The sequence below is a fragment of the Pongo abelii genome, chromosome 9 (genome assembly GCF_028885655.2).
Source record: "Pongo abelii isolate AG06213 chromosome 9, NHGRI_mPonAbe1-v2.0_pri, whole genome shotgun sequence".
Taxonomy (NCBI): domain Eukaryota; kingdom Metazoa; phylum Chordata; class Mammalia; order Primates; family Hominidae; genus Pongo; species Pongo abelii.
Window position 1 is genome coordinate 17,149,059 of NC_071994.2, and position 72,089 is coordinate 17,221,147.

Below are 72,089 nucleotides of genomic sequence, written 5' to 3' on the forward strand. Positions count from 1 at the left end.
TCTACTTGTCTTACCAATTACTGAAGGAGGTGGGCTTAAATCCACAACTGTTATTATGGATTTGTCCATCCTTCCCATTAGCTCTAACAATTTTTATTTTCTATATTTTGAATCTATTATTAGGTGTAAATATATTAAGATTTGTTCTATCTTGCTGATAAATTAACCATTTTTATCATTAAGCAATGCTCTTTTTAATTGCTGATAATCTGTCTGATCCAGAATTCTACTTTGTCTTAATAGCTGCATTGTCTTGTCTATACTTATATTTGCATGATACTTATTGCTCTTCCCTTTTATTTCTAACTTTTTTCTCATATGTAAGGTGTGCCTCTTGTAAATAGCATATAATTCATACTTTTCTTTTTAACTTGCTCTTATTGGAACGTGTATATACCATCTTCCCATATGTTTTTTATTTATTCCTTCTTTTCTTTGTTCTTTGGTTTCTCCTTTCCAACCTCTTTTTGAATTTATAGAGAATTTTTTTCTTCTATGTTGGCTTTTTAGCTATACCTTTTCATTTTATTTTGTGGCTGCATTCTTATCACAGCCTACCAAAAATTATTATGATACCACTGCCGCAAATATGCATGAGACTTTTTAAAGTATAATTACATTTACTGCCCTCCCATATTTGTGCTCTTAATATATGATATTTCACTTATAAATTCCATCACAAATTGTTATTTTTGTTCTAAATAGTTAATCATTTTCAAATAAATTTTAAAATAGTATTTTACATTTTAACCTTAAATTTATGAATATTATAATTATCTTTTTTCTTTAAAAATTTTAAAGATGTAATTTAATTGTCTTCTGGTTCCCATTATTTCTGATGAGAAATAATTTGTCTTCTTGGTTTGTTTTCCCACATTCAACATCCCTTCAGGATAAAAACTCTAAACAAATCAGGTATAGAAGGAACATTCCTCAATACAATAAGGCTATATATTAAAAACTCATGGTTAACCTCATACCAAATGGAAAAAGTTGAAAGCCTTCCTCTAAGAACTGGAACAAGGATGCCCACTTCTACCACTCTTATTTAACAAAGTACTGGAAGTCCTAGACAGAGCAATAAGGCAAGAAAAAGAAACAAAGGGCATCCAGATTGAAAAGGAAATCATCATTCTCAGTAAACTATTGCAAGAACAAAAAACCAAACACTGCATGTTCTCACTCATAGATGGGAATTGAACAATGAGAACACATGGACACAGGAAGGGGAACATCACACTCTGGGGACTGTTGTGGGGTGGGGGGAGGGGGGAGGGATAGCATTAGGAGATATACCTAATGCTAAATGGCGAGTTAATGGGTGCAGCACACCAGCATGGCACATGTATACATATGTAACTAACCTGCACATTGTGCACATGTACCCTAAAACTTAAAGTATAATAATAATAAAAAAAAGAAAAGAAAAGGAGGAAGTCAAATTGTCCATCTTTGCAAATGACATAATCTTATATATTTAAAAAAAAACCTAAAGACTTCATCAAAATCGTCTTAGAACTGATGAACAAATTTCAGTAAAGACTCAGGGTGCAAAATACACATACAAAAACCACTTGGTGTTTACTTCCACACATTAATAACAAACTAGCTAGAAAAAAGCAAAAAAGCAATCCCATTTATGATAACTACTCCTAAAAATACCTAAGAATATACGTAACAAAGGAAGTAAAAGATCTCTACAATAAAAAGTACAAAACAATGAAGAAAGAAATTGAAGAGGACACAAAAAAATGGAAAGACATCCCATGTTTATGGATTGGAAAAATTAATATTGTTAAAATGACCATATTACCTAAAACAATCTACAGATTCAGTGCAGTTTCTGTCAAATACCCATGGCATTCTTCACGGAAATTGAGAAAACAATATCAAATTCATGGGTAACCACAAAAAGTCTAAATAGCCAAAGAAATACTAAGCAAAAATCACAAAGCTGGAGGCATCACACTACCTAACTTTAAAATATACTACAAAGCTATAGTAACAAAAACACTATCATATTAGCATCTCACTACCTAACTTTAAAATATACTACAAAGCTGTAGTAACAAAAACACTCATACTAGCATAAAAGCAGCTATATAGATTAAGGAGCAGAATAGAGAACTCAGAAATTAATCCTTGTATTTTCAGCAAACTGATATTTTATACAGTTGCCAAGAACATACACTGGGGAAAGGACAGTCTCTTTAACAAATGATGCAGAGAAAACTGGATACCTATATGCAGAAAAATGAAACTAGATTCATCTCTTAACCATATGCAAAAGTCAATTCAAAAGGACATGAAACTCTAAAAAAGCTATAAGAAAACATAGGAGAAACTCTTCAGGACATTAGTCTAGGCAAAGATTTTGTGTGTAAGACTTCAAAAGCATAGGCAATAGAAACAAGAATAGGTAAATTAGACTATATTAAACTAAAAAGCTTCTGCACAGGAAAGAAAACAATCAACAAAATGAAGAGACAATCTGTAGAATGGGAAAATATATTCACAAACTATTCATCCAGAAAGGGACTAACATCCATAATACACAAAAAATTTAAACAACAGAACAGCAGAAAGAAAAATCAAAACAAAGAATCCAATTTTAACATGGGCAAAAACATCTGAAAAGACAATTCTCAAAAGAAAACATAAAAATGACCAACAGGTATATGAAAAAATGCTTAACATTATTATTCATCAGGTAAATGCAAATCAAAGCCACAAGGAGATACCATCTCACCCCAGTTAGAACGGCTATTATAAAGACATAAAATAAGAAATAGACCAATGGAACAGAACAGAGACCTCAGGAATAATACCACACATCTACAACCATCTGATCTTTGACAAACCTGACAAAAACAAGCAATGGGGAAAGGATTCCCTATTTAATAAATGGTGCTGGGAAAACTGGCTAGCCATATGGAGAAAGCTGAAACTGGATCCCTTCCTTACACCTTTTACAAAAATCAATTCAAGATGGATTAAAGACTTAAATGTTAGACCTAAAACCATAAAAACACTAGAAGAAAACCTAGGCAATACCATTCAGCACATAGGCATGCACAAGGACTTCATGTCTAAAACATCAAAAGCAATGGCAACAAAAGCCAAAATTGACAAATAGGATCTAATTAAACTAAAGAGCTTCTGCACAGCAAAAGAAACTACCATCAGAGTGAACAGGCAACCTACAGAATGGGAGAAAATTTTTGCAATCTACTCATCTGACAAAGGGCTAATATCCAGAATCTACAATGAACTCAAACAAATTTACAAGAAAAAAACAACCCCATCAAAAAGTGGGTGAAGCATATGAACAGACACTTTTCAAAAGAAGACGTTTATGCAGCCAACAGACACATGAAAAAATGCTCATCATCACTGGCCATCAGAGAAATGCAAATCAAAACCACAATGAGATACCATCTCACACCAGTTAGAATGGCGATCATTAAAAAGTCAGGAAACAACAGGTGCTGGAGAGGAAGTGGAGAAATAGGAACACTTTTACACTGTTGGTGGGACTGTAAACTAGTTCAACCATTGTAGAAGACAGTGTGGCGATTCCTCAGGGATCTAGAACTAGAAATACCATTTGACCCAGCCATCCCATTACTGGGTATATACCCAAGGGATTATAAATCATGCTGCTATAAAGACACATGCACATGTATGTTTATTGCAGCACTATTCTCATTTGGAACCAACCCAAATGTCCATCAATGATAGACTGGATTAAGAAAATGTGGCGCATATACACCATGGAATACTATGCAGCCACAGAAAACGATGAGTTCATGTCCTTTGTAGGGACATGGATGAAGCTGGAAATCATCATTCTCAGCAAACTATCGCAAGGACAAAAAAACCAAACACCGCATGTTCTCACTCATAGGTGGGAATTGAACAATGAGAACACTTGGACACAGGAAGGGGAACATCACACACTGGGGCCTGTCGTGGGGTGGGGGGAGGGGTGAGGGATAGCATTAGGAGATATACCTAATGTAAATGACGAGTTATTGGGTGCAGCACACCAACATGGCACATGTATACCTATGTAACAAACCTGCACATTGTGCACATGTACCCTAGAACTTAAAGTATAATAATAAAAAAAAACCACTAGCAACGATGCAGAAAAAAGAAATTTCTTATACACCATTGGTAAAAATGTAAATTAGTACAGCTATTATTAAAAAGAGTATTGAAGTTTCTCTGAAAACTAAAAGTAGAACTACCACATGATCCAGAAAACCAGTACTGGTTTTCTCCAAAGGAAGATAAGTCAGAATATCAAAGAGATACCTGCAGTGCCATGTTTAGTGCAGATCTATTCACAGTAATGAAGGTATGGAATGAAGTGAAATATCCATCTACAGATGAATGCATGATGAAAATGTGGGATATATAAACAATAGAATAGTACTCAGCCATAAAAAATCATGAAATTCTGTCATCTGCAGCAACATGAATGAACCCAGGGGACATTATGTTAATTGAAATGTCAGACACAATAAAGTAAATACTGCATATTCTCACTCATATGTAGAAACTGAAACAAAATTGAGCTCATAGAAGTAGAAAGTAAAACTATGGTTATTTGAGGTTGGGAAGGGTAGACAAGTTCAGAAGATAGGAGAGATTTGTGAATGAATACAAAATTACAGCTAGATGGGTGGAATAAATTCTAGTGTTCTGTAACACTGTAGGGTATATATGGTTAAAATTAATTTAGCATATATATTTTAAAAGCTATAAGAGAGAATGTTGAATGTTTACAACACAATAAAATAAATGTTCAAGGTGACAGATATGTTAATTACCCTGATTTGATCCATACACATTGTATATGTGTATTAAAATATCACTCTGTATTCCATAATTGTGTACACTTATTACATGTCAACTAAAAATAAAGGTAAAAAACAAAAAATTGAAATATCATGTGATCCAACAATCTCACTATTTGGTATTTATCCAAAGGAAAGTAAATCAGTATAACAAAGAAACATCTGTATCCCTACATTCATCTCAGCACTATTCACAATACCCAAGGTATGGAATCAACCTAAGTGTTCATGGTAAAAATACACAATGCGATAATATTCAGTCATAAAAATATTAAAATCCTGTCACTTGTGGCAATGTGGATGAGCTTGAAAAAAAATTATGTGAAGTAAAATGTTAGGCACAGAAAGATAAATATTGCATGTTCTTATTCATATGTAGAAGCTACATAATTTTACCTCATCAAAATAGTGAGTAGAATTGTGGTTATTAGAGCCTGGTAACGGTAGGGTGAGGATAGGATAGAAGGAGGTTAGTTAATGAATACAAAAGTACAGCTAGATTGGAGAAATAAGTTCTAGTGTTCTACAGCATTATAGGGTGACTACAGTTAACAAAAAATTATTTCATATTTTTAAATGGCTAAAGAGAATTTTGAATGTTTCTAACACAAAGAAATGATAAATGTTTGATATAATGGATATACTAATTAACTTGATTTTATCATTAAACATTGTATACCTGTATTAAAATATTACTCTCTACCCCATAAATATGTACAATTTGAATAAATTGTGTCAATTTGAATAAATAAGTAAATATTTTACAACAAACAAAAGCAAAAAAAGTTAATAATGAAAAATGTGACAAGAAGTTTAAGCAAGTAAAAAGGATTGAAAATATAATAAATTTATAACAAGATAAAGAAACAGATAACATCGTATAATAAGAACAAGAATCTATGGAAAAAAATTAATTATGAGTTAGAAATAGACCAATATGGAAACAAAAGGAAATAATAGAAATAAAAGATAGCCTTTAAAAAAATTTTAATAGGTGGCATAATCATGTGACAAAACAACTTACATGAAATGAAAATCAGCAAATTGAAACCAAGATTGAGAAATCCCACAGAATACAGCCAGACACATAGGGCTATTGAAATATGAGAGAGTTTAACAAATAATTCCATTAAAAAGTAGGCAAATGACATAAAGAGACATTTCTCAAAGGAAGATATACAAATGGCTAAATAACATATGAATAAAAATACTCAACATCACTAATCATCAGGGAAATGCAAATTAAAACCATAGTGAGATACCACCTTACCCCAGCCAGAATGAGTATTATTAAAAAGTCAAAAAACAATAGTTGTTGGTGTAGATGCGGTGAAAAGGGAAAGCTTACACACTGCTGGTGGGAATGTAAGTTAATACAACCTTTATGGGAAACAGTATGGAGATTTCTCAAAAATCTAAAAGTATATCTACCATTTGATCCAGCAATTTGACTACCAGGCATATACCCAAAGGAAAATAAGTCGTTATATCAAAAAGACACCCACGCATCTGTTTATTGCAGCACAATTCACAATTCCAAAGATAGGGAGCCAACTTAAGTGCCCATCAACCAAGGAGTGAATAAGGAAAATGTAGTACATACACACTGTGGAATACTACTCAGCCACAAAAGAAAAATAAAATGTCTTATGCAGCAACTTTGATGGAACTGGAGGGCATTATTCTAAATGAAGTAACTCGGGAATGGAAAACCAAATATCATGTAATCTTACTTATAAGTGGGAGCTAAGCTGTGGATACACAAAGGCATGCAGGGCGGTATAACAGGCATTGGAGACTCAGAGGGGAAGAGGGTGGGAGGGGTGAAAGGGAAAAACTATATTGGATACAATGTATACCACTCAGGTGACAGGTGCACTAAAATTTCAGATTTTGCCACTATACAATTCATCCATGTAATCAAAAACCACTTGTACCCCTAAAGCTATTGAAATAGTAAAATAAAAACAAAATAAATTTTTAAAAAATATGAGAGCATATAAAAGGCAATGAGGATTCATAAATTATTTAAATAAATATTTAGTGTAAATGCTGTGCACCTCTTAAGAAAAGCATTGTTCTAGACTCTGTAAATTCAGTGGTAAAACAAAGTCCCAAGTACAGAAAATAAAATAGGTAATTAATGACAAAATCTGTCAGTTGCTTTATATGATGTGAAGAAAAATAAGAAAAAATAAGAGGAGTGCAGAATGTCAAAAATTTTTTTTATAAAGAGTTACATGGGATTCCTTCTTGGATGAGGCAATATACATCTATTGTAGCAATCTAGGCAAGTATAGTTGACCATCCATTTCCACAGGTTCCACATTGCATATTCAACCAACCTTGGATTGAAAATATTTCAGAAAGAGAGAGAAAGTTTACAGAAGGAGAGAATATATTTGCAATATATGTTGAATAAGGGGTTAATCCAAAATACATAAGGAATTCTGAATCATTGAGCAGGGAGATGAAAGTGCAAAAAACAAGGCATATGAACATCTATCAGAAAACCATTTCACGTAGAGCAAAGAGCAAATACACATTCTTTAAAGTAAGTGTGTTGACATGCTCAATACTGCTGCTACTGTAGAAAATGAGGAGGGGGAGAATCCTTATGGTAATGTAGTGACAGATGATGATGGTGATTGATGATAATGATGGTGATGAGGATAGTGATGATAGTGGTGTTTGTGGTGGTGATGATGGTCATGGCTACTGATAATGATGATAATGTTGATGGTGTTGATGCTTATATGATGATGATGGGGATAATGATGGTAGTGGTATTGGTGGTAATGATAATAATAACGGTGATGATAGCTAACATGTACTGATAGCTTGCATGGTTTGACTCATTTTATCCTTACCAAAACATTAGGAGGGAGATATTATTATTATATCCAATTTATAGATAAGGAAACTAATGCACCGAGAAGTTAAATAATTTTCCATGGTAACAAAACTAGTAAGAGGTATAGCCAGGGATCAAACCCAGACACTGTGTCATCTTAATCATTATCATTAGGCTCTGTTGCTCCTCACAAAACTGCAGGGAAGCTGTGTTGCTTGAGGCACCAAGTGAAAGGGAGGGCAGCAGAAAGTGGTGTGGTCTGAGATGATGTCAAAAATAACACAGAATCAAGATCACAGGGATTTAAAGGCCAAAGTAAGGACTTTGATTTTACTCTAAATAAGATTCAAAGACACTGAAAGGATTTGAGCAGAGGAATAGCACTATCAGACTTACATGTTAAATGAATCACCCTGCCTGCAAAGTAGAAAATATACTATTTTAGAGGAATATTGAATCAGAACCTTTTTTACACATCTATTGTAACAATCTAGGCAAGTATAGACAGCCTTACATTTCCTCAGGTTCCATATTGTGGATCCAACCAACCACAAATTGAAATTTAAAAAGAGAAAGAGATAACATACAGAATGAGAAAATATACTTGCAAACTTTATACCTAGTAAGAAAAAAGACCAAAATTACAACTGAATAATCAGAACTCAAATAGAAAATCAAAGGAAAAGTGCTGGAGCCTAGCAGAGAACTCAGGGGAAGAAGCTGGAGCACAGAAAAAGATGGGAACAAGAGGCTGGCAGAGATAAGCTAGGAACACCAAGGGAGTTAGTATTTCATTGAAAGGATAGTTGGGAATATTTTGGCTCCCCTTTTCCCTGCAGCAGACCATCAATATCTAAACTATCAGAGAACTCTTCTGTCCTCGTGAATACAGATACTGGTATGGGCAGCGATTTGGAAACTTAGTGAAAGCATTACACCAGACTATCAACTCATACAGGGTCACTCACTCTGCCCTCATACCCAAACAGCAGTGGTGGGGCACTATACTGGGGGTGCAGCCATCAGGAGACTATGTCCTGCTCAGAGAACCTCAGCTCTTGTGTCTCCACATAACTGGAGCCCCCACAGACATTCCCAAGCACTATAACTGTGGCAGTCACTCAGGGCTGGCTGGACCCAGGGGAGATGTAGGAGTCCCAGTGGTCTAGCTCTTGGGGAGTGCTGCTCCTAAGGAAAGGGAGAGTGCAGTGCACCAAAATATCACCTGTTGGGACAAAGGAAACAGAATATATGCTTTTCTGTGCCTGAGAGCTCACTAATTTTGGACTGTGAATGATTGTACCACTTCCAGCAGAGATGTGGGCACTGTGCTCAGCTCTGCAAAGGAAGAGTGTAGTTCCATCTCCCCAGCCAAGAAGGCTCAATGTTCAGGTCCAGGTGTAGACAGGGGGATTTCTCCTTCTCCTTCCCACCCTCTCACTGCTGCAGACACAGGCAAAGCTTCCACAGAAAATTGACACAGGGGTGCTGGAAGACAGCCTTTTTAAGGCTATTAGGGGTAACAACATCCACAATGGCAGTGTGTCCACCAGGTTCTGGCTTGCATGAAATACAGGACCCCTTACCCCTCTCTAGACAAGAGTGGTAGTGTTTCTGCAGAATGGAGTAGGAGAACAAAAAAGCTGTGTGTTTTGGATTGAAAAAGGAGGCTCCACACTGAAGACATTTTAGCAGTGAGTTGTGGGGCAGGAATCTTTTGTGGCTTTTGCCTACACTGCAGACTGGAGATAGACAGAGTTGTCTGACCAATCTGAGTGTCCCAAGAGCTAGGCAGGGGTGTGATAAGGAAAGAAAGAAGTGATAGTTTTTCCAGATGAGAAGATTCTGGAAATATGAATAATCATGGTGTCACTACACTCCCAAAGGATCACACTAACTCTCTAGCAATTCATCCTAACCAAAATGAAATCTTTGAAATACCAGGTGAAGAATTTAACATATTTATTTTAAAGAAGTGCAATGAAATTCAAAAGAAAGTTATAAAACCAACACAAAAATAAAAAAATCAACTCAGGATGTGCATTAAAAATTTATCATAAAGATAGTTTAAAAAAAAGAACTTCTGGAAATGAAAAAATTGTTGAAAGAATTACAAAATATACTTTAAAAGCTTTAACAATTGACTATACCAAGCAGAATGAATAATCTCAGAGCTTGAAGACAAGACTTTCAGACTAATTCAGCTGGAGAAAAAAAATTGAAAAAGGAATTTGAAAATGAACAAAGCCTTCAAGAAGTATGAGATTACATAAAATGTTCAAACCTATGAGTCATAGGTATTCATAAGAGAGAAGAAAAAATAAACAATTTGAAAAACCCATTTAAGGAAATAATTGAGGAAAACTTGCCTAGTCTTGACAGAGATTTAGATATCCAAATACAAGAGGATCAGAGAACATCAAGCAAATACATTGCAAGAAGGATTTCATCAAGATACATAGTCATCAGACCATTTAAAGTCAAAGTGAAGGAAAAGACCCTAAAATCAGCAAGAGAAAAGCATTTAGTCACCTATAAAGAAAATCCCATCAAACCAACAGCAGACATCTCAGTAGAAACCTTAGAAGCCAGAAGAGATTGGAGTCCCATTTTCAGACTTCTTAATGGACAAAAAAAAAAAAAACCCCGTCAACTGTGAATTTTGTTTCCTGGTAGAATAAGCTTCAGAAATGAAGGAGAATTAAGGTATTTCAAAGATAAGCAAATGCTAAGAGAATTTGTCATCACTAGCCCAGGCCTACAAGAAATGCTCAAAGCAGTTCTAAGCATGAGAATGAAAGATTGATACTTGCCACCATAAAAACACATTAAACTATAAAATTCACAGGTCATATAAAGTGAAACTGCAAAGGAGTACAAGTGAGACTGCAAAGCAGGTAGGTGTCAATTAACATTATGATAGGAAAAAAAACCAATATAGTAATATGAACCCTGAATGTAAATGCCCTAAATGCTACACTTAAAAGATAGATATTAGTGGGATTAACAGACAACCTACAGAATTGGGGGAAATATTTGCAAATTATGCATCTGATAAAAGACTAATATCCGGAATCAACAAGGAACTGAAACAACTAAACAAGAAAACAAATAACACCATAAAACATGGGCAAAGGACATAGACATTTTTCAAAAAAGACATATAAATGGCCAAGAAGCATATGAAAAAAATGCTCAACATGATTAATCATCAGAGAAATGCAAATCAAAACCACAATGAGATACTATCTTCAACTGGTCAGAATAGCTATGATTAAAAAGTCAAAAATAACAGATGTTGGTGAGGATGCAGAGAAGAGGGAACACTTACACACTGTTAGTGGGAATGTAAATTAGTTTAACCTGTATGAAAAGCAGTTTGGAGATTTATCAAAGAACGAACAATAGATCTACCATTTGAACTAGCAATTCCACTACTGTGTATATACTCAAAGGAAAAGAAATCATTATATCAAAAAGACACGTGCACTTGTATGTCTATTGCAGCGGTGTTCACAATAGCAAAGACAGGGACTCAGTATAAGTGTCCATCCATGGATGACTGGATAAAGAAAATGTGGCATATATATACCATGGAATACTACTCAGCCATTAAAAAAAAAATCTTGTCTTTTGCGCCAACATGGATGGAACTGGAGGTCATTATCTTAAGTTAAATTACTCAGAAATGAAATGTCAAATGCTGCATGTTCTCACTTGTAAGTGGAAGCTAAATAGTGTGTACATATGGACATAGAGAGTGGAATAATAGACATTGGAGACTTAGAAAGGTGGGAGGGTGAGAAGGGAGTAAAGGATGAGAAATTACCTAAATTACTAACCATATATGACAGACCTATAGCTAGTATCATACTGAGTGAAAAAAAAAACTCAAAGCCATAGACGAGGATGCCCACTTACACCATGGTTATTCAACATAGTACTAGAAGTCCTAGCTAGAGAAATTAGACAAGAGAATGATATAAAGGGATACAAATTGGAATGTAAGAAGTCAAATTATCCTTGTTTGCAGATGGCATAATTTTATGTTTGGATAAAACCTCAAAACTCCACAAGAAAACCATTAGAACTGATAAACAAATTCATTAAAGTTGTAGGATACAGAATCAACATATAAATATCAGTAACATTTCCATATGTTAACAGTGAACAATCTGAAAAAGAAATTTTAAAAGTAATCCAACTTACAGTAGCCACAAATAAAATTAAATACCTAGGAATTAACTTATTGAAAGAAGTAAAACATTTCTATAATAAAAACTATGAAACACTGATAAAAAAAAGGATAAAGACAACAAAAAATGGAAAAATATTCCATGCTCATGGATTGGAAGAATCAATATTGTTAAAATGTTCATACTACCTAATGCAATCTACAGATTCAATGCAATCCCCATGAAAATACCAATAACATTCCCCACAGAAATACAAAAAAAACTATTTTAAAATTTATATGGAACCACAAAGGACCCAGAATAGCCGAAGCTTTTCTAAGCAAAAATAACAAAACTGGAGTAATTACATTAGCTGAATTCAAATTATACTGCAGAGCTATAGTAACCAGAACAGCATGATACTGGCATAAAAACAGACACAGAGATCAATGGAACAAAATAGAGAACCCAGAAACAAATCTACACACCTACAGTGAACTCATTTTCAACAAAGGTGCCAAGAATATACATTGGGGAAAAGACTCTTCAATAAATGGTGTTGGGACAGCTAGACAGCCATATGCAGAAGAATGAAACCCTTAACTCTCACCATATTCAAAAATCAAATCAAAATGGATTAAAGACCTCATACTATGAAACTACTGCAAGAAAACATTGGGGAAATTCTTCAGGACATTGGTCTGGGAAAAATTTCTTAAGCAGTACCTCATAAGCAAAGACACCCAAAGCAAAAATGGATAAATGGGATCACCTCAAGTTAAAAAGCTTCTGCACAGCAAAGAATACAATCACCAAAGTGAAGAGACAACCCATAGACTGGAAGAAAATATTTGCAAACTATCCATCTGACAATGGATTAATAACCAGAATATATAAGGAGCTCAAACAACTCTATAGGAAAAAAATCTAATAATCCAATTTTTAAAATGGGTAAAAGATTTGAATAGACATTTCTCAGAAGACATACAAATGGCAAACATGCATATGAAAAGATATTCAACATAATTCATCATCAGAAAAATGCAAATCAAAACAACAATGAGGTACCATCTCACCCCAGTTAAAATGACTTATATCCAAAAGACAGTCAGTAACAAATGCTGGTGAGGATGTGGAGAAAAGGGAACTCTAGTACACTGTTGGTGGGAAAGTAATTTAGTACAACCACCTATGGAGAACAGTTTGGAGTTTCCTCAAAAATGAAAAATTGAGCTACCACAGGGTCCAGAAATCCACTGCTGGATATAAACCCAAAAGAAAGAAAATCAGTATACAAAAGAGATATCTGCACTCCCATGTTTATTGCAGGAGTGTTTATAATAGCTAAGATTTGGATGCAACCTAAGTGCCCATAAATGGATTAATGGATAAAGAAAATGTGGTACATATACACAATGGAGTATTATTCAGCCACAAAAAAAGAATGAGATCCAGTCATTTCCAACCTGTATAGAACTGGAGATCATTATGTTAAGTGAAATAAGTCAGGCACAGGAATACCAACATTGCATGTTCTCACTTATTTGCTAGATCTAGAAACCAAAATGACTGACCTCACAGACATAGAGAGGAGAAGGATGGTTACTAGAGGCTGGTCAGTATAGTAGGGGGTTGAGGTGGGGAGGTGGAGATCATTAAGGGGTACAAAAAAAGTTAGAAACAGTGAATAAGACCTATTTGATAGTACAACAGGGTGTCCATAATCAATAATAACCTCATTGTATATTTTGAATAACTTATAAAGTGTGATTGGATTATTTATAACTCAAAAGATGAATGCTTGAGGAGATGGATACCCCATTCTCCATGATGGGCTTAATTCATATCACATGCCTGTTTCAAAATCTCAAGTACCCCATAGATATGTACACCTACCATGTACCCACAAAAAGTAATTTTGGAAGACATATGCTAATAACACACCATTTTATATAAGAGACTTGAACATCAACAGATTTTGATATCTTCAGTGTTTAATGGAACTAATCCCCCAGGGTCACTGAGGGATGACTGTAATTATATTCTGGATGTATTTTGAAGGTAAATCGAGTACAATTTTACACAGACTAGATATGGGGCATGAGTAAAACAGAAGAGTCAAGTGTAACTCTAAAACTTTTTTTGATCTGAGAAAGTAGAATGAGATGTCACTTACTAAAATGAAGAATCATGTAAGAAAATCAAATGTAGTGGAGAAAATTAAGAATTATGTTTTGGGTAAGTTGCATTTGAAATATCTTTTAAATTTTTAACTCAAGAGTTCAGAAGAAAGGTTATAACTACCAACAAAATTTAGAAATCATTAGCATATAGATGGCATTTTAAGTTCCCTCTCTCCGTTTTTATCCTCTCAATATTCTTGGCTGGACTCTCATTATTGTTCTGACACCAAAATGTTGATATGCACCAGGGCTCAGTCCTTGATCCTTTTCTTCTTTCTGTCTTTACTGACACCTTAAAGTAACCTCATTTGGTGTCATGGTTTGTAATATATTTAAAATGATTCAAAGGGCCTCATATAGATTAATTACTCAAAAAATCAGCAATGTTATTAGCTATGACCACTGCCTTAGAATCACTGACCACAGCAGGCTTCATGCTACTGAGCTTGAAACAATTTGTCTTTGCAATTACTGTGGAACATATTTGATTATGCATTTCGAACTTGTCATTACTAATTCTACGGAATGAAGCTAGAGTTTTATCCAGAGATTTAGAGAAAAGCAAAACACATCTAAATATAGGCTTTTTGTGCACTTAACGACCTTTACTTATATATGGTACTCAGAACCAGAATAATTCATTCTGGTTAAGTAGTTAAGGTAGTTAAGTAGTAAAGGTAGTAATCACTCTTTGGGATGATCATTGCCATGAATATAAAGGGCAAGCTGTACTCACACACATGGATTTTGGATATTTTGGGCCTTTATGGATAAATTCGATATACACATTTTGGCTTCAGTAGAGACCATTTTACATGCTATGGCCTCTGCCTTGAAACACCCTTCTCACCATCTGGCTGGCCTGTCATCTCTCAGATTATAGTCTAATATGGTCTCAGAGAGGTCTTCCCTGAACACCTTACTTAAAGTAGCACTATTTCCTGTCATAGCTATCACATCACTTTCTCATTCTTTTTCCCCCAATGCTCTTACCTTATTCCACTTTTTATATTTAGTGATCACCTTCTAACATACTGTTAAATATTATTGTTATTATTATTTATTACTTATTGTCTGTCTTCCCCTCTGTAAAATTGTAATCACAAGGAGGGCAAAATTTAGTTCTATCTTGTACACTGGTATATCCCAAGCATTGAGAATAGGAACTTAGCCTATAGTCGAAATTCATTAAATATTTTTCACAGGTTGAATAAAGATTTATTATTGATGATGAACGTGAGACAGAAAAGCTAAACGTGGCTAAAATTTAATGGCAGCAATGAAGAAAAAGTACATAATTTTAAGTATATGAGGTCTGCATGGAGGCAAAAAGAAAAAAAAACAATAAAAAAATAATGGTTAGGCTAGGAGTTGAAGATACAGCTATGATTACCAAAAAGAAAGCTTTAAAAATAAGGAAAGTATCATCAAAAGGAAAACTTGATCAAGAATCATAAATATGTAGGATACCAATAAATAAAGTCAAAGGTCAAAAATAATGATTATGGAAAAATCCTTTATAAATGTTTTGCATCTCAAGAAAAAGGTATGGTATACAGTGTTTTAGTTCTAGTGCTCACCATAAATTATCCCCAGAATGAGAAGCAACAAGTCAGCATTTAAGTTCCAATACAAAGGTCTAACACCATCAAAGAATGCCTGCAGAAATTATAAGAGGTGGATGCCTTTTCAAATGCACAAGCATTAACATAAAAACATATGGCTTGTGAAAACTCACATAAATATGGTGGTGTTAAATAAATATGACACCACCCAGAGAAACCAACAAACTTCCAGCAATGGACCCAGAAGAACTGAGGATCTATGAAGTAGTGTGACAGAGAATTTAAAATAATCTTCTTAACAAAGTTCAGAAAATCACAAGAAAATATGAATATGAAACTAAATAAAATTTGGAAAATTATTTAGAAAAAAGAAATTTGATTAAAAATAGCAACAATTTAAAAAATGGAAAATATTTTATGCTTATGGATAGGAAGAATCAACATCATTAAAATGGCCATATTGTCCAAAGCAATTTGTAGTTTCAATGCCATTCCTATTTAACTATCATTGACATTCTTTTCAGAACTAGAAAAACTATTTTAACATTCATATTAAACCAAAAAAAAGCCTAAATAGCCAAGCAATCCTCAGCAAGAAGAACAAAGCTGGAGGCATCATACAACCAAACTTCAAACTGTACAACAGGGCTATAATAACCAAAGCAGCATGGTACTCAGAAAAAAACAGACACATACACCAATGGGGCACAATAGAGAACACAGAAATAGGGCTGCGCACTACAATTATCTGATCTTCAACAAACCTGACAGAAACAAGCATTGGGGATGTATTTCCTTTTTAATAAATGGTTCTGGGATAACAGGCCAGTCAAATGCAGAAAATTGAAACTGGGCCTCTTCCTTACACCAAATACAAAATTTAACTCAAGATGGATTAAAGAGTTAAATGTAAAACCCAAACTATTAAAAACCCTGGAAGACGACCTAAGCAATACCATTCTGGATATAGAAACAGACTAAACAGTCTAAGAGTTTGTGACAAAGATGTCAGAAGTAATTGCAACAAAAGTAAAAAAAAAATGACAAATAGGATCTAATTAAACTGAAGAGCTTCTGCACAGAAATAGAAACTATCAACAGAGTAAACAGACAAACTACAGAAACAGGAGAAAATATTCACAAACTATTTGTCCAACAAAAATCTAATATTGAGCATCCATAAGGAAGTTAAACAAATTTACAAGAAAAAAACATAACCCCATTAAAGAGTGAGCAAAGGACACGAACAATCACTTTTCAAAAGAAGACACACATGCAAGCAACAATCACATAAAAAAAAGCTCAACATCACTGATCGTTAGAGAAATGCAAATCAAACTACAATGAGATACCATCTCACACTAGTCACAATGCCTGTTATTAAAAAGTCGAAAGATAACAGATGCTGGTGAGGTTATGGAGAAAAAGGAATGCGTATACACTGTTAGTGAAAGTATAAGTGAGTTCAGCCATTGTGGAAGACAGTGTGGTGATTCCCGAAAGACCCAAAGACAGAAATATTATTTGATCAAGCAATGCTGTTACTGGGTATATAACCAAAGAAACATAAAACATTCTATCATAAGGACACATGCATGCATATGTTCATCACAGCATTATTCACAGTAGCAAAGACATTGAATCAACCTAAATGCCTATCAATGATAGACTGTATAAAGAAAATGTGGTACATATATACCATGGAATACCATGCAGCCATACAAAACAATGAGATCATGTTCTTTGCAGGAACCTGGATGGAGCTGGAGGCCATTATTCTTTTTTTTTTTTTTTTTTTTCCTTTTTTTTGAGATGGAGTCTCACTCTGTTGCCCAGGCGGGAGTGCAGTGGTGTGATCTGGGCTCACTGCAAGCTCCGCCTCCTGGGTTCAGGCCATTCTCCTGCCTCAGCCTCCCGAGTAGCTGGGACTACAGGTGCCCACCACCACACCTGGCTAATTTTTTGTATTTTTAGTAGAGATGGGGTTTCACCGTGTTAGGATGGTCTTGATCTCCTGACCTCGTGATCCACCCACCTCAGCCTTCCAAAGTGCTGGGATTACAGGCATGAGCCACTGCGCTGGCTGAGGCCGTTATTCTTAGACAACTAACACAGGAACCAGAAAACCAAATACCACATATTCTCAGTTATAAGTGGGAACTAATAATGAGAACACATGGACGCACAGAATGGAACAACACACACTGGGGAACTGGGAGGGTGAAAGATGAAAGGAGGGAAAGGATCGGGAAAAATAAGTAATGGGTACTAGGCTTAATACTTGGGTAATAAAATAATCTGTACAACAAACCCCCATGACACAAGTTTACCTATGTAACAAACCTGCACATGTATGTATCCCTGAAATTAAAATAAAAGTAGATTTTAAAAAGTGGTTTAGTTACCAAAATTACAGTATTAGAATATCCTCAATTTGTCCGTTTTCTTTTACCCATGAGTTTTATACCCTCGGATGTTTATTTGTACATATTAGCAACCATTTCTTTCAGGCTAAAGAATTCTTTTTAGTATTTCTTCTAAGATGGGTCTGGTGTTCATAAATTCCATCAGCTTTTTTATTTATTTTTATTTTTTTGTCTTGGACATGCTATCTTCCCTTCATGTTTGAAGGATAGCTATTCTGGGTCCGGTATTCTTGGTTGGCAGTTTTTTTGTTTTTTTTTCCTTCAGCAATTTGAATATAGCACCTACTCTCTCCTGGCTTGCAAGATTTCTGCTGAAAAATCTGCTAAAAGTCTTACTGAGGCTCTGGTAATTGTGTTGATTGTTTCTTTTTTCTTGCTGCTTTGAGTATTATCTTTGTCACTAATTTTCACTTGGATAATTACTCTTTGGGTAGAATTTGATTGGTGACTTCTGAGCTTCTTGTTACTGGATGCTATTGTCTTTCTCCAGATTTGGGAAGTTTTCAACCATAATTTTATTAAATATGCTTTTAAGATCTTTTTCTCTCTCATTTTCTTTGGGAATTTCAGTTATGCAGAGGTTTGTTCACTTGGTGGTTCCCATAATTCTTGTAAACTTCCTTCACTTTTTAAAATTCTTTTTTTCTTTCTGATCTGCTGATTAGCTAATTTTATATGTTCTGCCTTGAAGGACACTAATTCTTTTCTTTGTTTCATCAAGTTTTTCATTTGCTATGGTATTCTTTATTTATAAGATTTCTACTTTTTTAATTTAGCTTTTTAGTTCAAGTTCAATTTAGCTTTTTTGGTTCAAGGGTATATGTGCAGGTTTTTATATAAGTAAACTTGTGTCATGGGGGTTTGCTCTACAGATTATTTCATCACACAGGCATTAAACATAGTACTCATTAGGTATTTTTCCTGATACTCTCCCTCCTCCCACCCTCCTCTTGCCAATAGACCCATGTGTGTTGTTCTTCTGTATGTGTTCATCACTTAGCTCCCACTTGTAACTAAGAATATGTGGTATTTGGTTTTCTATTCCTGCATTAGTTTTCTAAGGATAATGGCCTCCAGCTGCATCTGCATTCCTGCAAAGAACGTAATCTCATTCTTTTTTATGGCTGCACAGTATTCCATGGTGTATATATACCACATTTTCTTTATCCGACCTACCATTCATAGGCATTTAGATTTGCTATTGTGAATAGTGCTGTGATGAACATATGCATGCATGTGTCCTTATGATAGAATGTTTCATGTTCCTTTGGGTATACACCCAGTAACAGCATTGCTCAATCAAATAATATAACAGGATTTCTGGGTCAAATGGTATTTCCATCTTTGGGTCTTGCATTTCTCTAATGATCAGTGATGTTGAGCTTTTTTCATATGATTGTTGCTCTCATGTGTGTCTCCTTCTGAAAGTTTCTTGTTCATGTCCTTTGCTCACTTTTTAATGGGGTTATTTTTTTTCTAGTAAATTTGTTTGACTTCCTTACGGATGCTTGATATTAGATTTTTGCTGGACACATAGTTTGTGAATATTTTCTCCTGTTCTGTAGTTTGTCTGTTTACTCTGTTGATAGTTTCTATTTCTGTGCAAACTGAATTCAAGAACACATTAAGATCATCTACCATGATCAATTGAGAATCATCCCAGGAATGCAAAGATAGTTCAACATACACAAATTCATAAATGTTATACATCACATTAACAGAATCAAGAACAAAACCATATGATTATTTCAATAAACAGTGAAAAAGCATTTGACAAAATTCAACATCCCTTCGTGATAAAAACATTCAACAACCTAGGTATAGAAGGAACATACCTCAAAACAATGAAGGTTATATAAGACAAACCCATGCTAATATCATGCTGAACAAGGAAAAACAAAGCTTTTCCTCTAACGTCTGGAATAAGACAAAAATGTCTGCTTTCACTGCTCCTCCTCAAAGTAATACTGGAAGTCCTAGCCAAAGTAATTAGGCAAGAGGATGAAATAAGGGGCATCCAAATTGGAAAGGAGGAATTCAGATTATCCTTATTTAAAGATGACCTTGTCTTATATTTAGAAAAACCTAAGGATTCCACCAAAAAACTGTTAGAATTGATAAATGAATTCAGTAAATTTGCAGGCTGCAAAATTAGCACACAAAAATCAGTAATATTTATATACATCAATAGCAAACACTCTGAAAAAGAAATCAAGAAAGCAATTCCATATATAGTAGCTACCTTAAAAAAATACCTAAGAATAAACTTAACCAAAGAAGTGAAAGATCTCTATAATAAAAAATATAAAATGTTTTTCAGTCAGGCTGAGTGGTTCTTTGCATCATGTCTAGTGACTCCATGGATTATAACAGAAAACATGGTGGCCCAAAGGGAATGGACCAATGGTGTCATCAAGAGCAACTGGAATGAGATTGTTGATAACTTTGATAGTATGAATTTAAAGAAGTCTCTTTTGAGGGGAATCCATGTTTATGGTTTTGAGAAGCCTTCAGCTATTCAGCCAGGAGCTATTGTTGCCTGTATTAAAGATTCAAAATGTAATTCTGGCACTTGGAGACTATATGGGAGCAACTTTCATGCCTGCATTGGTGGAATAAATGTTCAAAATAAAATGCAAAAACTGGAGGCAGAAGCACCACATACTGTTTCTAGTACACCATGGAGAGTGTTTGATATGCTAAACATAAGATATTTTTCTCCAAGATGGATCAAAATGTTTGTTTTGGATGATGCAGATGAAATGTTGAGCTGAGGGTTTAAGGATGAAATCTATGAGCTTTTCCAAAAATTAAATAGAAGTATTCAGGTTGTGTTGCTTTCTGCCACAATGCCAACTGATATGTTGGAAGTGACCAAAAAATTCATGAGAGATCCAATTTAAATTCTGGTGAAAAAGGAAGAAGGAATCAAACAGTTTTACATTAATGTTGAAAGAGAGAAATGGAAGTTGACTACACTTTGTGACATGTACAAGACACTGACTATTATGCAGGCTGTAATTTTTCCTAATGCCAGGCACAAGGTAGACTGGCTGACTGAGAAAATGCATGCCAGAGACTTCATAATTTCTGCTCTGCATGGTGACATGGACCAGAAGGAGACAGATGTTATCATGAGGGAATTCTGATCAGAGTCAAGTGGTGTTCTGATCACTACTGACTTGTTAGTTCACGAAACTGACATGCAACAAGTGTCTTTGGTTATAAACTGTGATCTAACTACCAATTGTTAAAACTATATTCACAGAATTGGCAGAGGTGTGGCTATAAACTTTGTTACTGAAGAAGACAAAATAATTCTTCATGACATTGAGACTTTCTACAATAACACAGTGGAAGAAATGCCCATGAATGTGACTAACCTTATTTAATTCCCGAGATGAGATAGTTTGGGATGCAGTGCTTACTGTTGCCGAATAGGCAACCACAATATGCATTGTGCTTCTTTCTTTGGGAATATTTGAGTCTTATCTCAATGCTTATAACGGATCATGGGGTGACATTAGTCATGAGCTCTCGTGAGGAAAGTCATTGGCTTTATCCTCTTTAGAGTTAGACTATTAGGGTGGGTATAAAAGATGGTGACTGTAAAACTTTCTTTCTTAGAAATTTATATCCTAGTTCTGCAGAAATGATTGTAGTAGATGTTCTCTATCATTTAATAATATACTTGTGGACTAAAAGATATGTGCTGTATAAAATCAGTAAATTATGTTAAACTAGCATATCTGCTTTTATTGTGTTTTTCATTAGCCTGAGTAGAAAGGCCTGTAAAATTGACTTTTTAGAAACCATTTGAATTCATTTTGTCTGATATTGTATTTATTCAATAAAGCATTTAATTAGTGCTAAGTGTGAACTGGGCCCTGCTGCTAACCCCCAGCAAGCAATCATCCTAGGTTGGGCTTAATCCCCAGTAGAATTGCCATATTTCCCATGTCTTAATGAAGTTTGAATGTTAAATAAATTGTAAATTCACTTTTAAAAATAAAACTACAAAACACTGATGAAGGAAATTGAAAAGGAGACAAAAAAATGGAAAGCTATCTCATGCTCATGGATGGGAAGATTAATATTGTCAAATGCCCATACTGCCCAAAATGATTTATAGATTCAGTAAAATCCCCATCAAAATACCAATGACATTCTTCACAGAAAGAGAAAAAAATCTAAAATGTATATGGAGCTGATAAAGACCCTGAAGATGAAGGGGGTGGGTCACCCCTCCAAACCTGTGGGTGTTTCTCGTTAGGTGGAAAGAGAGACTTGGAAAATAAAAAGACGCAGAGACAAAGTATAGAGAAAGAAATAAGGGGACCCAGGGGACCAGCGTTCAGCATATGGAGGATCCCCCTGGCTTCTGAGTTCCCTTAGTATTTATTGATTATTTGTCGGTGTTTCTCAGAGAGGGGGATGTGTCATGGTCACAAGACAATAGTGGGGAGAGGATCAGCAGACAAACACGTGAACAAAGGTCTTTGCATCATAGACAAGGTAAAGAATCAAGTGCTGTGCTTTAGATATGCATACACATAAACATCTCAATGCTTTGCTAAGCAGTATTGCTGCCCACATGTCTCACCTCCAGCCCTAAGGCGGTTTTTCCCTATCTCAGTAGATGGAACGTACAATTGGGTTTTATACTGAGACATTCCATTGCCCAGGGACAGGCAGGAGACAGATGCCTTCCTCTTGTCTCAACTGCAAGAGGCATGCCTTCCTCTTATACTAATCCTCCTCAGCACAGACCCTTTACGGGTGTCGGGCTAGGGGACGGTCAGGTCTTTCCCTTCCCACAAGGCCATATTTCAGACTATCACATGGGGAGAAACCTTGGACAATACCTGGCTTTCCTAGGCAGAGGTCCCTGCAGCCTTCTGCAGTTTTTGTGTCCCTGGGTACTTGAGATTAGGGAGTGGTGATGACTCTTAAGGAGCATGCTGCCTTCAAGCATTTGTTTAACAAAGCACATCTTGCACAACCCTTAATCCATTTAACCCTGAGTTTGACACAGCACATGTTTCAGAGAGCACGGGGTTCGGGGTAAGGTCACAGATTGACAGCATCTCGAGGCAGAAGAATTTTTCTTAGTACAGAACAAAATGGAGTCTCCTATGTCTACTTCTTTCTACACAGACACAGTAACAATCTGATCTCTCTTGCTTTTCCCCACAGAAGAGCCAAAGCAATCCTGAGCAAAAAGAACAATGTTGGAGCCATCACATTACCTGACTTCACAATATACTATAAAACTATAATACTCAAAACAGGATGAGAGAGATTGACATAAAAACATAGACCAATGGAGCAGAACAGAAAATCCAGAAATAAATCTATGCATTTACATTCACCTCATTTTTAACAAAGATGCCAAGATCCTACATTGGGGAAAGGATGCCCTTTCAATAAATGGTGCTAAGAAAACTGTATATCCATATTCAACATAATGAAACTAGGCCTCTATCTCTCATCACTTTCAAAAATTAAATCAAAATGGGTTAAATACTTAATGTAAGACCTGAAACTATGAAACTACTAGAAGAAAACATTGGAGAAATGCTTCACAACATTGTTCTGGGTAAAGATTTTATGGAGACCTCAAAAGCACAGACAATCAAAGCAAAAATAGATGAGATTACATCAAACTAAAAAGCTTCTGCATGACAAAGAAAACAATCAACTCAAAAGAGTACCAGAATGCAAGAAAATATTTGCAAACTATACATCTGACAAGGCATTAATAACCAGAATATACATAAGCAACTTTAACAACTCAATAGCAAGAAAACATATAATCCAATGAAACAATGGCCAAATGATCTGAATAGACATTTCTCAGAAGAAAATATACTAATGGCCAAGAAGTATATGCAAAAATGCTGAACAGCGCTAATCATAAGGGAAAAGCAAATCAAAACCACAATGAGATATTATCTCACCCCAATTAAAATGGCTGTTATCAAAAAGAAAAAATACAGATGTTGGCAAGGATGGGGGAAAGGGGAACACTCTAAACCATTGGTAGAAATGTAAATTAGTACAGCCAATATGGAAGTTCCTCAAAAAACTAAAAGTGGAACTATCATATAATCCAGAAATCCCACTGCTAGGTGCACACCAAAAATAAAAAATAAAAAAATCAGTATAGCAAAGAGATATCTGCATTCCCATGTTTATTGCAGCACTATTCACAATAGCCACGATATGGATTCAACTTAAGTGTTCATTAACGTATAAATATATAAAGAAAATGTGGTATATATACACAGTGGGGTACTGTTCAGCTATTGGAAGAGGAAGGAAATCGTGTCATTTGCAGCAATATGGATGGAACTATAGAGGCTATTATGTTAAGTAAAATAAGCCAGGCACAAAAAAACAAACATCTTATGTTCGCACTTATTTGTAGAGCTAAAAAAGCTGATCTCATGAAGATAAGAGTGTAGAATGATGGTTACCAGAAACAAGGAAGAACATGAGGGAGTGGCAATGAAGAGAGATTCATTAACAGGTACAAAAATACAGCTAGTGAGAAGGAATATGTTGTGGGGTTTGAAAGCACAGTAGAATTACTATAGTTAACAAGTATTTATTTTACATTTCAAAATAGCTAAAAGAGAAGTTTTGAAATATTTCCCAACACTAAGAAATGATAAATACTTGAGGCAATGAATATCCTAATTACCCTGATTTGATATTACACATTGTGTACATGCATCAAAATATCACGTGTACTCTCTGAATATGTATAATTATATACCAATTTAAAACTGGAATAAAATGCATAGTTTATAGAATATTAGAAATAGAAAGACCCATGAAGTCCATATTATACCAAATTTCATATCACAAATGAAAAATCCCATAAAAGAGCTTTCCTACTTGCCTGAGGTCAACAGTTACTAATGGCAGAGCCATGACTAGAGCCTAGAACTCCAGATGCGTAACCTGCTGTTGAGTTAGTTCATTACACATTTCATGAACTCAAGTTGCAATGAATGTCTGCCTTCAACAACTCACTGGAAAAATTTTTCTCAAATGCAATATCAGTAAGTCTCTGTTGGGTAGAGGAAAGGAATGAGAATACACACTTGAAATCCCCACACAACAATTTTCTACAGTGACCACAGAAAAGAGCTGCCTGGAAACCTTGCCTTAGTTGATTGACCCTGGAAATTTTTTCAAATATTTTATCTAGTTGGGTTTAGTTTAAGAGGAACCACTGGGGAAATTCCACCTCTTTGGAGACTCATTAACTTTAAAGAAATTTCATAAAGGATACTTAATAATCTGACTAAATTTGGCAAGACTGGACTCTGCATAAATCTATCAGAATGTGTTTTCTATCATTGAGAAGATGCAGGACTTCTCATTCAGGACTTGAAGTGTGATTATTCCATAGTATCACTCTTCCAAAGGAGGTCCCTCTCACCCTACTCCATCCGTAACCCAAATTTCAAAGATGTGATTCTTCTCCTGAATATCAGCATACAAATGAAACTTCCCCATTGTCATCCAAATACTATGAGGGTATCATATACTGTCTGCTTGTCATTTCCAGGAAATGCTGACAACATGAAACTCATGGACCCTCATTCCATTATTCCCCGTAAGAAGATAGACAGAATCTCTCTGGGAGAGCTTCTTTCATCATCTATAGCAGGAATTCTTAGCACCTCAGCAAAATGTTAACCAGCTCATAAGTGAATTTGGTTAGGTGGCTGATGGAATGAAGCAAATTTCAAAGCGGTAAGGAAACACCATAAAAGACATTTTTATTAGTTTGATTTTGACTTTTTTTCTAAAAATAATAATAAAAACACACATTTTATAATGCTTTGTAACTGGTTCATATACATCAATATTGAATTTTTGTGGACAACAAATGAATTATCAGAGTAAGTATTACTATCCACTTTTACAGATACAGAAAAGGGAACTCTGAAAAATGGTTGCATTTCCCAGCATCGCATGCCTAATAAACGTAAAGCAAGGATGGAATTCAAGTATTTTGCCTTTTCTATCAGTGTTCTTTCTGTACGACAATCCTAAAGAACATGGCGTGGAACTCATTTTTTTCAAGCAACATCATTAAATCATAAGCAGCTTCCTGGTGTTATGTGACAAAAAAAATGTATTCTATGGTGAAATGGAGCTGGGAATTTCTTCAGGTAAAATTAGGCTGGTTGCTTTACATCAGGACTTCACAAAACATTGTGCTAATTGCATTGTTAATATCTGAGAAAAAGTGTGAATGTTTTCAGATTCGACTCAAAGACTTTTATTTCTGGGGCATCATGAAAAATTTCTGTTCTAAGGAACACAATTTAGAAATGAGCTCCTCAGAGAATGTTTAAATTCTCTTATGCATTGTGTTCTCTTGCAAAGCTGAAATTGGTAATCATGCCTCATTATTCTCTTAACTTCTTCCACATAGCTGAGCCCAAGACTTGAGCTCCTAACAAATACTCAATATTTGCCTGCTTGATTAATTTATTAATAAGGTACAGTGGCTGTGGAGTCAAGATGAGGAGAGGGTTTTCTGGAAGTTCATAGAAGAAGCACCTATCACTGAGATGAGGAAAGATGAAGATCAGGGAAAGATGACACTTGAACTGAGCTCTGAAGGAAGAGTAGAAGCATGGAAGAGAACAATGTCCAAGGTGAAGGGGTAGATGATGCAGAGTCCTCAGAGCAAGACAGATCATGGCAAGGAACTGAAAACTGGTTAATAAACATAAGGCTGTGAGTGCAATAAGGAGAATGATAAAAAAAAATACCTACTAGAAATCAGGCAGTGCACTTAATGAGCCTTACTGTTAATCCTCACAATAACACTGTAGGGTAACTATCTTATACTCTCTGTCGATATTATAAACCTGAGATTCATGGAGATTCATAATTTCATCCATAGTTCTAAAACCAGTAAATGACAAATCCAGGACTCACATTCTTGTTGAGAGATCAAATGTCTCCTAAATGTGTGATTAACTAGGAATGGCACAGCAGTGAGTGCCATTAGAGAAAATAACTTGGGTAAGAAAAATATTGAGGAGTTATTAAATTATTCTACAAATGGCATTGTCTCCCTTACTTGTGTGCATAGCACTAGACTAACCTTGGGCATGTGTTTCCGCTATGCAGCCAGAATCATACTAATGTGCCCTTTCTGCATAGCTGTTTGCATGCTTTTAACTAAGCTCAATGTAGATGAAAAGGATATATTGAAGGCACATCTATGTGCTCCACTCTCTGCTAACTAATACAATAGAATCTGAAATCTGGCCTCAGGTATGCCTATACGTAGCACATGCTTTTGGACAAGGCTTAATCTTGGTAAGCCTGAGCTTTTGCATGAAACATATAAGGGGATAGAAATAAGTGTGTCTTGAGTTCCCTTAAAGATATAGAGTTTCTATTTTATATATTTTTTCTAAATGAGCATGCGTTTAACACATTTGACTGGGCTTTTCTATGGTTCCATGGCCCCCTGACATTTTCAAAAGTGCTTCAGTTTTCTATGTAAATGTTTATGTATTAGTAGTACACATAGATTACACATTGCAATACTGCCCATCAGCCACTGAGAGATAACTGCTACCTAGATGAGTTTCTCAATATTATCAAACTTATTGGTTCAACAAGTGTATCAATTGCTTAACTGCTGTGCTTCCTATCAACTGTTTGTCAGTTGATAAACAGGTGGGAAGAATCCATCCCACCTAGGTTCTTCTTTGTTGCATGTAGTAAACAAAAATATAAAGACTGGACTGAGAAAAACCCCAATTTGTGTGGGGCTAAAACAATTAAATAGCCTAATTGGGTTATAGAAAGAGCCACTGAAATTGGCTTTGAAAGAAAGTTTAAAAGATTTAACTTCAAATTAGTTCAAATATGATGAGAATACAGTGGTAAACAAGACAGATATCCTTGACTTTATGGAGCCCAAATATAACCCTGATTGAAATTTTTATCAAACAGGCATTGCCGGGAGTTCATTGTTTTAAGCATAAGCTGCCAGGGAAGCAATAAGGGCACCCAGAAATCAGTGAATTCTGTGGATGGTGAGGATGGCAAGGTTGGAAAGTTCTCTGACAACTTTGGGGAGGGTAACAGAATAATGAGAATACTAAATACTGCTTATATATTTGCATGGACTTTTAGGTGATAAAATTTTGAATGTCTCATGTCATACTATAGGGTGATGCAGATCCAGAAGACAGAAATTTATTTGCACAGAGCTCTTTTATTATTTTTTAATTCAACAAAAGCAAAATAGTATGGAGATTCCTCAAAATATTAAAATAGAACTACCATATGATCCAGCAATTCCACTACCTGGTATATATCCAAAGGAAATGAAATCAGAATTCCAAAAGATATCTGTACCCCTGTGTTCATTGCAGCATTATTCACAGTATCCAAGAAATGGAATTAACCCATGTGTCCATCAACAGATGAATAGAAAAAGGAAATGTAGTATATATGCACAGAGATCTTTTAGAAATGAAATAAAGAATGGGTCCAGGAAAGATTTCTATTAAGAACTTTCAGGTGCCACCAACCCCTCACTCATTTGCCAGATAAAAATTTTGAAATAAATAAAAATGTCATATATTCCATTCATGCCAATGGACAGGTTACTTCAAGATGAATGGCCAACAGAGTTGAAATTGCATGACAGAATCAATTAATTCTAGTTAAATACTTCAATAAGATGGAAATGTATATAAAGATTGTATCACACATCTGGAATGATTAACCTAAAAATAATGATAATACTTATTATTACATTTCATGAAAAACTGGGAGGAAATGTGTGTTTCTACCGCACAATCACCAATTCTCACCAATTTCTATTTTGATCAAACTCCAGAGTGCAGAATATAACTACCCAGTTACTTCACTGTATTTCATCTCACTGCATATCAAATGTCTTGCTACTAAGAAAAAAGCAAATGTGTCATCCAAGTGTGAATATATGTCACAACTGATAATATGCAAGAAAATATATAGGGACCTTGAAAATAATTCCCAAAGGAGCTCCAGAAATTGTTTGAATAAGGTAAAATCATTAAAGTCCAAAGCCTTTGAAAGTGACCACTGGAAAGGAAAACACTAATTTGTAAGTATAAATTCTGATGTGTTTGGTTTTTAATAGGTTATAGCCTCACATTGAACATGTGCGCTGATTTTTCCTTGCAACCACTCCACTGTGATATTTTAGCAGATATTGAGCTCTCCCAATGCTACATGTTTTACTTTATTGGCAGCTTATGTTTTTCACCAAATATTGGCTGCTCCCATTTCCGTACAATATTGATCATTTGATGTTCATGTCTTAGTAAGATAGAATCATTTTTAAATGCCTTTCTGGGTCAAAATCTATCTTATTTGTTTTGTTTGTTTTTTGTTTTTTGTTTGTTTAGATGGAGTCTAATGGAGTGCAATGGCTCGATCTTGGCTTACTGCAACCTCCGCCTCCTGGGTTCAAGCGATTCCCCTGCCTCAGCCTCCCGAGTAGCTGGGACTACAGGCATGCACCACCACGCCCAGCTAATTTTTTTGTATTTTAGTAGAGATGGGGTTTCACCATGTTGGCAAGTATGGTCTCGATCTCCTGACCTCGTGATCTGCCCGCCTCAGCCTCCCAAAGTGCCGGGATTACAGGCGTGTGCCACCATGCCCAGCCTCTGATTTGCTTTTGATGATATATAATTACAACTTTTCTACTGAAATCTCACTTCCATTTTGTTCTTCTTCCTTTTCTCTCTTACTCTTCTTCTTATTTAAGGTCTAGCAGAGCAACTGCGAGATCTAGGAGGAGCCTCACTCTCCACTCTGGAAAAGGTAAGAACTGAAGGGTAAATAAATACACAAGAGAAACACATCACTACAAGAAAAGAGGCAGAAGTGCAGGTACATTCATTGGAACTATGTCTCAGAAATAGTACATATTTGAAACATTTAACCTTCATAAATTTTTTATAAGGATCCATATTCATATCCTCAATTATGCATTAGGGAACCAAGGCTCATCAAGTAATGTGGTAATGCAAAAATTAAATTAGTAAGTGAAGAAACTGGGTTTCACACCCATATCTAACTTCAAAATCCATGTGACTGACACTACCATCCTTCCTTCCCGACACTAGTTCAGATACCAAAGGATAAAAGTAGACTTTTAATTTATTATATGATTGCAAACTTGTGTATGCTCATTATAAAATTTGTAAAAACAGAAAGCCATAAGCAAACAGATCCACAATCCCACTCACCTAGCAATACCCGTTGTTCATATTTTGAAGTAGGTTCTATTTTTTATGAATAGATATAATTATTTTTTTAATTAAATCATGATATAATGTTGTTTTATAATCTGCTTTTTTATAAACCTTCCCAATCTACTTATTTTTCCACAATGTCATTTTTAGACAATTACACACTGTTCCACAAAATTAATAGACTACAATGAATTTAAGCATTCTCCCATTATTGATATTTATGTTGATATGATTTTTTACCATTATAATGAAAACGGTGACAAATATTCTTGTCAATGATTTTATGAGCATGTTTAGTTTATAAGAATAAATTTGTAAAAGCAATATTGCTGAATCAAAGTGTATGCATTTCTTCAGGTCTTTCACTATATTACCAAATTGTATTTCACAAATTTTTATAGCAATTTATACTTTCACCAGCGTATTTGGGAATACATCTCTCCTTGCAACTTTAATAACACAAGGAATTATCATTTTTCCATTGCTATTAGTTGATAAACAGAAAACAGGATTCTATTTTGTTTAATTTTATATTTATTTGAATACTAACAAAACTTAATTTGTATATATTTGTTTGCTTTTGCATGTTTTTTTTTTTTTGAATTTCCATTATTTGTTTTTCTGATAGGTTTTTTTATCTGAATTGTCACTTGCTATTCAATTTGCTTATTGTGTTTTTGCCTACAAAACTTTAACATTTTTATTGTTTCAATATCAACATTTTTTTGTACTCTGCCCTTTCCTCATTTAGTTATAAATGTTTATCTACCCTGAAATCTGAAAAACATTTCATCTACACTCTCTTCTAGTTTTCTTTTACTTTTAAAAATATTTGAAACCTAAGTCCATTAGAAATAAATTTTGAAACTTTTTTTTTTTTTTTTTGAGACGGAGTCTGCTCTGTCACCAGGCTGGAGTGCAGTGGCCAGATCTCGGCTCACTGCAACCTCCACCTCCCGGGTTCAAGTGATTCTCCTGCCTCAGACTCCCGAGTAGCTGGGATTACAGGCGCGTGCCACCACACCCAGCTAATTTTTGTATTTTTAGTAGAGACGGGGTTTCACCATGTTGGCCTGGATGGTCTCGATCTCTTGACCTTGTGATCTGCCCGCCTCGGCCTACCAAAGTGCTGGGATTACAGGCATGAGCCACCGTGCCCGGTGAAACATTTAATCTTCATAAATTTTCTGTAAGGATCCATAATGTCTGTGCATTAGGGAGTTAACTTCCAAAATGATTCCCTCGTTGTCCTAATGCCATATTAGGAAATTGATCCTTTCTAATTGATTTGAAATAGTAAAAATATTTAATATACTTCACACTGAATGTGTACTCAGTGCTGGGACTGTTCTAAGTACTTTCACAGAATAATTTGTTCAAGTCTCACAACAACCTGAGAAGGTAGGCAAGTGTATTTTAACTTCTATTTTACAGATAATGAAACTTATGAACGTAGTAGATAGTGACAATATATTATAATAAAGTGATGAAGGCAAGAGACCCTGGAGCCAGTCTACTTATGTTTAAATTCCTGTTCCAACATCTGCTATCTGTGTGATCTTGGGCAAGGTAGTTAACTTCTCTGTGCATCAATTTCTTCATCTGTAAAATAGTTATAAAAGCCCTTTTATAGAGGGCCATTATGAAATGAGTTAATAAATGTAAAGTGCGTAGAATAATGTCTGACACAATAAGTGCAATAGAACAGCTAGCCATTATTAGTGAGTCTTCCTATTCAATTATTCAGGATCTCTAGTGCTCTACAAGTACCATTTTGATTTATGATATGATAATATATAACATTTTATAACTTGTTTGTTACACACCTTAATGTCATGTGATACAAGTTTCACTCTGTTGTTTCACTCTTTTCAACTTTTTTTGTATTTTTACTAGCTTGTTTTTCTAGGGATTTTGAGAGGATTTGCATGGACTCGATACATTATTTCAGAGTCAATTAACTTCAGAATATTGAGTTTTTCCACCCAGGTACATATGTGCAAAATTTAGTAGTTTTCTTCAAATCATTCTACTTGTTATGTATTGTTTCTTCACTGGTGTGTTATTTATCATTTATTCATTCATTAATTTTTGTTGTTTTTGGGGAGAAGGACATTTTCTAACAGAATCATTGATTCAAAAAAAGAAAGGAAGAATGCAGTGTGATTCAAAGCATAAATTACATAATTACCTTAATGATTTTACTTTGATTTAAATCATACAAATGGACATTTATTCATCAACCTTTTGATATAGAGTCAAGAGCCTTACACTGAGTTTGTATTACCTGAAGTCAAAAGCTTTCTTGCCTGAATCATGTATTAATTCCAGTTTTAGCTTTTTTAACATAAAGTGAAAATTAGACTCATATCAAATATGAATATAAAAAATTATTCAAAATGTTATTACTTTCCCTCCTAGCCTATTATAATGGTCTGGCTCACATCTTATTCCACAGCAATTATTAGCAACTTGTAATTATCAAGTATTTCTCAAGCATTTAATTATTAATTTTCATTAAATATATTTATATTCACAATAACACTTTATTTGATTTTGTAATATTTAATAAAATTACATAAGTACAAAAATAAATGCACATGATATAAGCAGGGTATGCAAAATCCAACCAATTTGTGTATATGCAAGTCAACTTTTGGGTGCAGGAATGTTTATATACTGTGGAGAACAAGCTCAGATCTCCTGTGTTCAGAGTGTCAGGTTTAGCATATAGTATGTTGTACAGAGAAAATGAGGAGTATTGACTCATCAGATACATCAGTTAAGTGAAGATTAGTTAAAAGACTCTCTATTATATTTCATTTGGAACTAAACACCATCAAGACTATTTTATTCATCATAACTTCTTCAATTTATTCTGTTGTGTTTTCAGTTAGACAATCAAATCTGCGTCTTTTTAAATTTTATTGCATTGGTTAAGTTCTAAAATACAGTGCCAAACAAAAGTGACGCTAGCCTTTCCATGTCACTATATTTATCCGTGATTGAATTTTTTTCATTTGTGAATATGAGACTGTCTCTACTAGAACATAAACCCCATTTAGATTTATTTTCATAAATATTTGCTTTTCTCGGTTTACTTTAACCTATTTTATCTTGTAAGCTTGCTCACATTTTTCTTTGTTTCTTTTGTTCTCTATGCTATATTTACTTTTTAAAAATCTTCTGATCATTTGGAGTGGATATGCTGGTTTTTATTCTATTGATGATTGTTATTCAGAAATATATTTGAAATATGTGTTTGGATATATATGGTTGTGACTGATTTCTCTAGTCACATCTAAATAAAATATTTATGGAGTCTTTTTGTACATAGGTTTAGGAAATTAGCATATTTTCATTTCTCCCATCCCTCCCTATCAGTTTTTCTATAATATAAATTGTGGTTTTAAATATACATAATTGTTTTAGTTTTCATATTTTATATTATGCACATCTTTAAAAATTATCCTTAGCAATTCTTTTTTGCTCTTAACAATATTTTCACTATTTAATATTAAATACATATTTTATTATTTGCTTTTCCAAAGCATATTATTTTACATTACAACTTTCCCAACCTTAAAGTATATGTTCTGATTACTCTGATTAGTCATGCAGCAACTCATAGTCTTTGTTGAGGGATTTTTAAAATTATATTTAGAATGAAATAATTCCTGAGCCCTTCCAAATCTGAGAAAGTCTTCTGTTGCTTTTGAACATTAGTCACTAAGGCTTTGGTATAGAATTCTTTCACCCCAATTTGCTTTTCTTAAAATTCTGTAGATATTTTGTATTGTCTCTTAAATTTTTGTATTAAAAATAAAATTGTAGTCTAACCTGGAAGTGCTTAATTCATAGGTATTTTTAACTTCCCAGATGCTTGCAAAGCTCTTTCTTATTCTCTTGATTATGTTAATGCATAATTCAATTGTGCTATAGCATTTTTAGTTTCCTCATTGTCTTTTCTTATCTCAGGAAGCTCCACTTAAATTTTAACCTGACTCTGTTCACTTCCCTTTCATTTGAATCTATTTGAGTCCAAAAGTTCAGCTTCCTGTTGGAAATTTAGATAAAATGTTCAAAAGAGAGGAAATATATGAAGAGTACATATCAGAAAAGATTGTAACAAAGGGTGTTTTCCTGCTTGTATGTGGAGTCAAAATAACTGAAGGTAAAGTGAATAACTTATAGCCATAAAGCAATGGAAAGAACAAAGGATTGATTCAGAACAACAAGAATAACCTTTGCAGACATAATGTTGAAGCCAGTTACAATACAGTACATGCTTTAGCATTTCATATCTAAGTTGAAACATAGTTACATCAATCTGTAATGATAAAAGTAAAAAAGTGGTAACTTTTGTGAAGCATAAAGACTGAGAACAGACATGAAGGATGTTTGTAGGTCACTGGAATCGTTCTATTTCTTAATCTTTGTAGTGGTTATACTGGCGTATTTACGATGTTAAAATAAATAAACAAATCAAGCTTCACACTTAGGATTTGTGAATTCCTCCACATGTATGTTATATTTCAATGAAAGTGCTTACTGAAAAAAGTAAACGACGAATTCATTTATCTAATTTTAAAATATGTGCAACCATACAACTCTTCACTGTAATTAAATACAAGCAAAATAATTAAGTCTTATCAATTGGATTGAAAATATTGGGGTGGGGGGAGATATTTCACAAGGAACATCTACAGGTGTCTACATGTCTTGTCCCCAGGAATTTCTGCAGATGACTGTCTATCCCATTCATGAAGATTTCCAAGGAAAAGTATACCAAACCCTCTATCGTGAATTCATTCCCATGCACCGTGACTGGAAACCAGCTACTAAATAGGTAATTCCAAATAAAATTGTACACTCCTGCTTTTACTCAAGAAATAAAGCAACTCAGCCAAGAAGAGCTCAGTGCGTCCTATTCTTTTGCACAAGACATGCCTGTGGGGAAACTTGTCTTCAACCAGTCTGACCCCACTGAGTTTGTGTTCCGTGTGTTCACCACAGCCACTGAATTCCAGGTTCTTCTCTTCCTTCTCTTCCTCCTCCTCTACTTGATGATCCTCTGTGGCAACACAGCCATCATCTGGGTGGTGTGCACACACAGCACCCTCCGCGCCCCAATGTATTTCTTCCTGTCCAACCTGTCTTTCCTGGAAATCTGCTACACCACCGTGGTAGTACCCTTGATGCTTTCCAACATTTTGGTGGCCCAGAAGCCCATTTCGTTGGCTGGATGTGGGGCCCAAATGTTCTTCTTTGTCACCCTCGGCAGCACGGACTGTTTCCTCTTGGCTATCATGGCCCATGACCGCTATGTGGCCATCTGCCACCCGCTGCACTACACCCTCATCATGACCCGCGAGCTGTGCACGCAGATGCTGGGTGGGGCCCTGGGCCTGGCCCTCTTCCTCTCCTTGCAGCTCACCGCCTTAATCTTCACCCTGCCCTTCTGCGGCCACCACCAGGAAATCAACCACTTCCTCTGCGATGTGCCTCCCGTCCTGCGCCTGGCCTGCGCTGACATCCGCGTGCACCAGGCTGTCCTCTATGTCGTGAGCATCCTCGTGCTGACCATCCCCTTCTTGCTCATCTGCGTCTCCTACGTGTTCATCACCTGTGCCATCCTGAGCATCCGTTCTGCCGAGGGCCGCCGCCGGGCCTTCTCCACCTGCTCCTCCCACCTCACCGTCGTCCTGCTGCAGTATGGCTGCTGCAGCCTCGTGTACCTGCGTCCTCGGTCCAGCACCTCAGAGGATGAGGGCCGCCAAATCGCGTTGGTCTACACCTTTGTTACCCCCTTACTCAACCCTTTGATTTACACCCTTAGGAACAAGGATGTCAAAGGTGCTCTGAGGAGTGCCATTATCCGTAAAGCAGCCTCTGACGCCAGCTGAAGGCTTAGGGGCAGTGGGCTGGGTGTCTGTCTGTTGCTGTGTCAAAGAACTCTAAATGACACAGAATTGTAGTATTTTCCCACACTTTGCACTTAATGTTTCTTTTTTGCCATATTTGCCCCAAGTTCACAATTCGTGCTCATTTTTCTGAAGTGCTTTGACTAAGATATGAAAATTTGGACAGAACTTACAGCCTAGGAATGCTAGTTTACTTAGCTCTACTTTAAGGATTTGCAGCTCACCTATGTCAATTGCCATATTAGGAACACCCCATACATACTGTGCATAAAGGCTGATAGACATGCTGCCTCCTGGGGAGATGATGTAATTTACCCTGTGAAAGTTGCCTTAAGTAAGGAATATTCATAAAGACATATTTTGCTCAAATAAACACATTTTATTATTGTTTTGGGTATCAGTATATGACAAACAATAGCTTACTTAATGCATTAATTTCCTTTGCACCATACATGCCAACTGGTTGCTTTCATTTTCTTCATGCCAGAAAGGGGCTAGGAATTTTCTTTCATTGACTAATCACCTACTATGTACCAGCCCTGCTAGGGTATGGAGAATTACCTCTGGTCTATGCCAGCCCTGCCTGCATGAGCCCTCTGTGCTGGTGGCTCTCACACTAGTCTTTGCTGTTCCACCTTCCTCACGACCTACACCTTCATGAGGGCTGCTGCTCACAGATCCACTGAGCAGGTAGCACTACTATGGCACTACTCCTACCTCAGCATAGTTTTGCAGCAGAATGGCTGTTACCTCTTCATGTACATGGGGTTGCGTTCCAACCCCAAATAAACCCTCAGGTAAAATCCACTTTCCTTTATGGTATTCACAGTGGACACCACACTGCTCAACCTTCTCATTTACACCCTGAGGAACAGCCAGGCCCAGAGGACTCCAGGGATAGTTCTTACAAGCAGTTACCTCTCCCATAACAGCTGAGGGAGGGTGCAATCTATCAGGTGAGGGTCTGGATCCAGATCATAAGCTGATTTTAATTAGCAACTACAGGAAGAGAGTGAAGATATCTGCCAGTGGATATTAAACTGACCTAAGAAATTGTTATAACCTGGTGGGGCATGGTGGCTCGCGCCTGTAATCCCAGCACTTTGGGAGGCCAAGGCAGGTGGATCACGAAGTCAGGAGTTCGAGACCATCCTGGCCAACATAGTGAAACCCCGTCTCTACTAAAAAAACAAAAATTATCTGGGTGTGGTGGCATGTGCCTGTAATCCCAGCTACTTGCGAGGCTGAGGCAGGAGAACTGCTTGAACCAGGGAGTCGGAGGTTGCAGTGAGCTGAGATCATGCCACAGCACTCCAGCCTGGCAACAGAGCAAGACTCCAACTCAAAAAAAAAAAAAAAAAAAAAAAAAAGAAAGAAAAAGAAATTGTTATAACCTTTTTGAATCCTATGTGGTTACATTTATCAAAACCCATGAAGTTTCTATTCTTTAATTTCGGAATTCTTATTCTAAAAACATAACCTCAGAAAATTAACAGAATGTCAAACAAAACAAAATATAAGAGTGTTTCTTACATATATAACATGAAAAGTGATTAAAATCTAATTTCCAACAATATTGGATACAGAAACACAGCATACTAAAATCATTAATATTTAGTAATAAAGGGCAATGTTTATCATTATACCTATAAGTAATAAAATCAAGATTCAAGCCTGTATTTACAATAAAAGCCCAATTTTATAAAAATACATACATGCATAATGAGGAATAGAAATACACCAAAAAGTTAACAGTTGTTATCTGTGATGTAGAATTACGAATTTTCTAGTTTTCCTCTTTATTAATTTTCCCTGATTTCCAAAATAAGATTGTGTTCCTCTTATAATCAGAAATATAATTTCTAGAAGGAATCTGAGGTTCATGTAGATTTATTTGGCATACAAACCTCCCATCATCATAGTTCAGATCCACTTTTTATATTTTTTCTAGATTAGGACTATTTTGGTGGGGGGGTACTTCTTTTTCCCTTTGAAATTGCTTTTGGAACTCCTAATTTTTAACCTGATTTCACACAATGATAAGAAAAAGAACTATAAAGTGTTACATATTCTGGGGACAATCACTGGATTTAACAATACATCAGAAATGCCTTGCTTTTGATATGGTTTTGCTCTGTGTCCCCACCCAAATCTCATCTCGAATTGTAATCCCTATGTGTAGGGGACGGGGAACCGGTGGGAGGTGATTGGATAATGGAGGCAGTTTCCCCTATGCTGTTCTCATGATAGTGAGGGAGTTCTCACCAGATCTGATGATTTTAAAAGTGGTGGTTTCCCCTGTGCACACTCTCTTGCCTGCAGCAATGTAACGTGTGCTTTGCTTTCCCTTCACCTTCCACCATGATTGTAAGTTTCCTGGGGTCTCCTCAGCCGTGTGGAACTGTGATTCAATTAAACCTCTTTTGTTTATAAATTACCCAGTCTCAGGTAGCATATTTATGGCTGCATAAGAACGGACTAATACAGCTTCTAAGTACAGTAGTCCTCTCTTATCCAAAGGGAGTACTTCCAAGATCCCCAGAGGATGTCTGAAACCATAGATAGTATCAAATCCTACACATACTGTGTTTTTTACCTACACATACATACTTACAATAAAATTTAGCTTATAAATTAGCCACAGTAACAGATTAACAACAGCAACAATAAAATAGAACAACTATAACAATATACTATAATAAAAGTTATGTGAATGTAGTCTCTCTCTCTCTCTCTCAAAATATCTTAATGTACAGTGCTCCTCACTCTTCTTTTCATAATGATGTGAGGTGATATAATGCCTATGTGATTAGATGAAATGAGGTAAATGACACAGGCATTATAACACAACATCTGGCTACTATTGACTTTCTGATGGCCAGAAAAAGGATCATCTGCTTGGGGTGATCTTGGATCATCAAGCTATGACGATGTCCATGGTTGGATTTCAGAAGCATAAAATGTTATACAGTGTGGATACACTGGGCAGAGAGATAATTCACATCCTAGACTTGACAGAATAAGATGACAAGAGATTTTGTCACACTACTCAGAAAGTCAGATAATTTTAAACTTATAAATTGATTATTTCTGAAATTTTCTATTTAATATTTTCAGACTGCAGCTGAAACTGGAAAGCAAAACTGCAGATGGAGGGAAGTAGGGAAGACCACTGTAAATGCTGGAGAAGAAAATAAACTCTCTGGTTAGCAGATTGCATATCAACCTATCCAGGCCAAGTCACATCAGAACATAATGAATCGATTATTTGTACACATTGTGCTAGGCACTGTCTGGAATGCCAACAAAAGGGAAGTTTGAAACTGAATTTTCATACCTTCTTTCATTCTTTATTTAAGGTCACAAGTCATTCATAAAATTAACCTGGAACTCAAAAAGAAGAGGATAAAATGTTACACTTGAAAAGAGGGTTGATTCAACCTTTCAAATTGAATTATTGGGTTCTCCCAGTTACCTTCCTATACATATTCTAGATGAATAGAGTGAGTTCCCCTTTCTTATTTTTTCTTTTTTTATTTTTTAGTTGACAAGTAAAAATTGTATATATTTATGGCACACAGCATAATGTTTTAATATATGTAGGCATTGTCAAATGGCTAAATAAAACTATTTAACATATGAATTATTCCAGACACATTATTTTTGTGGTGAGAATACTTAAAACCTATTCTCAGCCATTTTCAAATACACAATAAGGTATAATTAACTGTAGACACCATGATGTGCAATAGATCTCTTGAACTTCTCTTGTCTAACTAAAATTTTATGTCATTTGACAAACATCTCCCCAATCCTGTCACCCCAAGCCTCTGGTAACCATCTTTTTACTCTGTTTCTGTTAGTTCAACCTTTTTACATTCCATATATAAGTGAGATCCTGCAGTATTTGTCTTTCTGTGACTGTCTTATTTCAGTTAATGTGATATCCTCCAGATTCATCCATGTCGTCACAAATGACAAGATTTAATTTTCCTCATCCATTCTTCTACTGGTGAACACTTAGGTTAATCTTATGTCATAGCTATCGTGAAGAAATGCTTCAATGTACATGGAAGAGCTCCTTTTCCTTACTGAAAAATTATTCCTTTATATGAGTCTTTCATTGAAATTGTTACATTCTGGAATGAGAATATTGAATGAAATAACAGTACACCTCGAGTCAGATGATGGGACACAAATGTTAATCAGTGATGTTTCTTTTGGGAAATGATGATCCCCTCATATCAAGGTAGCCTGTAGGTAGCATAAGTAGAAGGCAGAACTCACAAGAGTAGCTTAGCTTTCCTCCCCCGCAGGTTCACCACTTTTTTTTTTTTTTGAGTATAAAATGCGGATTCAATTTACATGAAGTTTCATAGCAGAGGTTAATAATTCTGAATATACACTTAAAAATTCTGCTCCTTTCAAAACCCTGCTCATTCCCTTCATCCAGCCCATTTGGGTATGTGAATGTGTCCTTAGTGTTAATTGTCTTACAGAGAAGTATTTGCCAAGAAAGTAACCTCTCCCTCTACTGACATTCTCTTTCTATGTCTCTCTCATTCGAATTTTATTAAAATACATTTTATCAGGCAGTGTAATTATTTGAAAATATGTCCCCCACTACTAAACAATAAGCACCTTGAAGCCAGAATACACTACAAAACATCACAGGTATGTTGTGACACTGGATTTCTTCATCTCTATTCTGAGTGTTTAGTAGGTGAATGAAAGGTCAGACACAGTGGTGGAAGTAAAGTGCTGATGTGAGATTCCTTCCCAGCATTTCTCAAAAAAATATATATTTTTAAAATCCAAACTCTGAGAAAAAGTAGTTGAGAAATCAAGAAAAATCAGAAAAAAAATAAAATTCTCCTGCAAGAATTAAAGCATAACAGTTAACATACAGACGTTACTGATTTGGAGGAATCCACTCACGCCAAGGGTAAAGCAAGAGCAGAAAGTGATGACACATGCAGAGTCAAAGGCTAAGTCTTTGTTTCCAAAATCATTACAAGAGCATTAGCGGAGAAGCAGTTACTGCCTAATCAGTCAGTCTTGCTTGTGGCTATTTTCATATGTGTGTTCATGGCTCTGTCTGCTGTTAACAGTGAGTCATTCTTACAAGTAAAATGAATGTTATTACTAAGCTTATACGCCTAGGATATTTTATGCAAATATGAGTGGTGTTGCAAGAAATAATAAGTTTTGGAAGCAAATAAGTATTTAAATTGCATCTGGAAGTGTGAATCTGTGTAGTGCGGTTTACCTGCCTGGGAGATATGAATGTTTGGTTATTTAAATACCACCTAATAATGTTCACAGTGAGTTTCCCAGTGCTTGGTTATTTGCTATCACCTACTATATGCTGTATATAACCCTGATATTTATAATTATTAAATAAATTCTAGATATCTATGAGTAAAGAGTATAAATAATATTGAAAATATTTTAAGAATAATTTATAATTTTGAAATTTCCCAGGAATTCTGATTTCTCATACCCACATTTTGAAGATCTAGGAAACCATAGCATGAATGTATGTTTCTGCATATCTGTGTTGTCTAATTAGATCGAATGAGTGTAGATGGAGAGGTGACTAAATAAGGAAATGGTTGATTGAGAAAAGTTATTATACAACAGCACATTCTGGGCATTTTGATTTGTGACTATTGGATGAGTCAGAAATAACCTGTACCATCAAGAATCTGAACAGATAATTTTATAATGATGTCCTCCAACTTCCATCCTCTTCTCTCTCTGTCTCTCTTTCTCTCTCTGTCTTTCTCATTCTCATTCACCAGTGACTTTGAAAAACCACACTGTAAAATTAGAGGATCTCATGAAAATCACTAGAAGTTTGAAATGCAATGATGATTATGGCTTGGGCCTATCTCTGCCCACTAGTTCCAACTTGAGAACTGTCCTAATTGCCTCTTTTTGGTTTCAATTTTGCTTCATTAGAAGGGAAAAGTATGACACTCATAGTATTGGTGAAAATAAGTTATTCAAAAGAGATGGGGTACAAGTGGGATAGGGGATAACCATCCCCAGAGACCACAGAACACACATTTGATGATCTGTAAGAAACTATTTTAGGAAGACCCATTTATGCTGTAATACAACAATTCTTTCAATAAATACTTATTTTGTGCATTCACTTACTAATTTTATTGTTGTTGTTTGTTTGTTTGTTTGTTTGTTTTTGAGATGGAGTCTTGCTCTGTTACCCAGACTGGAATGCAGTGGCGCGATCTCGGCTCACTGCAAGCTCTGCCTCCTGGGTTCATGCCATTCTCCTGCCTCAGCCTCCCGAGTAGCTGGGACTACAGGCGCCTACCACCATGCCCAGCTAATTTTTGTATTTTTAGTAGAGACGGGGTTTCACTGTGTTAGCCAGGATGGTCTCGCTCTCCTATCCTCGTGATTCGCCCGCCTCGGCCTCCCAAAGTGCTGGGATTACAGGCGTGAGCCACCGTGCCCGGCCTCACTTACTAATTTTTAAGCAAATATTTCAACAGAATATACTATTTGCCAAAGTCTCTGATTCCATGAATCTAATGTTCATGAGGGGAAAAAGGATAATGAATAAATAAATAAATAAATACACAAGGGCTATAAAAACAAGCAGGAAATTGGGGCAAGTGTTTAGGACAAGGTAGAGAATGTTGAGGGATAGTAAATTGGAATGGAGAAGAGGCCATGTCATATTTCAGAAACTGCATTACATGTTTGGTGTTCACTGACAAAAGCATGAGATATCTGCTTTCAAAAATTCACAGACTATTGGGAAAATGGACATAGCTATAAGTCAATCTTATTTTTCTCTAAAGAAGAATAATATATGCAAGAAGACCGTGATGTAAGAAATGCCAAATGCCTGCCTTGAGATACGTTTTTATAAGTCCTTCTGTGCATTCTACAAGAGATTTATATTTCTTTCTATGACTGATGAGGTCCTCTTAGTAATCTTGGCTCCAAAATATCTAAATTGCTAACTACCTTCCACACTCACATACCAGGCCCCACGCCTCCAGCAGATAGTCCTTATGGTTATAATACATAAGTGCCTCCAACTGGCTTGTTCTTTCCTGGGTCCTCTTACTCCTGAGAAACTGCCACATGTCTGGATGTTCCTGTCGTGTCCAATGCCTGTGCACTCACTTCCTGTTAGACTTCTGGGAGAATGACAGCTTCACTGCGGACATTATCACAGGTAAGAGCATCCTTGGCTCCACTCTGCCTCCCTAATTCTCCCTGCAGAATCCCAAGAAAGACAACATCCCAACCTCCACTTAACTGAAAAAAATATATAAGGCAGAAAACAATTTTCCACTGACTCTGATGTTATAGTAGAGTCAAACTCTACCTGAAGCAAAATGAAGAAAATGGTAGTCTTCTTTTGTTCTTATTAGTATTTTAATTGAAGTGTAAATAACATACACTAAAATACATAGATCTTCATTGGTTCTGTTTGATGTATTCAATAATGAAATATTTTCATCATTCTGGAAAATTCCCATTTCCCTTTCCAATCAATTCTCCTTCCCGCCTTGATCAACCGCTATTCTGACTTCCAACACAAAGACGAGATTTGTCCATTTAAGAATTTCTAGAAATGAAGTAATATGGTATGCATTCTTCTGAGTTTGGCTTGTTTCACTTAACATAACGTATCTGAGATTTATACAGGTTGCTTTGTGTTGCTTTAGTTCATTCTTTTGTATTCCTAAGTAATAGTCCATTATATGAATCCAGCAAAATTTGTTAACCAAATTTCTTTATCCATTGTGAGCTTGGTTTTAATATCTATTTGTTAACCGAATTTCTTTATCCATTGTAAGCTTAGTTTTAATATCTCCTTCTCTCCCTCTCTCTAGTTCTCTCTCTCTCTCTTTTGAGCTTAACACCTAAAATGGGCACTTATCATTAGATGATTTTGTGACTGACCCTCATATTTCAGTTCCTCCCCACCCCCATCCCTCACTGTCTCAGAGCCTAACACACCTTTGTCTTAACCAGGCCTTTCTGGAGATATTTTGTTGTCAGTGTTTATTTCAAATCAGCTAAGAAGGGAGGCTAGGATTGTGAAGCTCTTAAATTATCCTCCATAGTATGCTGACCTCTCTGGAGTAAAGAAAAGTTAATATTTAATGAGCTGCGGACTATGTGCCAGTGATGCAGGACAGGCCTAGCCTGGGAGGGTCCTTGGCTTTGCCAAGGAAAGGATGCAAGGGCAAGCTGATGGGTTAGACAGCAATCTTTATTGAATGGCACTGCTCCTTGCCAAGCAGGGATAACTCATAGGTAATGCCCCCAGATCAACAAAGTATGAGTTGTTGGTAACTGTATTTATAGTCACTTATACCCACTTTCAATTTAATGCTAATTAAGGGGCTGGTTAATACAAATTGAGAGGCAGGTTATTTTGAACTTTGTAGGAAAGAGACGGCTCATTGCATCTGGCTCATTGCTATGGAAACGGGTGTTAACTTCCAAGGTTGTTGCCATGACATTTGTAACTAGTCATGGCACTGGTAAAAGTATCTTATGCTAATGAGCAATGAAGACAGCTAGGGATTGCTGTAGCCACCATTTGCTGGGTTCAGCCAGTTTCTTCACTTTCATCCTGTCTGGACCAGATCCTGTTTTGATCAGCAAGGATGTGACCAGAAAAGAAGTCCTGCTGGTCTCCTACCTCACCAGAGACCAAGTTAGGTGTTGTGCAAACATCATCTCCAGTTTACTGATATGGTAAAAGGGGCTATGAGGAGTTAAGCTACATGACCAAGGTCACATACTCAGAACATAGCAAAACTGGAATTCAAACCCAGTTCTGTCTCACTTCAAAGTCTCTGCTCTTTCTGCTACATCTACCTGCCTCCAGGGAACACTGCACTAGGAAATCTTCCAGTGAGTTTTCATTTTGGTTCTGCCAAAACTCATCACCTGGTATTAACAAGTCACCCATCACTCTGGGGATCAATTTACTCATTTTTACCAGAAGTAGTGCTCTAGTTGAACTTTGTGGTGCCCTCCAGCTCTAGATTCTATACCTCTGTTCATGGAATCACTCTAAATTTTGTACTTTGTGAGTGACTAGAATTCTGGTTAGGAATTGGCAAATGAAAATTCAAACACCTTATCCTGATATTAAAAACTTGCCATGATCAGGCTCCAAGTTACCTTAAAACTTTGTTTCTTACTCGTTTATGTAAACTTCAGCCTCCGCAATGTTAGACTCTTTACTGAACCCAGAACACATCATACATGGTCCCACCACCCATAACATCCATCCACTTCAAAATCCCTCTCTGTGTCTCCCCATCTGTATAAACCCTGCCCATTTCAAATGCATGGGTCTAGTTTACTTTCTCAATGAAATATTTACTATTACTCAAGTCCACAGATATCTCTCTTCTCTAAGTTTCTGTAGCACTTTTCCTACCATGCTTGATATCTGATGACACCCATTATACTGGTCTCCACCTGATATTGGTACCTACAAGCTCGTGCTTTCTGTTCACATATTATATCTGCACATCAACTGTGAACTTCTAAAGGATAGAACCAGGACGTTAGTCATCATGACTCCCCATAATACGTAGGCCAGAACAGGGTACAGAGTGAGCCCTAAGAAATGTTCCATTAATAAACACTGAAGAGATCAAATGCAGTCCGAGGCTCAGGAGATTCTTCAAAGTCTTTCTCTTTTGTTTGGTCAGAGTAGATGTAAAACATAACAAAGGATAGTAAACAAAAAAAACCTTGAATTTCTTCTGAAAAAATACTACAATGTGTTTGTGTAGCTTAATAAAATTGATAAGGTAATATTTCTAAAATGCAAACCATAACATTAAAAAATAATATAATTTGGAACTAAAATTCCAGATGATTTGAATCATACAGAGAAGAGAGAGAATAAGAGAAGAAAGATGGTAATCTGAAATTTCATTCTGTTTGAAACAATGAAATTTAATTCATAAATTTAATTGTTATTGGCTTATGTATGGTTCTTTAAAATATGTTTAACACTAATAGAATATGTATCACATCATTATATTTCAAGCTGATAGAAGAGGTAAAAGAAAATTAAACTCCATCAATCTAGCGATAGCCAAGAGAAGAAATATGAAATAGTTTTTAAAATGTAGTAAATGGGCTGGGCACGGTGGTTCATGCGTGTAATCCCAGCATTTGGGAGGCTGAAATGAGCAGATTGGCTGAGGTCAGGAGTTCAAGACCAGTCTGGCCAACATGGTGAAACCCCGTTTCTACTAAAAATACAAAAAAAAAAATTAGCAGGGCATGGTGGCATGTGCCTATAATCCCAGCTACTCAGGAGGCTGAGGAAGGGGAATTGCTTGAACCAGGGAGGTAGATGCTGCAGTTAGCCGAGATCACACCACTCCGCTCCAGCCTGGGCCACAGAGTAAGACTTCGTCTCAAAAAATAAATAAACAAACAAATAAATAATAATAAATAAAATGTAGTAAATGGAAAACATAAACTCAATGTATCAGTGACCCTATATATATGTGAATTGCTTAGATTTATTTGTTAAAAGACTGAAATGCTCAGATTATGTGTTAAAATCCAGATACATGTTCATAACATGAGACACACTTAAGGTACTTAAAGTAAATGGATCGACAGAGATAGAGCCAAGCAAGTACTAACTTTTTCAAAAAAGTAGATCTGACAAGACTAGTATCAGACATAGTGGAATTCATAATAGCAATATTAAATAGGATCAAAAAGACTATTTCATGTTTATAAAAGTTTCAGTAAACCAACAAGTTCATTATGATTAATTATATCATATCCATAGTAACAACTTAGCAAGAATATTATTACCAAAAGGACAACTATGAGCCAATCTGACTCACCATAGATGTAAAAATATTACATAAATATTACTTAGCTAAATTTGACAGTGCAGCAAATGAATAATACATTATAGCCAAATTAGATGTTAAAAGCATAGGCTGCTGTAATATTAGAAAGTCAATTAATGTAAGTAACTACATATTAATCACTTCTTTAAAAATCTAATAATCTCAATAGATATTATAAAGGCATTGGGTGAAATTCAATATATACTTTAAATAACATTAAATATTTTCAAAAAATAAAGCTTAAAGTCCAACCAGTACACTTATTAGCCCTCATTAAAACAGAATTTTGCTGGAGATACTAGTCAATGAAATAAAACCAGAAAAAACAAACAAGGAATCAAAATATTTAAAAATGAAGGTTGAAATTATCATTTTGCTGATGTTACTATTTTTCTCCTGGCAAAAGAAAATCAAGTTTGAACTATTATACTAACAAAAGAGTTTAGTAGAGAAATATGATAATAACAAATAAATTCTATGCTTTTTCCTACATATCTGTAAACAAATTTACTTTAGCAAAAAACATCATGAGACACTCAAGAACAACTTAATAATCTATATGTTTAAAATAGAAAGAAAACTATAAAATGTCATTAAAAACATATAAGAAGACTTAAACAAATAAATGAAGAGACATTACAATTATAAACATTACAACTTGAAAAATAATTCATACCAAAGTCTATAGTAATGTAGATTGTAATTAAGATGTGAGATGTGGGTTTTTTAAAGTAATTTTAATTTTTTATGCATAAATTTTTTATTTATTGATACATGTATTTTTATTGACACACTGTCCCCCATATTTTTGGGTAATGTGATATTTTGATACACTCATATAATGTGTAATAAGCAAATTAGGGGATAGGGATATCCATCACCTCAAACATTTATCTTTTCTTTGTGCTGGGAACAGTAGAATTATTCTCCTTTAGCTATTTTGAAATATACAATAGATTACAGTTTACTGTAGTCCCCTAATGATTTATCAAACAATAGGTCTTATTTCTTCTATCTAACTGTATTTTTGTACCCATTAATCAACATCTCATCACCTCCATTCCGTCTTCCCACTCCTGGGCCCTGGTAACCACCAATTGACTCTCTAAGGATGCGTGTTATTCTTGTGACTTACCACGGAGGTTACAGGTTTTGTTTCCAAGACAAGAGCTAAGTGGAAAAGCTCCAACCCCTTCAGAGGTTGGAATGGGAGACAGATACCTGCAAGTTCATCAAAAGTTGAACCATCACAACTGTGCAATACACTCTGGGCTGAATCATTTATCTGATTATGTGGACTAAAAGAATGTAGAGGTCCAGAGCATCAAAGGGAAGAAATTTTTCTATTGATGAGCTTTCTCAGGGCAACTTTCATATCCTTATTCCTCAAGCTGTAGATGAAGGGGTTCATCATGGGTGTCACCACAGTGAACAGGACAGCACCAATCTTATCAGTGTCCTCAGGGTGAGTGGAGGAGGGGAAAAAGTACACGCCTACAATGGTTCCATAGAACAGTAATACAACTGTCAGGTGAGAGCCACAAGTGGAGAAGGCTTTCCACTTTCCCTGTGTGGATGATACTCTCAGGACAGCTCTGATGATGCAGACATAGGAGAAGAAGATGAGTGCAAAGGGGAAGATGATAACTGATAAACCCACAATAAACAACACAAGCTCATTGATCATTGTGTCTGAACAGGACAGTTTGAGCAGAGGAGCCAAGTCACAGAAGAAGTGTGGGAGAGTGTTGTGGTCACAGAAGAGCAATTGAATGAGCAGAAGGGTGTGTGTCAGAGCAATAATATTACTGAGGAACCACGAGATGACAGTGAGCAAAATGCCAAACCTGGGCCGCATGAAAGTTGTATAGTTCAGAGGATGGCAGATCGCCACAAAGCGGTCATAGGCCATGATCCCCAAGAGCAAATTGTCAATGACGACAAATACAATAGAAAAGTACATCTGTGTGATGCAGCTCTCATAAGAGATGGATTGACTCTTGGTTTGAATATTCACCAGCATTTTGGGGACTGAGTTGGAAATGGAGGAAATATCAGCAAAGGATAGATTGGCAAGGAAGAAATACATGGGGTTATGAAGGTACGTATCGAAGCTAATAGCCAGAATGATGAGCCCGTTCCCAACCACAGTGACCAGGTACATACCCAAGAAAAGCACAAAGAGGAGGTTTTGATGCTCATCCTGGTTGAAAAATCCCAGGAGAATGAATTCAGCAACGATGGTTTGGTTTCCTTGATGCATATTTCTGCCGATCTGAAGAAAGGAACACAAAAGTCTTCATATTCCTACAAGAAAACCTAACGTGGTATCATTTGGCTGCAGCCATTGCAGTAAGGCACTTGAATAAAGTTTCTTCTGCTTATTAAGTGGAAGTGCTACTTAATAAGGAAGTATTTCATCAGTGCAGAGATTTGGAAAATGCCTTAGAAAAAAACAGGACATGGCCAAAACTTCTCAAAGAAAGTGTTTTAAACTCTAACAGGATTCTGAATGTGATTTTTCCAGTTGGTTCTAAATGTAGTTTCAGTCCCCCAAACTGAGGATCACAGATGAGGCATACCCTATATTCTAAACATGTTATATACACCTGCAGAATTAACTTAAAAATGACCAAACTGGTCGCCAAACCACCTTTATCCTTTAAATCTAATAAAACAGAAATTTCAAGTCTCGTGAAAGTGAAGAGTTTGGGGAAGTAAACACAACTGAGGGTTAGGAATCACTATGGCAGTGTACACCATTGTGTTGGTGCTTCATCCCACTAAAGCCGGGGGAGAACTCCAAAACAAGTGCTTTTGGAGAATCAGTACAAGAAGGAGCAACCAGGGTTTTACTTCATCTGTGGCTACATATTAGCCTCAAGAAAATTTAGGGGGCACACATACAGTTAAAGACTTCTGTTTGCCTCTAGCTTCTAAAGGTGAGGGGCTCACTGGATCAGGCCACGATGGCAGAGGTAGAGAGAAAAGATGGTGGGCATAGAGGGAAAAGATGGTGGTTAGTAGGGCAATCTGCATTTTCACCCATGACACGGCATAAATATGTGAATTTCCCATAGGATACGTGATGCTATAGGAGGTCATTGGAGTCAAGTCACCTTGTTGAGATTCCAATCCAGAGACAGCCTATCGGGGCAGAGGAGGCTATAGCAGTAAGAAACCATGAGGTGGGTCTCTTATGAAAGAGAGATCTTAAACAGATCAGGGACGTAATTCATTGTGCTTGTCAGGGAACCGCATAATGAGGCAGTCCCAAAAGGGAGCCCCTGACGAACCCCAAAATGGTCTCAAGAGACACCATGCCTGCCACATATAAGGCACCAGCTGGTAGTATCTATGGCAACAGATATGAACACTTTTGCCTTTTTTCTCATCCCCGTTCTTCCTCCCTGACCTGATAAAACTTGAAAAGAAGGAAAGACCACAATGAATAAAACAACAACAACAATAGTAACAACGGGTTTGCGGGAAGAGAGGCCAAAGAGCAAGGGGAAGAACATATGCTCCCACCTTTCCGCTGTACAACCCAAGCTACACATCAGATCTGAGCTCACAAGGGAGAACCCATGCTTTGAAATGATAGTGAAGCTAAAGTTTAAAATTGGGCTGGACTTGGTTTTTTAATACCTGGAAATGGGTCTTCAGTATCAAAGTTAAACATTTTGAAAACCTTAAGTGGCCAGAAAGGTAAACGGATCTCACAAGGTGTCATCTAGGAGTAGAGAAGAGAGACTGGACCTAGTATGATTTTCCTTGTGATTTATTGGAAATAATATCAGCTTGGGAACAAAGAGACATTGGTCCCTCTTTCTACTCTCCTAACATTGTCTCCCTCTCATTTTATCCCTCTCTTCTACCTATCTCCAAAATCACGTATCTCCCAAAGATTTTCTTTCCATTCAGAGGCCAGAAAAGAGAAAATCTTCATCTCTGAAATTCCTGAAAACTGAAAGGCATTGGAGGTTGAAGCAGAGATCTGAAGTCTCTTTCCTCCTGAAATGCTTGGCTTACAAATCAGAGACAAGAGAAAACACATGCAGAAGAGAGAATCCACAACAAAACTGAAATGAGCTAAATAACTGGCAGGCATCTATATTGAAGATACAGACCAGCCTGTGGTTACCAAGCCCTGGGCTGGTTTGGGCTTGACTAGAGAGGGAACTGTATGTTTCTGAGTGACAATCTCTGATCTCTCCTTTCCATTCTACCTTTCCACCTACCAGTAGCCCTGCACCAATTGTTCTGAATTCTTAAGGTGACTGTCTAGCTGGTCAAGACCAATGCTGGATTCTGAAGAGACTCACCTCTGAATGATGGTAAAAATCTCAGGAAGTTACTGGTTTCTAGACCCAGTGGATTTCCTTATCCTTAGCAGAGTTGCAGGTGGAGATGCAGCAGCTCTTAGGTATTTTTCAGATTAAACTCTTCCTCCAAGCTTTGGAGTTAATAGAATCATGGTGCTGGGCTCACCTGGGACATTCAGGTCCTTCTCATCCCTTTGGGATAATATCCCTCAAGTGTTTTCCTCAAGACAAACAGTAACTTTTACATCCCAGTCTTGATGAGGTAAATGGGGAATAGACAGACAGCTCTGCTTTTTTTCCTTTGTTTTGTCTTCACATGCTCTTCCTGCTTGTGATATCCTATCTGTAAATTAGTTGATTATTGCTCTTCACAGAGAGGGAGTTGTTTGTGCTGTGTGTCTTCTTCTCCCAGAGAGATGGACAGCAGTTTCAGAGTTCTTTTCTATGTCTTCTCTAGTGCCTAGTAGTGGAAAACACTTAGGAAATACCTAGAGAATTGAGCTGAATTTTTTGACTAGAGATTATGAATCCAAAGGGATGTCATATCTAGTGGAAGGAGATAAGATATGGCCTTGGCATCAGTTGAATAAATGTTAGCACTGGAAAAAAAGTTGGAGGCCCAGTGACTCAGCATTCAGGGCTCTTAATTGCAAACTAAAGACAAATTCTGGGTTTCTAATTTTGCAAATAAACATATTGAAATGATATTGAGTGATTCACAATACAATGGGAAGGATGGAAAAAGACATCTGGAAATGGACAGAAGCAAGAGAGACTGCCCAGCCAGGGACTCAGGCAAAATTAATATATCCCTTCTTCCAATGCTCAAAGGTGCCTCACAATATAGTACACTTGTTTCTCACCCAAACTAAGAATGTTGATTTCCTCTTCAATAGGAAAGAATTCAACCTATGGATTAAGTGTATCAATGAATTATATTTAAAATAATGGGGTAATAGAGAAGGAAGAAGGTAAGTTATTCTATTTATTTGTGCACTAACATACAAAAATTAGTAACATGTATATATGCTAGTAGTGAATTATCTGTAAAAGAAATAAGGCAAACAATTACATTTACAATAACTACAAATAAAAAGTAACTAGGAATAAACTTAACCAAGGAAGGGAAGGATTTCTACCCTGAAAAACTGTACACCTTTGATGAAAGAAACTGAAGAAGACACAAATATATGGAACGATATCTTGTGTTCAAGGATTAGAAGAATTGATATTGTTAAAATAACCATACTACCCAAAGAGATCTACAGACTTATTATAATCCTTATAAAAATTCCAATGACATTCTTCACAAAAATAGAAAAAAATCCTAAAATTCATACGGAACCATAAAAGACCACAAATTGAAAAAGCAGTCCTGAACAAAGAGAAAAAAGGCTGAAGGCATCACACTACCTGACGTCAAAATATACTATAAAGCTATAGTAACCAAAACAGCATGGGTCTGGTATAAAAACAGACACATAGAGAAGTGAAACAAAATAGAAAGTGTAGAAATAAATTCAAGCACCTAAAGCCAATGGATTTTCAATAAAGACACCAAGAACAACACATTAGGGTGAAGACAATAACTGGTGTTGGTAAAACGAGATATTCACATGCAGGAGAATGACACTAGACTCCTATCTCTCACCATACACAAACATAAACTTAAAATAGATGGAAGACAGAAATGTAAAACCATAATCTATGAAACTAACAGAAGAAAACATAGAGAAACACTTCGTAACATTGGTCTGGGCAAAAATTTTTAAAATTAGACCTCAAAAGCTCAGGCATTACAAGCAAAAATAGACAAATGAGGTTAAATCAAACTAAAAAGGTTTTGCACAGCAAGGAAAACTATTAACAGATTGAAGAGATAATCTACAAAATTTCAAAAAATATTTGCAAACTATGCATCTGACAAGGGGTTAAAATATAGACTATATTTATTAATAGCAAAAAAAAAATCCAATTGAAAATGGGCAGGTCTTAATACACATTTCTCAAAAGATGGCCAACAGATATATAAAAAATGCTCAACATCATTAATCATCGGAGGATTCCAAATCAAAATTATTTTGGGATATCTCCTCACTCTTATTAGGATGGCTATTTGTCAGAAGACAAGAGAAAACAAGTGTTAGCAAGGGTGTGGAGGAAAGGGAATACATACGCTTACACACTGTTGGTGGAATTGTAAAATAGTACAGCCACTGTGAAAAACAGAATGGGGTTTCCTCAAGAAATTAAAAATAGAACTACCATATGATCCAGCAATCCCACTACTAGGTATATATCCAAAGGAAATGAAATCTGTACGTTAAAGAAATTTCTGCATTCCCATGTTTATTGCCACACTATATACAATAGGCAAGATATGGAATCAACTTAAGTATTTAATAATGCATAAACAGATAAAGAAGATGTGGTATATATACACAGTAGAATACCATTCAGCCATAGGAAAGAATAAAATTCTGTCATTTGTGACAACGTGGATGAACCTGGGGAACATTATGTTAAGTGAAAAAAGCCTGACACAGAAAGATATATAGCCCATGATCTCACTTATATGTGGAATTTAAAAAAAAAAAAAAAAAGTTGGCATTATAGAAGCAGAGAGTAGAAGAGTGGTTACCAGAGACTGGAGAGGAAATGGGAGAGAGAAGGATGGGGAGAAGTTTCCCATGACCTGTGAGAATTATGGAAGTTACAATTCAAGATGAGAGTTGGGTGGCGACACAGCCAAACCATATCACCATGGAAAGCAGTCACCATCTTGTACCACAGAATCTAGGAATAATGGGAGAGCAGGAGTAGATCTGAGTGACACAAGAAATGGACTGTATTCAATACAAACCCTATACTGTCTCTTCTTCTAGTGACACCAAGCACCTCCCAAACTCTGCTACTTCTTTCCAAGCTCTCTGAGCTCGCTGACATTGAGCCTATGTGCCAACCCTTTCTACACAAAATTTTCCTCCTCTCCTGGACTAACAGTAATAACCATATTGAGGAACATGGTTTCTGGCTTCCTATGTGGCCATCAGAGGGCCAGATAATGCAATCTGCGAGTTTAGGAAAGTCAATGGGAAATGAGATGAGAAGAAACAGAGAAAATCAATATACTTTCCTTTCTCCCCACCATGGACTGCTCCCAGGTATACTTTCTCCTTCCATATGAAACCCACATGCTGAGTGAACATACCTAATAAGTAATGTTCCCTGACTCTTTCATTGTGAACAGTGACACAGAAATGCATTTCATTGCATTCCTTTGCACTTATTCTGGATTCAGGTCCCTCTACTCCTCCTCTAAATCTTCCTGGGGTTTTACCTTCCAAACAGAACATCAAGACTTAAATTCTCAGCTCAGGCTCTGCTTTCTAGAAGACCCATGCTACAACAGTAATAAACTAAGGAAATCATAAATATTCCTCATGAACAATTTGCAGAAATGAGGATTCCAATTCCACCCATATTTCCTTTCTAGCTGTGACTAGATTGATATATAAATAAATAGGTGACAGATATAGATAATTAATAGGTAAAAATAATAACTTGCCTTCTCTTTCTTCTCTATTACTGCATTATTTTTAAATTTTTTATATATTTTTTAATTGGTACATTGCATTTGTCCATATTTACGGGGTACAATGATGTTTTGATACATAGCTATGTTGTATAATGATCCAATCAGTGTAGTTAGCATATCTATCACTTTATGCAATTATCATTTCTTTGTTATGAGAACATTCAAAAGCATTTCTTCTAGCCATTTTGTAATATACAATATTTTACTATTAAGTAGAGTCACCCTACTGTGCAATAGAACACTAGAATGTATTCCTCCTGTCTCATTGTAACTTTGTAACCATTGACCAACTCCTCTCCATCCTTCCCTCCCCCATTTCCTCTCCAGTCTCTGGTAACAACTGTTCTACTCTCTGCTTTTATAATGCCAACTTGTTTTGAATTTCACATATAAGTGAGATCATGTGCTATATATCTTTCTATGTCTGGCCTGTTTCACTTAACATGATGTTCTCCAGGTTCATCCATGTTGTCACAAATGACGGAATTTCATTCTTTCTTATGGCTGAATGGTATTCCACTGTGTATATATACCACATTTTCTTTACCCGTTTATGCACTATTAAATACTTAGGTTGACTCCATATCTTGCCTATTGTATATAGTGTGTCAATAAACATGGGAATGCAGACATTTTTTTCAACATACAGATTTCATTTCCTTTGGATATATACCTAGTAGTGAGATTGTTGGATCATATGGTAGTTGTATTTTTAATTTCTTCAGGAAACCTCATTCTGTTTTTCATAGTGGCTGTACTGCTTTACAATTCCACCAACAGTGTGTAAGCGTATGTGTACCCTTTCCTCCACATCCTCGCTAACACTTGTTTACTTTTGTCTTCTGACACATAGCCATTCTAATAAGAGTAAGGAGATATCCCAAGATAATTTTGATTTGGAATTCTCTGATGATTAATGATGTTAAGCATTTTTTATACATCTGTTTGGCCATGTTTTCTTTTGAGAAATGTGTATTAAGATCTGCCCATTTTAAAATAGTTTTTTATTTTGCTGTTAAGTTCCTTATATAGTCTCTATTATAACCCCTTGTCAGATGCATAGTTTGCAAATATTTTTTGAAATTTTGTAGGTTATCTCTTCAATTTGTTAATAGTTTTCTTTCCTGTGCAAATTTTTTTTAGTTTAACTCCATTTGTCTATTTTCGTTTTTAATGCCTGAGATTTTGAGGTCATATTTTAAAAATTTTTGCCCAGATCAATGTTACGAAGTGTTTCTCTATGTTTTCTTCTGTTAGTTTCATAGATTATGGTTTTACATTTCTGTCTTCCATCTATTTTAAGTTTATGTTTGTGTATGGTGAGAGATAGGAGTCTAGTGTCATTCTCCTGCATGTGAATATCCAGTTTTACCAACACCATTTATTGTCTTTTCCCCAATGTGTTGTTCTTGGCATCTTTATTGAAAATCCATTGACTTTAGATGCTTGATTTTATTTCTACACTTTCTATTTTATTTCACTGATCTCTGTATCTGTTTTATCCCGTGCTGTTTTGGTTACTACAGCTTTATAGCATATTTTGGAGTCAGGTAGTGTGGTGCCTTCAGCTTTATTCATTTTGTTCAGGACTGCTTTGTCAATTTGGGATCTTTTATGGTTCCATATGAATTTTAGGATTTTTTTCTACTTCTGTGAAGAATATCATTGGAATTTTTAAAAGGATCGTAATAAACCTGTAGATCTCTTTGGATAGTATGGTTATTTTAACAATATCCATTCTTCTAATCCTTGAACACAAGATATCATCCCATTTATTTGTGTCTTCCTCAGTTTCTTTCATCAAAGTTATATAGTTTTCAGGGTAGAAATCTTTCACCTCCTTGGTTAAGTTTATTCCTAGTTATTTTTCATTTGTAGCTATTGTAAATGGAATTGTTTGCCTTATTTCTTTTACAGATAATTCACTACTGGCATATATGAGTGCTACTGATTTTGTATGTTAGTGCATAAATAGAATAACTTGCCTTTTTCCTTCTCTATTACACCATTATTTAAAATATTATTCATTGATACACTTAATCCATAGGTTGAGTTTTTTCCTATTGAAGAAGCGATCAACTTTCTTAGTTTGGGTGAGAAATAATTGTACTATATTGTGAGGCACCTCTAAGCATTGGAAGAAGGGATATATTAATTTTGCCTGAGTCCCTGGCTGGGCCATCTCTTTTGATTCTGTCCATTTCCAGATGTCTTTTTCCATCCTTCCCATTGTATTGTGAATCACTCAATATCATTTCAATACATTTATTTGCAAAATTAGAAACCCAGCATTTGTCTTTAGTTTGCAATTAAGAGCCCTGAATGCTGAATCACTGGGTCTCCAATTTCCAATGCTAACATTAATTCAACTGATGCCAAGATCACATCCTATTTCCTTCCACTAGCAATGACATCCCTTTGGATTCATAATCTCTAGTCAAAAAATTCAACTCAGTTCTCTAGGTATTTCCTAAGTGTTTCCCACCATTAGGCATTAGAGAAGACACAGAAAAGAACTCTGAAAATGCTGACCATTTCACTGGGAGAAGAAGACAGCGCAAACAACTCCCTCGCTGTGAAGAGCAATAATCAACTAAGTTACAGATAGGCAATCACAAGCAGGAAGAGCTTGCGAAGACAAAACAAGGGAAAAAAAGCGGAGCTGTCTGTCTGTTCCCCATTTACCTCATCAAGACTGGGATGTAAAAATTACTGTTCGTCTTGAGGAAAACACTTGAGGGATATTATCCCAAAGGGATGAGAAGGACCTGAATGTCCCAGGTGAGCCCAGCACCATGATTCTATTAACTCCAAAGCTTGGAGGAAGAGTTTAATCTGAAAAATACCTAAGAGCTGCTGCGTCTCCACCTGCAACTCTGCTAAGGATAAGGAAATCCACTGGGTCTAGAAACCAGTAACTTCCTGAGATTTTTACCATCATTCAGAGGTGAATCTCTTCAGAATCCAGCATTGGTCTTGACCAGCTAGGCAGCCACCTTAAAACTCAGAACAGTTTATGCAGGACTACTGGTGGGTGGGAAAGGTAGAACGGAAAGGAGAGATCAGAGATTGTCACTCAGAAACATACAATTCCCCTCTCTAGTCAAGTGCAAACCAGCCCAGGGCTTGATAACCACAGGCTAGTCTGTATCTTCAATATAGATGCCTGCCAGTTATTTAGCTCATTTCAGTTTTGTTGTGGATTCCCCCTTCTGCATGTGTTTTGCCTCCTCTCTGATTTGTAAGCCAAGCTTTTCAGAAGCAAAGAAACTTCAGATCTCTGCTTCAGTCTCCAATGCCTTTCAGTTTTCAGGAATTCCAGACACGATTTCCTCTTTTCTGGCCTCTGAATGGAAAGAAAATCTTTGAGAGATACGTGATTTTGGAGATAGGTAGAAGAGAGGGATAAAATGAGAGGGAGACAATGTTAGGAGAGTAGAAAGAGGGACCAATGTCTCTTTGTTCCCAAGCTGATATTATTTCCAATAAGTCACAAGGGAAAACATACTGGGTCCAGTCTCTCTTCCTTTCTCCTGGATGACACTTTGTGAAATCTGTTTACCTTTCTGGCCACTTCAGGTTTTAAAAAACATTTGACTGATACTGAAGACCCATTTCCAGGTATTAAAAAACCAAGTCCAGCCCAATTTTAAACTTCAGTTTCACTATCAATTCAAGGCATGGGTCCTACCTTGTAAGTTCAGATCTGATGTGTAGCTTGGGTCATACAGTGGAAAGGTGGGAGCATATGTTCTTCCCTTGCTCTTTGGCCTCTCTTCTTGCAAACCTGTTGTTGTTACTATTGTTGTTGTTCTTTTAGTCATTTTTGTCTTTCCTTCTTTTTCAGTTTTATCAGGTCAGGGAAGAAGAATGGGGATGGGAAAAAAGGCAAAAGTGTTCATATCTGTTGCCATAGATACTACCAGCTGGTGCCTTATATATGGCAGGCATGGTGTCTCTTGAGACCATTTTGAGGTTCGTCAGAGGCTCCCTTTTGGAGACTGCCCCATTATGTGGTTCCCTGACAAGGGCAATGAATTATGTCCCTCATCTGTTTAAGATCTCTCTTTCATAAGAGACCCACCTCATGGTTTCTTATTGCTACAGCCTCCTCTGCCCTGATAGGCTGTCTCTGGATTGGAATCTCAACAAGGTGACTTGACTCCAATGACCTCCTATAGCATCACGTGTCCTATGAGAAATTCACATATTTATGCCATGTCGTGGGTGAAAATGCAGATTGCCCTACTAACCACCATCTTTTCCCTCTAACCCTGCCATCGTGACCTGATCCAGTGAGCCCCTCACCTTTAGAATTGAGAGGCAAACAGAAGTCTTCAAGTGTATCTGTGCCCCCTAAATTTTCTTGAAGCTAATATCTAGCCACAGATGAAGTAAAACCCTGATTGCTTCTACTTGTACTCATTCTCCAAAAGCACTTGTTTTAGAGTTCTCCCCCGGCGTTAGTGGGATGAAGCACCCACACAATTGTGTACACTCCCATAGCCATTCCTAACCCTTAGTTGTGTTTCTTTCCCCAGTCTCTTCACTTTCACAAGACTTGAAATTTCTCCTTTCTTAGATTTAAGGCATAAAGTTGAACAAGGGAGATTATTTCGGGACGAGTTTGGTCACTTTTATGTAATTCCTCCACGTGTATCTAACATCTCTATAATATAGGGTATGCCTCACCTATGATCCTCAGTTTGGGGGATTTAAACTACATTTAGAACCAACTGGAAAAATCACATTCAGAATCCTGTTAGAGTTTGAAACATGTTCATTGAGAAGTATCTGCCATGTCCTGTCTTTTTCTATGGCATTTTCCAAATCTCTGCACTGCTGAAATACTTCCTTATTAAGTAGCACTTCCACTTAATAAGCAGAAGAAACTTTATTGCTCATCAGCTTAAAGGAAGTGCCTTACTGCAATGGCTGCAGCCAAATGACACCATGTTAAGTTTTCTTGTAGGTGTATGAAGACTTTGTGTTCCTTTCTTCAGATCAGCAGAAATATGCATCAAGAAAACCAAACCACCATCACTGAATTCATTCTCCTGGGACTCTCCAACCAGGCTGAACATCAAAACCTCCTCTTTGTGCTTTTCCTGAGTATGTATGTGGTCACTGTGGTTGGGAACAGGCTCATCATTCTGGCTATCAGCTTGGATATGTACCTTCACACCCCCACGTATCTCTTCCTTGCCAACCTATCCTTTGCTGATATTTCCTCCATTTCCAACTCAGTCCCCAAAATGCTGGTGAATATTCAAACCAGGAGTCAATCCATCTCTTATGAGAGCTGCATCACACAGATGTACTTTTCTATTGTGTTTGTTGTCACTGACAATTTGCTCTTGGGGACCATGGCCTATGACCACTTTGTGGCGATCTGCCACCCTCTGAACTATACAACCCTCATGCGGCCCAGGTTCTGCATTTTGCTCACTGTCATCTCGTGGTTCCTCAGTAATATTATTGCTCTGACACACACCCTTCTGCTCATTCAATTGCTCTTCTGTGACCACAACACTCTCCCACACTTCTTCTGTGACTTGGCTCCTCTGCTCAAACTGTCCTGTTCAGACACAATGATCAATGAGCTTGTGTTGTTTATTGTAGGTTTATCAGTTATCATCTTCCCCATTGCACTCATCTTCTTCTCCTATGTCTGCATCATCAGAGCTGTCCTGAGAGTATCATCCACACAGGGAAAGTGGAAAGCCTTCTCCACTTGTGGCTCTCACCTGACAGTTGTATTACTGTTCTATGGAACCATTGTAGGCGTGTACTTTTTTCCCTCCTCCACTCACCCTGAGGACACTGATAAGATTGGTGCTGTCCTGTTCACTGTGGTGACACCCATGATGAACCCCTTCATCTACAGCTTGAGGAATAAGGATATGAAAGGTGCCCTGAGAAAGCTCATCAATAGAAAAATTTCTTCCCTTTGATGCCCTGGACATCTACATTCTTTTAGTCCACATAATCAGATAAATGATTCAGCCCAGAGTGTATGACACAGTTGTGATGGTTCAACTTTTGATGAACTTGCAGATGTCTGTCTCCTATTCCAACCTCTAAGGAGGTTGGAGCTTTTCCACTTAGCTCTTGTCTTGGAACCAAAACCTGTAACTGCCATGGTAAGTCACAACAATAACACGCATCCTTAGAGAGTAGATTGGTGGTTACCAGGGCCCAGTAGCAGAGAAGTGGAGTGGAGTTGAATAGAGGTTGATTAATGGTACAAGAATACAGTTAGATAGAATAAATAAGACCTAATGTTTGATAAATCATTATGGGGGACTATGGTAAACAATAATCTATTATATATTTCAAAATAGCTAAAAGAGAATAATTCCAATGTTCTCACCATAAAGAAAAGATAAATGTTTAAGGTTATGGATATCCTAATCCCCTAATTTGATTATTACACATTATATGAATGTATCAAAATATAAGATATTTCCCATAACTATGGAGGACAATTTATCAATAAAAATACATGTATCAATAAATTATAAATTTATGCATAAATAAAAAATTAATTTAAAAACACACATCTTAATTACAATCTATATTATTACAAACTTTGGTACATATTATTCATAACCTAGACTATCACAGGTGCATACAGTGCCTACAGTCTAGCTTTTGTAGCTTTGAAGACAGTTATTACTACTTCTTTCTTTAATCTACATTTCTTTAGGTCAGTTTTTCTCAAAGTTTGTTTTGTTAAGGTACTATTCAGTGAGATGTTTAGTGGTTGTAACAATGAAGATTCCCATGGTCAAATAATTTTTGGCAACTCTGAGTTATATGAAGCACAATGTAATAACTGGACAACTTCCCAGAACCTTCATTGTCATGTAAATCTCCAAGAGGGTAAGATGGTACACAGTATTTCTCAAGACTAAACTTGAAATAATTGAAATTCATTTATTTTCATCATACAGAACCCAATTCATCCCAGTTGTTCATGGAACTAGCCTTGTACAAATATGTTTTAGGAAATATGACTCCAGATGACTTCAATTATTTCAATGGAAAACCACAGAGTTTATGTATAAATGTATCAGTTAGAGTTCTGACTCTGTCCCCAACAGCTATGTGGTATATAGTAGACACTAAAAACAAAGTGATACTTTTTTTTTAACTGCCTACCTTCCTGGCTTCCAACTCCAACCTACCTGCCCTGCCAAATTAAGTTTATTTTTTCCCAGCCTAAGCTGACTTCCATTCTTCTCTAAACTTAGAATCATCCAACCTATTTAAGAGGAAATGTATAATCAGCCACCTGCCTTTCTCCATGCTATCTTGTAAACTTTGATGCTTCCATTTAGTTTTCATTATAAATGTAAAACCCACCTGCTTCTGTATGGGCTACCAAATAAACCTCTCAACAGTTCTAGCCTTCCTCAAGTACCTCAATATCCATCCTGTTTCATCCATAGCTCCAACATGGAACATCACAGAACTCTGCCTTCATTGTTCCATGTGGAGCAGTAGAAAGGGTCCTAGATTTGTAATCAAGAGACATGGAATCTGGACCAACTCTGCAGCTAATTCACTGCAAGGCAACTCATGTTGCTAATCTCAGTTTCTTTTTTCTGTGATCTTGCAATTGGTCTAATATGAACAAAGAAAGTTTTATAACAGCATGTATCATAAAAACCCATTTTTTGTAAAACAGAATTTGCATAAAGAGATGCCTCAGAGGAGAGCCAACAAAATATAAGTGGTTGTGGCAGATTGCATTTCCCAAAAATGGCCACAATATTTCCATCCCACGTGCTCTTGAAGTACCCTACCACTTCTCCATCAAGAGGTGGAACCCATGACCCTCACCATTGAGCTTGGTTTTGAGTACCTTTTTGACCAATAGAGCACCCCATTAGTACTGCTGCATGATTTCTGAGGCTGTCTTAGAAGAACAAATTCAGCTTTGATATGGACTAAATATTTGTTTCCCTCCAAAATTCATGTGTTAAAATCCTAACCCCAAAGTGATGATAGTAGGAGGTGGAGCCTTTGAAAGCTGAGTAGGTCATGAGGATGAAGCCCTCATAAATTATTAGTGCCTTTATACAAGGGATCCCAGAGAATTCTATTTCTGCCACATGGAGAATACATCAAGAAATCAGCAGTCTGAAACCAAAAGAGAGGCCTCATCAGAACCTAACCATCCTGGCTAGCACACTCATCTCAGACTTTCGGCCTCCAGAACTATGAAAAATAAATATTTTTTAAGCCACCAAGTTCATGGAAATTTGTTATAGCATCCCAGACAAAGACACACTTCCACCTGGCCCACTCTCTCTCAGGACATGGACCTCTGGAGCTCTGAGTTGCTATGGAAGTTCCACTACCCTGAAGTCACCATGCTGGAGAGACCATATGGAAAGACTACACAGAATTCAAGAGAGTTGTCCAAGGAGTCCCAGCTGCACTGGTCCAACAGTCTTTGAGTCTCCCCACCCAGTCACCAACATGTGAGTGAGTGAATTTTCAGGTGATTCTAGCCTCAGCCCCAACCACAAGTCACATGAGAGCCCAAGTGAAAACTACCTAGCCAAGCCCAGTCAACCCCTAGAACCCAAAAGACAACCATAAGATGATTGTTATTGTTTTAAGTTTCTCCCATTTGGAGTGGTTTGTACACAGTAATATATAACCATAACAGCGGTTTTGCTTGGGTCATGAGATAAAATGATTCATATTACATTCTGTATTGCTTTAACATTTTACAATGATTACCATTATAGGAAGAGGGAAAAACTTTTTAGAATTTTAATGAATATGAACCGTCTTGCCTATTCAACCATCATGCTTAACATGGTACCAGAATTTTCTGAGTTATATAAACATTAGTTGGGTGAACCTGGGATTCCCCACCCCCCAGCCTTTCTTCTGGTTAGATCTAGTCCATATTTGATAGAATAAGGACCACTAGGGTTAAATGCAGGTAATTTGGTCTAAACTGGTCCCATCCCTGTTGGCCTGTGCTGAACCACTTATCTCTGGTGTGTAGGTCCCACAGGAGGCTGGAAAGCAGAACTTCATCTGCAGTGAGTAACAGAAAGGTTAATTTGGCCAGATTTAGACTTACATGTACATTGAGAGTGTGCCTGAGAAAATGAATTAGGATTAGATTTGGGGCACAGAACAGAATCGAGTAAGAAAATAGAAAGTCACAAACTTTTATAAAAATCCAGACAAGTCTTTACAGAGGAAATGCGTAAATCTATACCTAGATACTTTTATTTCCCTGAATCATTCTTCAATTTGCCATTTTCAAGAAACATTTATTGAGAACTTTCTATTTGTCAGGCTCTGAATCTGGGACTAAAAGAATGAATAATTCACAGTGCATGACCTCAGTGCACTCTCAACCTAAAAAGAAAAATTAACTTAAAAATGATTTTACATGATTTTTAAGACTTGATAAGTGAAGACAATGTTTGGTCAATAATTAATGTCATCAGATTAAGAAAACATAAAGATTTTGTGCAAAGCACAGCCAACTGAATTTTATACTATTCTTGTTCTTTTGTGTTAGCTGTACCTGAGAAAAGCCAATTTTTGATTTTATGAATAAATCAACAGAAACCAATGCCATCTCATTGTAGCTAACACAAATGCAAGAGGACTGCCTAGAAACATACACACAAAAATCTATACCTTGGCTAGGAATAACTTGTAAAACCTCATCTATAAAGGGTCAGCAAATATTTACTTACTGATCACTAGAATTTTTTTAATACTTATTGAGAGTCAAAAGGAAATGAGGCAACGCTGTTGCTTCCTTGGCTGTTACTTCATAGTGCATAAGACAGATAATGAACACATAAATAAATACGTCATTGATATGAGGTGGTAAGAAGAATTCAATGAGAGGTAAAGCAGGTATGGGGACAATGAAACAGAGAGTGGCTAATGGTAGCAAAGGAAGTTAGGCCTTGGGGAAGGACTCTCTTAGATGTTTGAGCAGAGAACTGAATAGAATAAGGGAGTGAACCATGAGACCTGGGGACACATTCTAATAAAAGGGAAGAGCCGGTTTAAAATCCTTATGTGGGAACAGGTTTGGCATTCTGCATGGACAGCATTCTCCATGTCTAGAGCAGAGTGAGTGGGGAGAGTGGAAGCACATATAGTCATGGAGGTAATTAGAAACCCATCCAGGCTGAGTCTTATAGGCCACGGTAAAGAATTTTATTTTATTTTATTTAAATAAAATAAGTATTTAAAATCATAGGGCTTGGTGAAATTACCTAAGGAGTAACTAAGAGAGAGAGCAAGGTCAATGACAAAGCTCTGTTAGACTCTAATATTTAAGAAACAGAATAAACTAGTAGTCAGGAAGACAAAGGAAGAATGTGAAAATTTGTCCAAGAAAAAAGAAGGAGCAACTGTTTCAAACACCACAGGACAAAAACCATTACTCCTGAAATCATACTTTCTGATCTGCTCTCTTCAACTCAGGCAGCTATCATCCCTAGCTATCTCTCAAGCAGTCCTGAATCCTCAGCATTGAAATCAAAATGAAACTACCTCCTTCAGAACAGATTTTTCAGAAGATGAAAAAATTTCAAATTTCTTCTTTGCCTCTGTCTTCCTTCCACTTGCATATGTCCCTCTATATATATTCTCCTTTTAACAGAGGATTGTAAATGACTCAGAACTACAAACCTCTTTTAAAATTGGCATAAAGTTTTAGGTAATACCATCTGTGACACTTTTACCCACCCTAGAATGATCAGGAACATCTTCTTCTTACTGTGATAATGAAAAGAATAATATACTGTAACCAAGTATAGTTTATCCCCAAATTACAAGAATGGTTTAACATTCAAAAATCAAAAAATGCTATCCATCACATTAATAAACAAAAACAAAACTAGATTATCAGCTCAGTAGATGCAGAAAATCCTAAATCCATTCCTGATTTTAAAAAGAAAAATACTATGAAAAGAAAAAACAGGAATCAAAGGGAACTCCCTTATGTGATAAAGATCATCTGTGAAAAATCTACATAAGGAATGGTGGGAAAATGAGAGATTATTCCCTAATATAAACAATGGGACAGAAATTTACATTCTCCTCATTTCCATTTAACATTGTGTTGGAAGTTCTAGCCAGTGCAATAAGGCAAGAAAAAGAAATAAAACTATTCAAATTAGAAAGAAAGAGATAAAACTGCTTTTATTCATAGACAACACAATTTTATATGTAGAAAATCAAAAGGAATAAACAAAAGAAGCTACTTAAACTAATAAGTGAGTTTAGCAAGGTTGCAAGATACAAATATACTAGCATAAAGACAGACATATAGACAAATGGAACTGAATAGAGAGCCCAAAAATAAACCCAAATATGATCAACCAATATTTGACAATGGCACCAAGAATACACAGTGGAGAAATTATAGTGCCTTCAACAAATGATATTGGGAAAACCAGATTTCCACATGCAAAGGAATGAAGCTGGATGCTAATCACACACCATACACAAAAATCAATCCAGCATGAATTAAAAACACATAAATGTAAATCCTGAAACTCTTAGGAGAAAATGCAGAGAAAAATGTTCATGCTTTTGGTCTTGACAACACTTTCTTAGCTGTGACACCAAATGCACAGGCAACAAAAGCAAAACTAGACAAGTTGGACCACATCAAATTTTTTAAAGCTGCTTCTCTTCAAAGGAAACAGTCAACAGAGTAAAATGACAACCTATGGAATGGGAGAAGATATTTGCAAATCATATATCTGATAAGGGATTAATATCTAAAATATACAAGGAACTTGTACAACTCAATAGGAAAAAAAAGTAATTGAATTAGAAGATGGGTAAAAGATCTAAATACACATTTGTCCAAAGAAGACATAAAAATGGCCAACAGGTATATGAAAAGGTGTTCAACGTCACTATTCATCAGAAAAATGCAAATCAAACCACAATGAAATATCACCTCACATGTGTTAGGATGGCTATTCTCAAAAAGTCAAAAGATAAGTGTTGGAGAGTGTGTGGAAGAAAAAAAAAACACTTGTTCATTGTTAGTGGGAATGTAAATTGGTATACAATCCAGCAACTCCATTTCTGAATTTTTATCCAAAGAAAATGAAATCAGTATCTCAAAAATATATCTGCACTCTCATGTTAATTGCAGCATTAGTCACTGTGGCTAAGACAGAGAAAACACTTGTGTCTATAGATGGATGAATGGATAAAGGAAATGTGGTATGCATATACAATGGAGTATTATTTATTAATTGCTATAAAAAAGAAGAAAATACCAGCATCTGTGACAACATGGATGAACCTGGAGGATATTATGCTAAGTGAAATAATCCAGAAACAGAAAGGCAAATACTGTATGATATCAATTATATGTGGAATCTAAAAAAGTCCAATTCATAGAAGCAGAGAACAATGGTTCCCAGTGGCTGGAGGTGGAAGAAAATAATATATTGATCAAAGGGAACAAATTTTCAGTTATAAAATGAACAAGTTCTGGAGATGTCATATACAGCATGTGTGGTGATGGGTGCATTGATTAATTTGTGATAGTGATTACACAATGTAATGATTATTACAATGCATATATCAAGTCATCAAATTACACACCTTATATATATATACAATCTTTATTCAATAAATCTTTTTAAATTAAAAAAACATTTTAATGGGCAAAAGATCTGAATAGGTATTTTTCCAAAATGATATACAACTGGCCAATAGGTCTATGAAAAGATGCTTAACATAACTCATCAACAGGGGAATGCAAATCAAACCACAGTGAGATATCATCTCATACCTGTTAGGATGGTTATTATTTTAAAAAAATGATTGTGAGGACATGGAGAAATTGGAACCCTTGTACACTGTTGTGGGAAATGTAAGATGATGCAGTTGCTATGGGAAACAGTATGAAGTTTTCTCAAAAAACTAAAGATAGAATTATCGTATGACCCAGCAATAAATATCCAATACTTCTGAGTATTTATCCAAAAGAATTGAAACCAAGATATATATATGTGTGTGTGTGTGTGTGTGTGTGTGTGTGTGTGTACTCCCATGATCATTGAAACATTATTCGTAGTAGCTGAGATGTGGAAATAACCTAAATGTCCACTGACATATGAAGAGATAAAGAAAATGTGGTACAGTTGGCCCTCTGCCTCTGTGGGTTCCACAGTCATGGATTCAACCAATCTTGGATCAAAATAGTTGAAAAACAATTGTGTCTGTACTGAACGTGCATAGACTTTTTTCTTGTCATTATTTTTAAACAATACAGCATAACAACAATTTAAATAGCACTTATGAATAGCACTGATACTGTATTAGGGATTATAAGTAATCTAGAGATCATTTAAAGTATACAAGAAGATGCGCATAGGTTTATATGCAAATATTACATCATTTTATATCAGAGACTTGAGCATCTGCAGATTTGGGTATTTGTGGAAGGTCCTGGAACCAATCCCCCATGGACACCGAGGGTTGACTGTATATATTAGAATATTACTCATCTTTTAAAGGAAATCTTACCATATGCAACTACATAGATGAACCTTGAAAACATTATGCTAAGTGAAATAAGCCAGTCACAGAAAGACAAATACTACATGATTTCACTTTAAGATATCTAAAATAGTCAAACTCATAAAAGCAAAAATAGAATGGTGGTTGCCAGGGGCTTGGGGACAGGAAGAATGAGGAATTGTAGTTCAATAGGCTTAAAGTTCCAGTCATGCAAGATGAATCAATTCTGGAGATTTGCTGTAGAACATCATATTTATGGTTAACAATACCATACTAAACTCAAAATTTGTTAAGAGGGTAAATCTCATGTTATCTGTTCTTACCACAATTTCCAAAAATTAGAAAGACTGACCATGCTAAGTTTAGGTGAGGATTTGGAAGAACTGGAATTCTCATGCACTGTTAGCACTGTTGGTGGGAATGTTTAGTGATACAACCACTTTGAAAACAATTCGGCTGTTTCCTAAGAAATTAAACATATACCTACTATGTAGTCCAACCACTTCACCCTTAGGTATTTACCTAAGAGAACTGAAAGTATATATCCATACAAAGGTTGTTCATGAATATTCACAGCAGGTTTGTTTATAATAGCCAAAAAGTGGAAACAATTAAAATCCCCACAAATAGATGAATGAATAAACAAACACAGTATACAATGTAATAATACTCAACAATAATGTGGAATGAATTATTGATATACACAACAATGTTAATGATTCTCAAAATCATTATGCTAAGTAGAAGAAGTCAGATATGAGTCCATTGACATAAAATTTATATAAAATTCAAACTAATGTATAGGACAAAAAGCAGACCAGTAGTGGCCTGAGGGTGTAGATGGGGAATGATGGGAAGGGGCACATGGGAGAAAGTGTAGTAGGTATAAGGAAACTTGGGAAGTGATGTACACGTTCATTATCTTGATTATGGTGATGGTTTCATGAGTGTATACATGTCAAAACTTATCAAATTGTACACTTTAAATATGTACAGTTTATTGCATGTCAAATCTCAATAAAACTATATTTTAAAGTTTTAGTAAATTAGAAGGGATTTCAGATACATCTTTTGAATGATGTCTTTTGATAATAATGATAGATATAACAAAAATAACAAAGTAAACATACACATTGTGTATATATACAATTCCATATTTGTAAATGCTAACAAATAGTAATAAATAACAATAATCAGTGTTTGGAAAGAAATATTGAATTCCTTAGGTAATCACTTAAGACTGAAAAAGAAGACCTGAAGGGAAGGTTAGTGCCTGCTTGGAGGCACTAAGCTGATTAGCTATTTATTGAAGCACTCTGAGCCAACAGATATTCTGGAAGGGCTTTGAAAGCAATACTTTACCTGAGCCCACCCTGCTCTTTCTGAGGGAGTTATAGATTCCCCCAGACTCTCCTCATTGGCCTACAAGAGGGCCAAAATGAGTTCCATGAACTTCACAATAATGTGAGTCCATCAAACTCACCCATCTCAGCCCACACCTACCAAACATGGAGATCAAGAATGCAACTGAAACCCAGATAACCTCTGAAGCAAACTATAACCAGGAACTAGGGCCTGGGAGAAGGAAAAGAAAGAATGCAGAAGGGCGATTATCAGATAAGAGTATGTACTTTGGAGTCAGAGACCTGAGAACAGAACCTCCCTCATCTGCCACTTTCTTACTACATAACTTGGTCAAGTCACATAATATCTCTGAGTCTTCGATTTTCTTTTTTCTTTTGCTAAATTGGGTCAATAAAAATTACTTTTCATTAACATTATTAGGAGAGCTAAAATAAAGGATTCATGTAAAGCTTTTAGCATTGTACCTAGGATATGGTAAGTGTGCACTAGCTTAATAATTAAGTTAAAAAATTATTTGAGAACTTGACTCCTGGAAATGTCCAGGTTTAGAGCTAATCTGGGCCCAGGAGGGACTGTTCCAGACAGTTCTGCAATAAAGAGGCCCAGAGATCAGCTATGGGTCCCTCTGCCCGTCACTACTCACTAGGCTGTGGAGCCTGGACAAGCACCATAATAACATGCCTTCCAATTATCCAGATATACCAAGTTATTGTGAGAATAAATGAGATACATGTAAATCATGTCCCAGAGTAAGTGCTTAGTAAGTATTATTTCACAGAGGAGAAGCAGGCTGAAAGGCACTAATTAATCTGAAGCCACACTGCTAAGAAGTGGCAGACTGGACACTTTGGTGCCAAGTTCTGAGTTCTTTCCACAACACAAGTAAGTCTAACACCCACCACAGATGTTGATGTGCTCTGAAAATATTTGCATGACAGTTAATATTTGGAAAATGATCCTCAAGAGGCATTCTGTGGTATTGCTTCACCCCAATCTGCAGTTTTTAAATGATTTCTACCAGAGCTGACATATGATCCCAAACCTCTTGGTCATAGGTGCTAATTTTTTCCCTATACCTTTTCCTAAATATGCCCAGCCAATTCCTTTCTAAAATATTTATTATATCTCCTTAAAAGGCACATTCCTCAAATTCAGAAGTTGCTGTTTAATCTACACACTTCACTTTATCATGTACAACTATACACACACACACACATACACAAAGTCACATTATACATTCCTAGAACATAGGGGCTATAAAATGAATGTTGTTGACTGCCATCTACACCAACAGATTGGACTTTTACCCTTTCTTCACCAGATAAAAGGAAAAAGACAAAAGCAGTAACAATAAATTCCGGTTGAGTGATTATACAGAATAGGCAATAGATTACAGCTAGCAACAGCGTGCGTGTCTGATAGGAGCTCAGGCCTAGCTGGGTGGAAGCCCCACCAAACTACTTGTTTGCCGACCTTGAAAGTATTACTCAACATCTCTAAGCCTCAAGTGCCTCACCTACCTATAAAGCAGAGATAATAATAGAACCTACCTCATAGGGATGTCCTGTAAATTAAATCAAATAATTCCTATAGCAAACTTATTGTAAGTCCTGGAAGATAATAATGCCTAATAAGTGTAACTTGCTATTATTATTATTATTATTATTATTATATTATAGTTTTCCTCATTGTTATTCAAAAATCACAGAAACAAGAAGACAACAAAAAAAGAAAGAATAAATGAATAAATGACAAAATTTGGAAAATCCCTTTGGATCAAAACAGTAGTTGTATTTGTAGACTGCTTTATAATTTTCCAAATATTCTTGCTTCACCCATCAAGTATTTATTGTGTCAGGCAAGGCAATGCACTGTGTTCTGCAGATACTAGTGAATAAGACAGAGGTGATCCTTGTCAATTTATGCATTGGATCCTCAAAACCATAGTCCTATAAGGTAGACAAATCTACTTGACAGATAAGAAAACTGATGACTGAAGAAGTTACAACTTAAAAGTAGACACTGGAACCTGAGATTCATTCACTCAACAAA

General features: G+C 36.1%; 3 protein-coding genes and 1 pseudogene across 3 annotated transcripts; 3 read left to right on the forward strand and 1 right to left on the reverse strand.

Annotated features, from left to right (window-relative positions):
- The first annotated feature begins 20,412 nt into the window (after positions 1-20,412).
- Positions 20,413-21,460, forward strand: LOC103889416 (eukaryotic initiation factor 4A-II-like; annotated as a pseudogene).
- A 13,816-nt stretch (positions 21,461-35,276) lies between these two features.
- LOC100452370 (olfactory receptor 10Q1) lies at positions 35,277-36,313 on the forward strand. The gene has a single exon (XM_002821767.4). It carries the CDS (start codon positions 35,320-35,322, stop codon positions 36,277-36,279), a length of 960 nt encoding a protein of 319 aa, XP_002821813.3. The 5' UTR covers positions 35,277-35,319; the 3' UTR covers positions 36,280-36,313.
- An 11,845-nt stretch (positions 36,314-48,158) lies between these two features.
- LOC100452750 (olfactory receptor 1S1) lies at positions 48,159-51,554 on the reverse strand. The gene is made up of 2 exons (XM_009246340.3): positions 51,437-51,554; positions 48,159-49,514 (listed from the first exon to the last, which is right to left on the reverse strand). The coding sequence occupies exon 2, from the start codon at positions 49,456-49,458 to the stop codon at positions 48,520-48,522; it is 939 nt and encodes a 312-aa protein (XP_009244615.2). The 5' UTR covers positions 49,459-49,514; positions 51,437-51,554; the 3' UTR covers positions 48,159-48,519.
- Positions 51,555-60,094: 8,540 nt separating this feature from the next.
- LOC100453113 (olfactory receptor 1S2) lies at positions 60,095-61,072 on the forward strand. The gene has a single exon (XM_002821769.2). The coding sequence runs from the start codon at positions 60,095-60,097 to the stop codon at positions 61,070-61,072; it is 978 nt and encodes a 325-aa protein (XP_002821815.2).
- Positions 61,073-72,089: the final 11,017 nt, after the last annotated feature.

Excerpts from the sequence above, each read along its gene's own strand:
- LOC100452370 (XM_002821767.4), top strand. The coding sequence starts at position 35,320 with ATGCCTGTGGGGAAACTTGTCTTCAACCAGTCTGACCCCACTGAGTTT.
- LOC100452750 (XM_009246340.3), bottom strand. The coding sequence starts at position 49,458 with ATGCATCAAGGAAACCAAACCATCGTTGCTGAATTCATTCTCCTGGGA.
- LOC100453113 (XM_002821769.2), top strand. The coding sequence starts at position 60,095 with ATGAAGACTTTGTGTTCCTTTCTTCAGATCAGCAGAAATATGCATCAA.